This window comes from Triticum urartu, chromosome 7A, assembly GCF_056163025.1.
Source record: "Triticum urartu cultivar PI428250 chromosome 7A, HENAU_Tu73, whole genome shotgun sequence".
NCBI lineage: Eukaryota > Viridiplantae > Streptophyta > Magnoliopsida > Poales > Poaceae > Triticum > Triticum urartu.
This window is the reverse complement of record NC_141879.1, coordinates 665,875,622-665,943,551: the sequence shown is the minus strand read 5'-3', so window position 1 is coordinate 665,943,551 and position 67,930 is coordinate 665,875,622. Positions and strand designations below refer to the sequence as shown.

The following is a 67,930-nucleotide window of genomic DNA, read 5'->3' as shown; positions in this document are numbered from 1 at the left end:
TAGCATGAATAATAAACTTTTTATCATGATATAAGGAAATAAATAATAACTTTATTATTGCCTCTAGGGCATATTTCCTTCAGTCTCCCACTTGCACTAGAGTCAATAATCTAGATTACACAGTAATGATTCTAACACCCATGGAGCTTTGGTGTTGATCATGTTTTGCTCGTGGAAGAGGCTTAGTCAACGGGTCTGCTACATTCAGCTCCGTATGTATCTTGCAAATCTCTATGTCTCCCACCTGGACTAGATCCCGGATGGAATTGAAGCGTCTCTTCATGTGTTTGGTTCTCTTGTGAAATCTAGATTCCTTTGCCAAGGAAATTGCACCAGTATTGTCACAAAAGATTTTCATTGGACCCGATGCACTAGGTATGACACCTAGATCGGATATGAACTCCTTCATCCAGACTCCTTCGTTTTCTGCTTCCGGAGCAGCTATGTACTCCGCTTCACATGTAGATCCCGCCACGACGCTTTATTTAGAACTGCACCAACTGACAGCTCCATCGTTTAATGTAAACACGTATCCGGTTTGCGATTTAGAATCGTCCGGATCAGTGTCAAAGCTTGCATCAACGTAACCGTTTACGATGAGCTCTTTGTCACCTCCATATACGAGAAACATATCCTTAGTCCTTTTCAGGTATTTCAGGATGTTCTTGACCGCTGTCCAGTGATCCACTCCTGGATTACTTTGGTACCTCCCTGCTAGACTTATAGCAAGGCACACATCAGGTCTGGTACACAGCATTGCATACATGATAGAGCCTATGGCTGAATCATAGGGAACATCTTTCATTTTCTCTCTATCTTCTGCAGTGGTCGGGCATTGAGTCTGACTCAACTTCACACCTTGTAACACAGGCAAGAACCCTTTCTTTGCTTGATCCATTTTGAACTTCTTCAAAATCTTGTCAAGGTATGTGCTTTGTGAAAGTCCAATTAAGCGTCTTGATCTATCTCTATAGATCTTTATGCCTAATATATAAGCAGCTTCACCGAGGTCTTTCATTGAAGTATCCCTTTATGCTATCCAGAAATTCTATATCATTTCCAATCAGTAATATGTCATCCACATATAATATCAGAAATGCTACAAAGCTCCCACTCACTTTCTTGTAAATACAGGCTTCTCCGAAAGTCTGTATAAAACCAAATGCTTTGATCACACTATCAAAGCGTTTATTCCAACTCCGAGAGGCTTGCACCAGTCCATACATGGATCGCTGGAGCTTGCACACTTTGTTAGCTCCCTTTGGATCGACAAAACCTTCCGGTTGCATCATATACAACTCTTCTTCCAGAAATCCATTCAGGAATGCAGTTTTGACATCCATCTGCCAAATTTCATAATCATAAAATGCGGCAATTGCTAACATGATTCGGACAGACTTAAGCATCGCTACGGGTGAGAAGGTCTCATCGTAGTCAACCCCTTGAACTTGTCGAAAACCTTTTGCGACAAGTCGAGCTTTGTAGACAGTAATATTACCGTCAGCGTCAGTCTTCTTCTTGAAGATCCATTTATTCTCAATTGCTTGCCCATCATCGGGCAAGTCAACCAAAGTCCATACTTTGTTCTCATACATGGATCCCATCTCAGATTTCATGGCTTCAAGCCATTTTGCGGAATCTAGGCTCACCATCGCTTCTTCATAGTTCGTAGGTTCATCATGATCTAGTAGCATGATTTCCAAAACAGGATTACCGTACCACTCTGGCGCGGATCTTACTCTGGTTGATCTACGAGGTTCAGTAGTATCTTGTCCTGAAGTTTCATGATCATTATCATTAGCTTCCTCACTAATTGGTGTAGTTGTCGCAGAAACAGGTTTCTGTGATGTACTACTTTCCAATAAGGGAGCAGGTACAGTTACCTCGTCAAGTTCTACTTTCCTCCCACTCACTTCTTTCGAGAGAAACTCCTTCTCTAGAAAGGATCCATTCTTAGGAACGAATGTCTTGCCTTCGGATATGTGATAGAAGGTGTACCCAACAGTCTCCTTTGGGTATCCTATGAAGACACATTTCTCTGATTTGGGTTCGAGCTTATCAGGTTGAAGCTTTTTCACATAAGCATCGCAGCCCCAAACTTTAAGAAACGACAACTTTGGTTTCTTGCCAAACCATAGTTCATAAGGCGTCGTCTCAACGGATTTTGATGGTGCCCTATTTAACGTGAATGCGGCCGTCTCTAAAGCATAACCCCAAAACGATAGCGGTAAATCAGTAAGAGACATCATAGATCGCACCATATCTAGTAAAGTACGATTACGACGTTCGGACACACCATTACGCTGTGGTGTTCCGGGTGGCGTGAGTTGCGAAACTATTCCGCATTGCTTCAAATGTACACCAAACTCGTAACTCAAATATTCTCCTCCACGATCAGATCGTAGAAACTTTATTTTCTTGTTACGATGATTTTCAACTTCACTCTGAAATTCTTTGAACTTTTCAAATGTTTCAGACTTATGTTTCATTAAGTAGATATACCCATATCTGCTTAAGTCATCTGTGAAGGTGAGAAAATAACGATATCCACCACGAGCCTCAATATTCATCGGACCACATACATCTGTATGTATGATTTCCAACAAATCTGTTGCTCTCTCCATGGTACCGGAGAACGGTGTTTTAGTCATCTTGCCCATGAGGCACGGTTCACAAGTACCAAGTGATTCATAATCAAGTGGTTCCAAAAGCCCATCAGTATGGAGTTTCTTCATGCGCTTTATACCGATATGACCTAAACGGCAGTGCCACAAATAAGTTGCACTATCATTATCAACTCTGCATCTTTTGGCTTCAACATTATGAATATGTGTGTTACTACTATCGAGATTCATAAAAAATAGACCACTCTTCAAAGGTGCATGACCATAAAAGATATTACTCATATAAATAGAACAACCATTATTCTCTGATTTAAATGAATAACCGTCTCGCATTAAACAAGATCCAGATATAATGTTCATGCTCAACGCTGGCACAAAATAACAATTATTTAGGTCTAATACTAATCCCGAAGGTAGATGTAGAGGTAGCGTGCCGACCGCGATCACATCGACTTTGGAACCATTTCCTACGCGCATCGTCACCTCATCCTTTGCTAGTGTTCGCTTAATCCGTAGTCCCTGTTTTGAGTTGCAAATATTAGCAACAGAACCAATATCAAATACCCAGGTGCTACTGCGAGCTCTAGTAAGGTACACATCAATAACATGTATATCACATATACCTTTGTTCACCTTGCCATCCTTCTTATCCGCCAAATACTTTGGGCAGTTCCGCTTCCAGTGACCAGTCTGCTTGCAGTAAAAGCACTCAGTTTCAGGCTTTGGTCCAGACTTGGGATTCTTCTCTTGAGTAGCAACTTGCTTGCTGTTCTTCTTGAAGTTCCCCTTCTTCTTCTTCCCTTTGCCCTTTTTCTTGAAACTAGTGGTCTTGTTGACCATCAACACTTGATGCTCCTTTTTGATTTCTACCTCCACAGCTTTCAGCATTGCGAAGAGCTCGGGAATAGTCTTATTCATCCCTTGCATATTATAGTTCATCACGAAGCTCTTGTAGCTTGGTGGCAGTGACTGGAGAATTCTGTCAATGACGCAATCATCTGGAAGATTAACTCCCATCTGAATCAAGTGATTATTATACCCAGACATTTTCAGTATATGCTCACTGACAGAACTGTTCTCCTCCATCTTGCAGCTATAGAACTTATTGGAGACTTCATATCTCTCAATCTGGGCATTTGCTTGAAATATTAACTTCAACTCCTGGAACATCTCATATGCTCCATGATGTTCAAAACGTCGTTGAAGTCCTGATTCTAAGCCGTAAAGCATGGCACACTGAACTATCAAGTAGTCATCAGCTTTGCTTTGCCAGACGTTTCATAACATCTGGTGTTGCTCCAGCAGCAGGCCTGGCACCCAGCGGTGCTTCCAGGACGTAATTCTTCTGTGCAGCAATGAGGATAATCCTCAAGTTACGGACCCAGTCCGTGTAATTGCTACCATCATCTTTCAACTTTGCTTTCTCAAGGAACGCATTAAAATTCAACGGAACAACAACACGGGCCATCTATCTACAATCAAACATACATAAGCAAGATACTATCAGGTACTAAGTTCATGATAAATTTAAGTTCAATTAATCAAATTACTTAAAGAACTCCCACTTAGATAGACATCCCTCTAATCCCCTAAGTGATCACGTGATCCAAATCAACTAAACCATAACCGATCATCACGTGAAATGGAGTAGTTTTCAATGGTGAACATCGCTATGTTGATCATATCTACTATATGATTCACGCTCGATCTTTCGATCTCAGTGTTCCGAGGCCATATCTGCATATGCTAGGCTCGTCAAGTTTAACCTGAGTATTCTGCGTGTGCAAAACTGGCTTGCACCCGTTGTAGATGGACGTAGAGCTTATCACACCCGATCATCACGTGGTGTCTGGGCACGACGAACTTTGGCAACGGTGCATACTCAGGGAGAACACTTTTATCTTGATAATTTAGTGAGAGATCATCTTATAATGCTACCGTCAATCCAAGCGAGATAAGATGCATAAAAGATAAACATCACATGCAATCAATATAAGTGATATGATATGGCCATCATCATCTTGTGCCTGTGATCTCCATCTCCGAAGCACCGTCATGATCACCATCGTCACCGGCGCGACACCTTGATCTCCATCATAGCATCGTTGTCGTCTCGCCAATCTTATGCTTCCACGACTATCGCTACCGCTTAGTGATAAAGTAAAGCATTACAGCGCGATTGCATTGCATACAATAAAGCGACAACCATATGGCTCCTGCCAGTTGCCGATAACTCGGTTACAAAACATGATCATCTCATACAATAAAATTTAGCATCATGTCTTGACCATATCACATCACAACATGCCCTGCAAAAACAAGTTAGACATCCTCTACTTTGTTGTTGCAAGTTTTACGTGGCTGCTACGGGCTTAAGCAAGAACCAATCTTACCTACGCATCAAAACCACAACGATAGTTTGTCAAGTTGGTGCTGTTTTAACCTTCGCAAGGACCGGGCGTAGCCACACTCGGTTCAACTAAAGTTGGAGAAACTGTCACCCGCAAGCCACCTATGTGCAAAGCACGTCGGGAGAACCGGTCTCGCGTAAGCGTACGCGTAATGTCGGTCCGGGCCGCTTCATCCAACAATACCGCCGAACCAAAGTATGACATGCTGGTAAGCAGTATGACTTATATCACCCACAACTCACTTGTGTTCTACTCGTGCATATAACATCAACACATAAAACCTAGGCTCTGATGCCACTGTTGGGGAACGTAGTAATTTCAAAAAATTTCCTACGCACACGCAAGATCATGGTGATGCATAGCAACGAGAGGGGAGAGTATGATCTACGTACCCTTGTAGATTGACAACGGAAGCGTTTGGTTGATGTAGTCGTACGTCTCCACGGCCCGACCAATCAAGCACCAAAACTACGACACCTCCGAGTTCTAGCACACGTTCAGCTCGATGACGATCCCCGGACTCCGATCCAGCAAAGTGTCGGGGAAGAATTTCGTCAGCACGACGGCGTGGTGAGGATCTTGATGTACTACTGTCGCAGGGCTTCGCCTAAGCACCGCTACAATATTATCGAGGACTATGGGGGAAGGGGGTGCCGCACACGGCTAAGAATATGATCACGTGGATCAACTTGTGTCTCTAGGGGTGCCCCTGTCTCCGTATATAAAGGTTCAAAAGGGGGGGGAGGGTGCGGCCGGCCTAGATGTGGCGCGCCAGGAGGAGTCCTACTCCCTCCGGGAGTAGGATTCCCCCCCTTTCCTAGTTGGAATAGGATTCGCGGAGGGGGGAAAAGAGGAAGGGGGGCCGGCCCCCTCTCCTTGTCCTATTCGGACCAAGGGAGGGGAGGGGCGCGCGGCCCATCTCTGGTTGCCTCTTCTCTTTTCCACTAAGGCCCACTGAGGCCCATATATCTCCCGGGGGGTTTCCGGTAAAATCCCGATTTCACCCGGAACACTTCCGATATCCAAACATAGGCTTCCAATATATCAATCTTTATGTCTCGACCATTTCGAGACTCCTCCTCATGTCCGTGATCACATCCGGGACTCCGAACAACCTTCGGTACATCAAAACGTATAAACTCATAATATAACTGTCATCGAAACCTTAAGCGTGCGGACCCTACGGGTTCGAGAACAATGTAGACATGATCGAGACACGTCTCCGGTCAATAACCAATAGCGGGACCTAGATGCCCATATTGGCTCCTACATATTTTACGAAGATCTTTATCGGTCAGACCGCATAGCAACATACGTTGTTCCCTTTGTCATCGGCATGTTACTTGCCCGAGATTCGATCGTCGGTATCCAATACCTAGTTCAATCTCGTTACCGGCAAGTCTCTTTACTCGTTCCATAATACATCATCCCGCAACTAACTCATTAGTTGCAATGCTTGCAAGGCTTAAGTGATGTGCATTACCGAGAGGGCCCAGAGATACCTCTCCGACGATCGGAGTGACAAATCCTAATCTCGAAATACGTCAACCCAACATGTACCTTTGGAGACACCTGTAGAGCACCTTTATAATCACCCAGTTACGTTGTGACGTTTGGTAGCACACAAAGTGTTCCTCCGGCACACGGGAGTTACATAGTCTCATAGTCATAGGAACATGTATAAGTCATGAAGAAAGCAATAGCAACATACTAAACGATCGGGTGCTAAGCTAATGGAATGGGTCATGTCAATCAGGTCATTCAACTAATGATGTGATCCCGTTAATCAAATGACAACTCTTTGTCCATGGTTAGGAAACATAACCATCTTTGATTAACGAGCTAGTCAAGTAGAGGCATACTAGTGACACTCTGTTTGTCTATGTATTCACACATGTATTATGTTTCCGGTTAATACAATTCTAGCATGAATAATAAACTTTTTATCATGATATAAGGAAATAAATAATAACTTTATTATTGCCTCTAGGGCATATTTCCTTCAGACGGCTCCGGTGACCCAATGCCGGTGCAAGAAGGAGACCGTGATGACGGCTCCGGTGACCGAACCGAGTCCGGCCAGGTATATATATTAGTTAAGCCTGTGCTGACTAGCTGATTGATGCATTCATTGTTTTGGTATGTACACATATTAATTAAGTCTTTGTTCTTTTTTCTAGCCCTCCGATCGAGCACAACTTCGGTAAAGAGACGAGGCCCGAAGAAAAAGTTGAGCTCGGATGAAAAGTTTGAGATCATAGCAATCGCGCCCGACGGCCAACCAATTGAACCCCTCCGGACAAAGAGCGCATTTGTTGCTCAGTGCGGTGTTCTGGTTAGGGACAAGATCCCGATAAGCATCCAGCAATGGTTTAAGCCGGCTACAGAAGACCCTGAGGTGTCTTATGTCAATGATATGCAGAAAAATGATCTTTGGACTGAGCTGAAGTCAAATTTCACCCTACCGCCAGAGGATAATCCAGAGAACCCAATTAAAGAGAAATTAATCAAGTCTTTTGCTCTTAAGAGGATGGCAGAACTATTCAGGAGGTGGAAGAAAGAGCTGAATAAGTTTGTCGAAAATAATGAGACACCAGAATTCAAGAGCAGATATGAGAAGATCAGAGATCACTGGCCCGCATTTGTGGCCCACAAGACATCGGAAAAGAGTAAGAAGATGTCGGCGACAAACAAGCAAAATGCTGTGAAGAAGATGCTTCACCATCGCACGGGGTCAGGTGGCTACCTCGTAGCCCGGCCTAAGTGGGCCAAGACTGGGAATGATCTGGTTCATAGAGGGATCGAACCAGAGACAATTAGCTGGCCGCCAGACCGTTGCCGGACTTGGTTCTTCGGGGCTGGCGGAACCTTGGACCCTGTAACAGGGAAGTGCATTTGGACGAACGATCAAATGGACATACCAGTCAGAAGCTTAAGCAGTATATCGAAGCAGCGCAGCAAGGGAAGTTCTTTCCAGACAGAGAGAACGACGAGCTCACAATGGCCCTCGGGAATCCTGAGCACCCTGGACGGACACGAGGCACGCCAGGCTCCATTCCGTGGAAGGTTGGGTTTCCGGACGCAGGCGGTTACAAATCCCATGAGAGGAGGAAAAAAGTGCAGCAGACCCAAATGCAGGCGCTGCAAGCAAGGGTAGACGCGATAGAGGAACGAGAAGCAAATCGCAGCAAACGTACTGCCAAAGCCTCCCCCGAAGCTACCCCGCCATCTCAGCGCAGAAGCAGCGTGGCTTCCACCGAGCTGCTTTAGCCGGAGCATGCCTTGATGGCTCCTGCCAGCTATCCCGTGGATGCTATAACGGAGTCTCAAAATTGCCACCTTATGACGCAATGGATGAATTTGAAGGTCAAGGCGGCTGTTGGCTCTGTTTATCCTACTGAACCCGGCGCAACTTTTCATTGCCGGCCGATTCCAGAAGGATATGCTAGGGTGATGGTGGATGAAATAACGGAGGGATTTGAGGACCTCCAGCTTGACCACCCTACCGGTGAAGGGGAGACTCGGCTGGGGTCTGCTCTGAAGACTCCATGCCTATGGCGGAAGGAGCTCATCAACCTTCCGAACTGGACGCCTCCGCCTCCTCCTCCTCCTCCGGCAAGTCAGGGCACTCCGCCTCCTCCACCGCCTCCTCCTCTGGCGAGTGACGATCAGGGCCCTCGGCCGGCTCCTTCTCCAGCGCATGGCGGCACTCCGCCTCCTTCTCCGCCTGCGCTGACGCGCCCGAGCAGCCAGCCTCCTCCTTCTCCGCCTCGTCAGCAAGGGCGGAAGAGACCTGCCGCCGCTCCAGCTGCTCCGACATGTTGTAGTCCTTCTCCTCCGCCTCGTAAGCAAGTAAAGAAGACAACCGCTCCGTCTGCTCGGTCGGCGTCTAGCAGTACAACCAGAGGCGGGAGGACATACAGATTCGGTCCTTCTCTGAAGACTCCAGAGAAGTTACCATATGAGAGGACCCCGGAGGAGAACGCCAAGATTGCGCGAACCGAAGTGGATGACTGGTTTCAAGGGTTGAGAGCAAAGAGACATCCACCTTCGGAGGAGAAGGTAGATCCGGTGAAAGTGAAGCGCACTCTGGCTGCCCTGACAAAACCACCGAAGTCTCCGCCCAAAGGAAACTATGAGCGCATTATTGGAAAGGAATTTGCCGAAGCGGAGCGGTCGGGAAGTACTGTCAGTGATCAAAGGCTGAAAGAACGACGAGCTGGGAAACAAATTGCCCAGCTCGGCGAACAAGCGAAGCAATCGTGCCCCCCGCTCAAGGTGCCTAGCCACAACGTCGCTAATGATCCGAGGATGGTGCCCGGTTATAGCAATCTTGCATATTACCTGCCCGACGATGTACATTATGAACCCATGGACGTGCAGATACAAAGATACGAGTACGGGAAGCCTCTCGTCAAAGATGAAAGATCTCTATCAACGATGATGCGAAGATTGCATGATTGGTACTTGAAAATCTGCAGAGACTCTGGGGGGAGGAGTACTTTGTATGTGAAAGTTAAAAAGGAGCATGACCTCGTTGGAATTGAACTGTTGCCTGTTCCATTTGAGGAGTTCTATCAGTTTTTCAATCAATTGGACCTCGATAAAACAACGGTCGCCTGCTACTGTCTGTAAGTAATACTACTTCTGTCATTAAGTTTCTCTATATAGCTTAGCTCTTTCATTGCAAGTATTTATAATCATCCTCACTATATTATGCAGATTGAAGATCGCCGAATTGAAGAAAAGACAAGTCGGTGATATTGGGTTCATTAACACATATCTCATAGATGCAACTCAGGTTAAATTTCATGCCGCAGTTACCGAGGCCAACTTGCTATGATCGTTCGTAATAAATGAAAACAAAGATATAATACTCTTTCCTTACAACTTCAAGTGAGTGTTACTGTCTTGTGCGTATTCGGTTTCCCTTATATATTAGTCAAGGTTATAGTAATGTAATTGATGAGTTATGCATGCGTGTGCAGTTTCCACTATATTCTCCTAGAGATTAAGCTTGAGCAGGGACTAGTAACTGTCTTAGACTCGAGACGAAAAGATCCCTAGGACTATGCAGACATGACTCAAATACTTGAGAAGTAAGTTAAATCGATCATTATCCACCATATCAGCAACTTTGTTCATTTCCTGATATATCAAGTAATTGTTTTCTTTGTCCGGCAGGGTTTGAAGAAAATTCACTAGAAAAGCTCCGGGACTGCCGAAGGAGCTGCAATTTAGACACCCGAAAGTAAGTACTATAGTAGCATTTTAAGCGCATCTACTAGTCATTCAAGCGCTAGTTTCATCAATACCATTTGGCATTCTTGCTTATCAGTTTGATTAACCTCTATTTCTTGTAAAGTGGTTGTGGCAGGAACAAGGGAATGATTTCTGTGGATACTACGTTTGCAAGTCCATCCGCCACACGACCTGTGAGCGGGGCTACACTGACGAACAATATGAAGTACGTAAATAACAACATTCACAATTTTATTTTATTACCATCATTTGTGTTGAGTTTCATTCATTCATATATATATGTATTGACCCCCTTCTTTAAATTAGATGTTTCGGAAGCGGGATGAACTCCTAGCACCAGCTCACATGCGAGCAATTCAAGAGGAATTGGCGGCATTCTTTCTTGACCACGTGATCCCTGAAGACGGAGAATTCTATGTGGACCCTGAGTCCGTATGATTATATTTGTAAGAGATAATTATTGTATATATGTAGCCGGTAGTGTCAGATAGATATACGAGAACTTGTTGTTCGACCAATCTCTCGGAGAAGGAGAGGTGGTCGATATCACTTCTCTCTGTATGCATATATGTTCATGACGATCTTCTGTTTCCTTCGTTTGCTTACTAGCTAGTTAGCGTGTCTAGTCCTCTCTATACGTATGTATAGTACGTAGCGTCGACCAAGCACGGACATAAGAGAGGACACTTCTCTCTATTAATTATAGCTAGCTAACACAATATATGAAACACCTAAATTAACCCCCCAAAACCCCCAACCCCCCCCCCCCCCCTAAAAAAACAAAAACCCCAGCCACAGAAATGCTGATGCGTGGATGCCTATTGGTCCCGGTTGGTGCCACCAACCGGGACCAAAGGGTCTCCTGCCTGGGCTCTGCGCACTGCCCACGTGGAGGCCCATCAGTCCCGGTTCTGGATTGAACCGGGACTAAAGGCCCTTACGAACCGGGACTAAAGGCCCTTACGAACCGGGACTATAGGCCCTTTTTCTACTAGTGCATGTTCATAGTATAGAGTGGAATGCCTGAAACTACCTTCGCATCAAAAGGCATGAAAGTGGCATCCAGCAGCGGTATATTCCATGTGGCATTTGTTGCGTTCATGAGTTCTAAAACCATAACCGGGGGGTGGGCAGATATGCATCAATATAGCCTCATCCTCCTCACGAGGTAGCCAGTTATCCTCCCAGATTTTTGTGCTATTACCATTACCAATACGCCTAATCATCCCTTGTTTCAAACTATCCCGTCCTTGAATAATGGCCCTCCATATCTGGCTTGGGTGATTCCCTAAAGTCGCCTGCAGGATTGATGTATGTGGGAAGTAAACACTTTTCAATATTCGGGCACTTAGCGAACCGGGATCCTGTAGCAAGCACCATGCTTGTCTAGCCAACATTGCCAAGTTAAAGAGCTCGAAATCTTTGAAACCTAGTCCTCCCATACTTTTTGGTTGTATCATTGCCTTCCACGATACCCTATGGGGCTTGCGTTGCCCATTTGTGCCCCCCCACCAAAATTTCCTTATTAGCATATTTAGGTGCTCACAAAGGCCCTTGGGTAGCTTAAAACATGACATGGAAAACACGGGCACTGCCTGCGCCACCGCTTTGAGAAGAACTTTCTTCCCTGCTGTTGACATGGTCCTCTCTATCCAACCCTGAATTTTGCTCCACAGCCTATCTTTCAGATATCTGAATGCACCATTTTTTGAGCTTCCAACGTCAGATGGCATACCCAAATATTTCTCACTCAAAGTTTCATTTGGGACATTCAAGAGGCCCGTTATATCAGCTCGAACACTGTCAGGAACTCCTTTGCTAAAGAATATGGAAGATTTTGCATAATTTATTCGCTGACCTGTTGCCTGGCTATAAATTTCCAGTAGCTGGTTCACCTCGGTAGCACCCACACCGTTTGCCTTGAAGAACAGCAGGATGTCATCAGCGAATAGGAGATGGTTCACTGGTGGTGCCGTAGGCGCCACCTGTACCCCACTCAAGTTGGATGACTCACTTTTTGATTTTAAGAGGCACAAAAGGCCCTCTGCTACTAACAAGAACAAGTATGGAGATATCGGGCCCCCTTGCTGGATCCCACGCGATGGCTTAAACTATTGGAGCTTTTTCCCATTAAACATGACTGAGAACTGTACCGAAGTAACCAGGCTCATCACAATGTCCACCCATTTACTATTGAATCCCAGTTTAAGCATTATGGCCTGGAGGTACGCCCACTCAACCCTGTCATATGCCTTCATCATGCCCAGCTTCAAGGCACAAGATTGGTGCTTCTTTGCCCTGTTCCTCTTCATAAAATGTAGAAATTCATAAGCAGTAATTAGGCCCGTTGATATTAAATTAAAATAAATTAAATATAAAATGCAGACATTCATAAGCAGTAATTAGGCCCGTCGATGAAGCCTTTGTGGCCAAGTTGTCTTTCACCTCTTGGCCTTATTAGGCCCGTTGATATTAAATTAAATATAAAATTATTCTAAATACTTTCAAACCATTTTATATATAATTTTACATCACCGGAAACATTTTCCACCTATGTATATGTATCGGTAATACCCGGCATTACCCGATATTCACCGAAACCCTTCCCGTGACTCCGAAAGGCTTTCGGATCCTCTCGATACTATTTTGAATATTAGTGAGACAGTTGTTAGCGGGATACATGGAAAAATTTGTGGTCTCTGGCCCGTCCAACTATTTTTATGTAGCTCTGCCACTCCCAATGGTGCAAGTCCTTGTGGACCGCATCAAGCTTCTCACAGATAGTAAGACATCTGACTGGCCCATCTCAAGATTACAAAGTATAACGAGTGGGTGAAGCTGCATCAAAAAGTCACTTTGGAACCCAGGTGCATTGGAGCCCTATTTTGTGAACTGTGCCAAAATGCTATTTTGAAGTTTCAAAAAAATCTGAAAACAAATCAACATGTTTATATGAATGTATATTACACATGTGTAAATTTTGATGCTGAAATAAGTAACCATGTGAGTTACACAAAAATGACAAAATCGTGATTTTGGAAAGATGAACAGTGCATGCATTATTCACTATTTGGAAATCACCATTTTGTCATTTTTGTATAGGTCGCATATTTACTTATTTCATTACCAAACTTTACACATGTGTAATGTACATCCTTATGATCACATAGAATTTTTTTTTAGAATTTTTTGAAACCTTAAATGTGATTTTCAAAGTATTTAAAATAAAGTCCTCCAATACACCCGGGTTCCAAAAATCCACTCTAGAAGCTGCATCCACTTTGAATTAGAGACAACCCGATCCAGCCTCTCACGAAGACCTAATCGGAACCAGGTAAGAGCATCTCTAGCAGACCCTGTATAAGCTTGCCGGCCCGTAAAATTTCGGCAGATTTATAGTATCCGGGGAAAAAAACCGGCTCGAGCAAAATACCGTTAAACCGGCCCGGCCCAGCCTATAAAACGCCAGCGTATCCGCTATATATACCGGAGCGGCCGTGTTTTAGGGTTTGTATCTAGCAAATCCACAATCCTCCTCCACCGCATTCTCTCCCTCTCCGACGACAAATTCTTCTATCTCTGGCCGCACTTTCCTGCGCGCACGGCCAAAAAGGACCGTCCCGATGTCGAGCGCTGGACACGGGCGGGGTGGCCGTGGGGGGCACGTCTGCTCGCCGCCACACAAGCGGCCCTGCCATGACGACGAGGTCAGGGTCTCCGCCATCCGCCCGCCGGTGGAGGCGCGGGAGCGCGATGCCCTCTCCCACAACGGTGGCCGGCGGGCCTGGCGGGAGTTCGACCGCCTCCACAAGATCCTCTGGGCGACGACCAAGCGCCTCTGGGGGGTGGGGCATGAGTTCTTCGAGGCGAAGAAGGCGGTTGCCGCCAAAGAAGAAGTGGTCGCCGCGCGGCTAGAGGTGGCCAAGGAACAGTACGATTTCGCGTTCGCCCTGCCCGGCTCCGCGATGGAGTTTCATCTCCATGTCAAGAAGGATGGCTAGTTAGAATTTATGTTTTAAATCTTGTACTCCCTCCATTTCATAGTGCAGTGCTTCCTCTATCCTCGTGCTCCAACTTTAACCGTAAATTTAACTATCAAGACCGATTGCGGCGGGAGCAAAAATTATATCAGTGAATTCGTATTCGGAAGAAGTTTTTAATTATATAATTTTTTCTCCCGCCGCAGTTGGTCTCGTTGGTTAAATTTATGGTCAAAGTTAGACCTCGAAAAACGTGAGCGCACTATATTTTGGAATGGAGGGAGTATGTTTCAAGTTTGTGATGAACTATATTTAAATTCCTGCGAAGTATAATGGTTGGAACTAGTATGGTACTCCCTCCATTCCTAAATATTTGTTTTTTTGAGATTTCAACAAATGACTACATACAGAGCAAAATGAGTGAATCTACACTTTAAAATATGTCTATATACATCCATATATGATAGTCCATTTAAAATCTCTAAAAAAACAAATATTTAGGAACGAAGGGAGTATAAATTATGCAGTACGTTTTACATTATCTGCTCTGCCGTGCAGTCCAAATTACAGCAAAATGAATTAACAGTATCCCATAAACGAATTTTGCGGTGCCGCGGTTTATCGGATCAGTATACCCAATAGGGGGACGATAGTACAGGGACCCACGTGCCAGTTACTCCCCAGCTGGCGGAGTTCCACAGGGCACTGGCAGCAGGGCGGGTTGGGCGTGGTTCACCCCTCCCATCACCTTTCTCTTCTTCGTCGCCTGCAGTCTCTCTTTCCCAGTCCCGAATCTTCCCTCTCCTCCACGCCCTCTGCGAGGGTCGGCGCCTCGGCGGGCGAACGTCGAGCTCCTCCTCGTCTCATCGGCTCGTCGCTCCTCGTCCCCAACCCCGACCTCGAGCTTCTCCTACTCCTCGTCACGCCGGCCGCCGCGCACCCTTTGACCTCGACAGATCGACCTCGCCGCCGAGCCCCCGACACCAACGGCAGCTCTTCTCATCCTCTCCCCCCTCAGGTGACCCGGTCCCAACCTCCCCTGCTGTAGAGTTGTGCCTCGGTGCTTAATTCCCATGCTCTTTATTCGTGCCGTCTCTGTGGGTTCCGCTCCTCTGCGGCCTGCGCCTCCCGCTGGCTCCATGGAATCTGCACGCGGCTTGATTGCTTGGGATGCTGCTGTCTCTTGGCTGCTGCTGCTGCTGCTATTGGTCTGTTGCTACTCCTTGTGCCTGCTGCTACTCGTGTTGTTAAGCATGTCAAAATTGCTGTTTTTTCTCTTTTTTGAACCGGGCATATGACCCCTTTCCATTACTCAGGCCCGTATGGGAAGCAGGTGCAGCATGTGCGGTGGCACAGGGCCCCTAAAATTTTGGGGCCCCAAAAAATAACTTAAATGGCAGTTAGTAGTATTAATCACGGGAATATCCAAGCAACGTTCATCTGCTGTGCAAGGTTCCAACCTCCAATGCCAACGAGTTTCAGATTCCAAGGCCAGTACACAAGCGCACGCCTTTCTCTTGACCTCTCTCTTCATTTAAATGACATTTAATACTAGTATAAATTACCACTTAGTTGGATTAGTAAATTCCTCAAGCATCATATCCGGAACTAGTACAATCTGTTCTGCTACTATTCTTCTCCAGTTTTTCCGTTATCCTTGAACCAAATGACTTCACAAATTCTTCAAAGAAATTTGAGGGTGGCATGGATTCATATGCTCCACTCTCATCTATAGATTTTCTTCTCAACATCCACCTCTCTTGTATTATTATTATTACAAAGATTATGTTTATAGTATGCTAAATAAGTACTCCCTCCGTCCAGAAATACTTGTCGGAAAAATGAATGTATCTAGACGTATTTTAGGTCTAGTTATATCCATTTTTATCCATTTCTCCGACAAATATTTTCGAACGGAGGAAATACGATTTTCTTCATATAAAGAGCCTAATTGCATCCTATTTTGCACCGGGCCCCCGGATCCTCGGGTACGGCCCTGCCATTACTTTGACATAACGGAATTGCATGAAAAATTCCGGCTTGTATGCTCTGAAAATTGCACCCGGCCGCCTCTGCTGCCGTGTCCACGCAAAGAGCGCTTAGGCGAGCTAGGTGCTAGGCAGAGGCAAAACAGTTGTCTAACGCCTATCGCTTAACGGACCGTTTATACTTTATACACATATAATGCTTCTAGAATTTCCAAGGCATGAAATCCGTATGTGCTCACGTGCAACATTTTTGTACCAAAATATTGTCTCAGATTCCATCACATTTTGCAGAAACCACCCTCAGATGGAACCGGCAAAGAACGGGAAGGGCAAGGAGAACACAGAAGAGCATAAGAATGAAACAGGTAATAAGCTTCCTCTCCCAAGAGTTGACTATGCGTCCTACTGTACTAACACAATACTATTTTCATTCTCTTTTGACATGTACTGTATATTTCGATCATAATTGTTCGTTTTAATTTTTCAGAAGAGAAGCTAGTTGTGGACATTGCGGACAATGATTATATAGATGCAGTTGAAGAAACAAACTCCATTTCCACTGATACCCTTGTGAGTGAGAGTGATTCTGAGAGTGACGATTCCGAGAGTGACGCACCTCAACGAGCGCCAAGCAACAGAACCCGAGGAGGAGGACGAGGAGGCAATAGAACCCGAGGAGGAGGAGGAGGGCGAGGAGGCAACAGAACCCGGGGAGGAGGAGGACGAGGGGCTAACAGAATCCGAGGAGGAAGAAGAGGGGGTACGGGACACACTAGTGGTTAGCATCTTTATCGGCATTGCCAAAATATTAGTGCAATTTGAATGATGTTGCAATTGCCTTAGGTCTGGAACTCCAAACTTCTAACTTTAATCCTTTGTTAGCCGTTCTTACCATAGTTCAGGCTTCAACACCGTAGCGGCTTCTATGTTGTGTGATCTCGATACCATGTTTGGTTTTGAGCTCCAGTAATTCAGAGCTTGCATACATTTAGTTCTTTGCCTTCTGTCTATTTCTTGCTGTTTGAGTATCTAGGACTTCTGGACGGGCTAATCACGTGGTATCATGCTTCTAAATGAGAATGATCAGTGAAATCCATTAAACCATCTAGATCATTGATTGTTTGATTCACGTCAAACATGTGTTAGGTCATTTCTAGCAGGATCTTGAGTGGCTTACTGTGATTTCCCCCTTCTCACATTAGTTTTCTGCTGTTTGGGATGGGATATAACACCACTAGTTCTCTGTTGCTAGCATATTTCCGCTGTGCAAAATATTCTAGTTTGATCTATTCACTGGTTTTTGCAGCTCTGGGTGCACTTAATTCTCTGAATGTTGCTATTGCTTATTGCAGCTTGCCTGAATAAAATAGAGCATCAATTCTGTTTGTCTGTTTGCCTCCTTGCTAGTGTTATTTAGATAATGAGTAAAGATATTTGAGACTGCAAACTTAAATGAAGTGCTGTCAACAGATGACCCTGGACAATTGGACATCTCCCAGTTTTATCTACCAACTTGAAAGGCTCTAGTGGCATAGTCTGACTGTTTCTTGGAATAACTACACGTGCTGAAAATTTCAAGTTGAAAAATGATTTGACATATTTGATGTGCTTTTCACTTTATTTGAGAAATTCATTTGGCCTTCGAAATTTGCATTCCGTCAATGAGCTAGAGGGGATTTCTGATGTGTTGTCATATTCTTACCTGAAGCCACCATTGACAGTTGTCCATTGGATCCTCTGACTAGTAAAATTTGCGCATTGATTCTCGGCTCACTGTTTATGCAGAATTTTTTGTAAGTGAAAATTGAGGCTTTTACATCACCACGGTATATTCCAAATCGAGGGTGGTTTGGGTATTTCTTAGAAATTTGGGCTGACGATGATTGATGGATACATTTTCCCTCGTTGCAATGATAGATTGATAACTGGCAGCCTTTGCTATGGTAGATTGATATATTTTTCCTTCTTTGAACTGGTAATTTTGCTGCTCGCTACCAACCTCTTGCTCTTTGTGGCCAAACAATACTCTCATCAAGTAGCAGGGTGCAACCTCTATGGGGCATGCTCCTTGTCGGCTCACTTTGTGCTTCTGGAGAGTTGGCCTCCTGCGAGTGGCCTTGATTTCTCCTAAGCTCTCCAGGAGGAGTGAGCGAGTGATCTTGAGTCATCATCGGGTTTGGAGGGGAGTACAATGAAGAGGAGTCCCAAAGTTGGATTGAACCATGGGCTTCCAGGCATGGCGATCGGGGGGGGGGGGGGGGGGGGGGGGGGGGGCTTTGGTGCCATGTTCAGGGAGTAAGCAATGTCAAAGGTTTGGGCTCGACGGGTCCAAACTCCCTTTAAGCCATGTGATTCATCCAAAGTTGGTTGAATGGCCGGGTGTCCCCTCGCCGGAGACATTTGAAGCTTGTATTTGTGTGGCGGCACTTCAGTGCCACCCGGTGTGGCTTGGGGAGGCTTCACCAATGCTCATATGTATCCAATGTTACTTGGACGATGATTCGCCTTTTATCTCTAATACTCTGGTGGTGACACTTTTATTTTGTGAGCGGTGATTCGCCTTCAGCCTAAACTTGCTTGTGTGGCGCTATGTAGCTTCGGCAATTGCGCCTTCACACAATGGTTGGCCAAGGCATCATTGTTGTTGTTGTGGAAACACCTGGAGATTAGGGCTCGAGGCAGTATCATTGGTAACATGATCGCAACAAAGACTAATTGGGCGTATGTATAACGGCCTTAGCCAACTAAACAAACAACCTTAGAGCGAAGTTTGTCATGCACTAGCAAATTCGACACTCTTAGAACATAGATTCAGACTTCTCGATAGAGTACTACCTAGTCCAATGTTTAAAAGGCATGGAGGGAGGTTTGGTAGTAGGGTAAGTTGTACCTCGACACCCTCTCCAAACTTCTCCTATTCTGATGGAGGGTTTATATAGGCTATGGATCCTTGACAAATGACAAAAAAAAAAAAGAACTGCCATTAAGGCAGTAGATGCAGGATAAAATCTTTGGTCCATAGGCCCACAGTGAACTAGTAGAGGGAAGAGTTCATAGATCACGGAGACAACTTATGTTCTTGGGCCTTAGTGTATGCTTTGATGGGCTAAATAGGATCGCCAGGTGGGATTACTGTTCTCACAACACAGTGCATAAAAGAACTCTTTGTGTTCCTGCAATCTGCTAACCAGTTATCACTTCTGCTATAGCAAAACAAGATGATGACACATCGTTAAAAAGTCTGAATGTTTCAAGTTCAGCAACAATTATATGACAATAACAAGAACATATCGACATTACTATATATAACATGCATCCACAGCATACATACTTCAAAATACTAAATGTACATTTTGAAGTTTGACAGCACAACCCCCAAAAAAAGTATTATGGTGCGATCAGCCCGTTTGACTGAACAGGTGTTCTCCCTGGCTTAGCAGCATCATTTATATAACGGGCAAATTTTACGTCCCATCGTGGATCAAAATAGATTGAATCCTCTTCAGGCAACCAGCCCATAAACTCACTTCTGCGCATCCCATGGTAGATAAGTTCATCAATGGTGAGTCCATATCCATCAGAAGCAATTTCTTCAAACTCTGCATCACACCCATGGTATGTTCCAGAAGAAGGATGCACAAGTCTGATCCCTCTATACTCACAGTGGTAACAACGGCCTTTTACAGAGCAAAACAAGAAATGATAATTAGCTGCAAGTCAACACAACTTACCAAAACCACCTTCTAAATGACAAAGTGTCTCGCGTTAACAGTCAAGTAAATCTTTTGCTTATAGATAAAACAGTTTCAGCATCTACCACTGCACATAGCACAAAAGGGGTATTTCAGGACAACAACAGCCTAACAATCCATTTCAATCAATCATTTCATTCTTAGGTAGTTTAATCCACAGAGGGTGTAGCAAACATAAAAACCAGTGCCTAGTGTTTGTGTTTTGGTTTATGAATGCGTGCAAAACTAGTAAAGCAGCATCTATAAATGCAGAAAGCTTAAGCAGGCACAAGAAAAGTTTACCATCATCAGTTGATGGATCTACCACACAACAACGCAGCACATTTTCATCTTCATCAACATTGCTACATTCAACGAAAAACAGAGTTGGGGCTGTGCCAGCTTCAGAAGGTGAACCCTTTGGTGCTGCATAGAAGTTGATATGACAGTATGGGTATCCATCTACGAGGTCGTAGAAACTGTACTCCCCATTCTCTGTTACTTGTGCATCCACACCACATATAACATGAAGCTGATACTCAATCTCCTCCTACAACAAGGCAGACAGTGTAATAAATCAGTGAGCACATTAGCAGTAGTGAAGATCGATTGGAAAATGAACCCACCACAGATTGCTTTGAAAATTCTCTCAGTGCAGCTTCAACCGTGTCACGAAAGAAAATTTGATCATCCTCGAACCTTGCCTGGCGGCATGAGACAAAACTAGACGCACGGGGCGTCAATTTGGGAACTTTCTGGACTGACGGCCTTAGAGATACCAACAGGGCAGAGATGTCACCGACTTCTCTGGAGGATAACGTGTGTGCAGTGGTTTTCACAAGTGATCGCACGGAGGACATGATTGATGGCACAGTTGACAGGGCAAACTCTCGTAGCGCTTTTGGGTTGGGATGACATGCTACCTGAGCGGCCATCTTGTACGCTTTCTTATAGGATCCAGACAAATGATGATCTTCTAGCTGCAGTTTTGAAATGGCTTCACGAAGGTTGGCATTAGCCTTAAGTAGATATAACATGGCGACATTCTCGGCGAGTTCAGGGAATAGGGCACGAACAAATGTCACAAGGCCAGCCATTGACCGTTGTTCCCAGCGTGCAAGGCTTTTAGTGCAGAGCATGTCTATCAGAAACTCATCTTGAGCTGGGAATGCAGTGTCATACCAAATGGTGTTGAGTAGGACGTTGGAGACAGGGTCATCAATGGGGCCGAAGCAGTAACCAGCCTTGAGGAGGCCGCGATGGTGGCGCTCGCACAAGGCGTCCCTTGGAAGGTTTGCAATTGCCTCGAGGTAGATACTGTGGATTTTATCCAGAAGCACAGAGCTGATTGATGCTCTTAGTTCAAGGGGAACCTTCATCCCCTTCTTGCATTTCATCCACCTAGTGAGATGCGATCTTAGAGTTCGAATCTGAGACGCATCGAGGTGGCCAAGCCCGAGCCCCGGCTGAGGTAAAGTGGGGAGCAGCTTCTGAAGACGATCGGTGGTGTCTGGTGCTGAAGTCGGAGGGGATGACATGGATGACCAGGTGGCCGTGAATGTGGAAGGGCAGGGGTGCTTCGCAGTGGTGGCGGCGCACTTGAGGGCCACCGTGACGGCGGTGGTCAAGGGGGCTATCTTGGTGGTAAGGGGGGAGGAGCAGATGGCCGATGTAATCCCACGGTCGAGCTGGACAAGGCGGGCGGCCAAATCGAGATCAGCCTTGGCCAGCCGCAGGTAGCGCAGAGCTTCCCGCCTGTGTAGGTAGCGGAAGCGGCAGACGAGGAAGGTGACGAGGCCGCTGAGCGACCGCTGGACGACGCCGTCGCCGGAATCTTCGAACAGGTCGCCGTCTGCCTCGATCAGGTCGCCGTCGCCGTCGCTGGAGTCTTCGAGCAGGTCTGCCTCGATCTGCGACCTTCTCTTCCTCTTCTTGGACATCTTCTTGGTGGTGCCGTCGTCCTTGCTGCTGGACACGGTGTTGAAGATGATGTTGGAGACGGGGTCGAGGAGCCCGAAGCAGAAGCCGGTGCCGAGGAGCGAGGGGATGAGCTCCGGCATCTCCTTCACCGGCAGCCGGCCGAGCGCCTCCTTGTAGTACCCACGGATGTGGCCCAGAACCTCGGACGCGTCGCTGGACTGCTGTTGCGGACTGCTCACCTTGTCGTCCATCGGAGCGACTTCTTTCTTTCGCAGGCGCGGCGGCGGCTGCGACGACGACGGCGGCGCCGGCGGGATCGCCGTGAGAGGGTGTAGGTCTAGGGTTTGTTAGGAGGATATGAACGCTATACCGCTGCGCACTTCGGACGGAACCAAGGATGAAGTGGACTATGCGGGCCTGTCCACTTCCTTGGTGGATCTTCAGTATTGGGCTGGCCTCACTGTTTTACGGCCTATTTGATTTATAGAAAAAGTTTTTTTTTGAACAATTACCCTGGGGGAGGGGAGGGTCCTCGCTTTTTTTTTAACGCAGTCCAAACTCACACACTCATACATATGCACATATAGTCATCCTAATGAATGAACGCGCACCCTACCCTTATGAGCACCTCCGAAAAAGTGAGCTGGCACATCATCTTTAGATTGACAAAGTCGCCTTCGTAGTCGATCGGAACATCTCCTCCCACTGAACGCGCATCGTCACCCTGAAATAAATCCAGGAAATGCGATCGATGGTGCCAAGTTTAGGACTTGAACCCTGGTAGGTTGGGGATACTACTCTCCTTCTAACCATCCAACCACATGTTGGTTCACGGGAAGGTCCTCACCTGAATACATTACTCAAAAGGGCCAAAAGCAGCCAACTTACAGAGATGTGATAGAGCGCGAGGCAAGGTATTGCCACCATGACATGTCAAACCTTCTTCTTCGAATCCCTAAATCTAGATATCCAAAGTGTAAAGTCACTAACAACGTTTCGAATAGTTACATCAGACGAGTGAGATTCATTACGAAAGACATTTGCGTTCCTAAAGTCCCAAATCTTCTGAAGGATGAAGAGGGCAACCGGGGGCAAATGTCGTTGTCGAGGCCAAGCAGGGAGGGCACGTTGTCGATGGAGGTAGGAGTGGAGGCCCAACGCGTCCAAACATGAGAGGCACGGGACAAGCGATAGGCATTCTTGGTTGAGAACGGAAGCCCATGGGTGAGGTGCCTCTCAGCATCAATGTCACTATGCTCGAAATCGTACAACAAAAACAACACAACAACAAGCTCGATGGAGGCAGAAGTGGTAAGACAATTCTATCAAGCCAAAAAAAAGTAGAAAGGTCGTTATTAGTGAACACAAAGGAGATATTTTGTAGAGTATGTAGTTTGGTGTTAACTGTCTTCCAAATGAAAGAAGGGTTTGAGGTTTTGTTGGCAATAGTAGTCGAGTAGCGGTAGTGGTACCAATATATCCAAGATAGGTCAGGGCTCTGAAGAAGTTTGTATGCAAATTTCATTAGAAGATAATTAATAGCGGATAGGGGTACATGAGCTACTAGAGCAGTGATTCGCGCGCGCGCGCGGGGGGGGGGGGGGGGGGTGTTCATAGTTGTAGGTTCTCGTGGTATTGACCATTGTTGGGATGCGCCAACAACGAAAGCTCTTGTACTTCGTGGCGGTCTACTCTTAGCAAGACGGGTGGGATACAACAAAATCATTATTAATAGCTACTGCATGAAGGACGTCGCCACGATGCAGGTAGGAGGGAACTGAGCAAGTCAAGTAGCAACCTATGAAGAATGTACTTTTTTGGCTCGGGTTTTTTTTATCATGTATTCTTTGAGTTTAATCCTAAAAAGGGTAACACTGTGGTACACACTTTAGCTAGTCGTGCCAAGGGAGATCTGTCAATTGTCCCAAAAGTTATATCCCTGATGTTCTTGCAAATGATCTAACCATTCTTGCCAAATAATAAAGTGCGTCATCAAGGCTTTCTCTAAAAAGACACCTAAATGTCATATAAGCGGCTTGAGACTTACCCATATTTTTTATATTGAGAAATCCAATATAATATTCCTAGCAAACATACTGGTTGGATTGTACTTTTGGTACTACTTTTTTTTTGGTACTAGTACTATATATTGTCAACCACCCACCTTTGCACATTAAGCAAAACCAACAGGCTTGCCAAACATTGGTTGACGCATTTGGCTTGTACTCTCTCGGTGACTAAATATTGTCCTTTTTAAAGATTTTAATACAGACTATATACGGATGTATATAGACATACTTTAAAACTTTTAAGATTCACTCATTTTGCTTCATTTGTAATTCACATTGAAATCTTAAAAAGTAGTGTACTTGCACAGAGGGGGCAGCATTGCTAATGTGTCACACGAGTCACTGCATCAGTGTACTTGCACACACGCCAGGGTTTTGAATGATGCGGATGGTCGCATACTTCCTAAACATATTAGGCTTTGACATTTGACCATCATATACGTTTCACTACAACGTGAGATCTCAGGTAAGACATAATGAAATAGATTATACTTGAGCAATGAGAAGTCCAGTCACTTTCTGAAAACAAGAAATCTAGCTACTGCTCCGCGACTTGGCTCGACGCCATATCAAATATTAAGATGCCCAAGGACACATAACAAGCATTCGAGAATTATACAGGCCACGTACTCAGTACTCCGGATAGACTTGATCAAACAATCAAGCAACAAGACTGTACACCACCTTTTTTTTCTTCTGCTTGTTCTGTTTTCAAAACCAGACATGGTTTCCTTCTCCTAGGGCTGCTCTGAGGTAATCGCTCATCTTCATGCTGGCAGTCAAGCTTTTTTCTCCTCGGAATTGAATCCTTCGCAATTTTGCCCCACCATTTCATCAAAACAATATTGCAAATGTTGCAGCATTAGCATGGTCACTGCACAAGTAAATCAGATGACATATGAGGTATTCATAAACATTGAACAGCTGTTGGAGAAGAGTGGGTCTCTGGAACAAGGCAAAATGATTTTAGTACCTCTCCAATAAAATAAAGAGACAATAAAGTATTCCCATGAGGTTACCTTTGTGCGAAGTGCAAGAAATAATGAAGTGCCGCGTTTGGCCTCGGATACAGATATTGCTGATTGTTCATGTGAAGTCAGATAACTCTTGGTAAATCCATTTCAGAAGGCCCAGCATCCGAAATCTGGGAACCACTAACTGAAGCTTTCTGGCTGCCTACTTCAACCTGCTTCATAAAAGCCACATACTATTCAAACATTCAGCCAAAATACACTACCAAAATCATATAAGGCATTTTATCGCTCTCTCTGAAGAACAGAGAAGCCACATACTAACTAGAATATTTCAACTGATATGGGTTTTTTTCCAGCTTATGTTCAAAATTACATTCATGCCAAAAATGAAAGTTGAATGGAAAAACAAAACATATTCATAATATGGGCTTCTTATTCTGGTGTTGTCTTTCTGTTGCCAAGATATATCATTATAGTATTCATGAAAGATGTACGGCCAGTCCACATGCATGTGTAACACTAGTCTACCAACTAGCATGCAAAGCAAAACAGTACATGGGAGCAACTCCAATACTAACTCCAACTTCAATCGTTGGGCATATGCTAATACTTCAGCAGGCTTAAATTATGAAAACAAATATGAAGTATCACACAAGGAAACCAATATGATCAAACAAAAGGAGCAAAGCTCAATCAAAACTTACGGACAGCACAGTAATTAAACGAGACCCAAGGCTGTTTCTGTGTGTTGGAGTCTGGATATCTAACAAATTGCAATGTATCCAGCATGACATCACTGGCGCGAACCTTCCCAAATCCACCCGGAAACTGTTTAGACTTTCCACACTGGACTCCTCCAACCCATGTGGATTTAGGTCTTGGAGATGGATTTATAGGTATCCTCAGGCAAAACTTAACACCTAGTGAGTTCACAAAATGATAAAAATATTTCTTTCTTCTTTTGCCTGCCCCAATACGAACAACAGCATGCCATACCACCTTTTTTTTGTGATTCTCGTCTTCTGGCATCCCTGGGGCCTTGTATATCTGACCATGCTTAAGGTTGTACAACTTCTTTCCCGAAAGAAAGCTGCCAACCTGAGGGATACCATCTGCAAGTTTCTGGGCTATGCTAGCAAAATCGCAGGGCACAAACTGTTTACCAAAGCTTTGACAGTCCTTGGTTTCATCTCATTATCCTGAGATAGAATCATTGAAATCACATCACAATATATATCAAAACATAAACTAAAAAAAGAACCAAGACCAAACATGTAAAACAAGCAACAAGAACGCATCACGTACTTGTTCGACTTTTGTCAATACTACGTTCACGCCTTCAGCTTCAGCAACCTCAAATGCTACGACTAAGGTTTTGCGGTTAAATTTATGATCCCCCTTCCTCTGATTGATGTTACACCTTATCATCATATCTTCGGTCTTTGCTAAAAGATCCTTTGTAGAAAGAATAGGCCCTTCATTGCATACCCCTTCAGGTTCTTTACCAACTAGAATCTTTGACATCCTATCTGTTATCTCAAGACACTGATTGGTTGAATACACTGTGCAATGATCTAAATCAAATAGAAAACATCGTAAGCAAACTAGAAGCAAACAGTCATAAAATAAAGAACATAAATCAGACAAATGCAATCCAGGAAGACACCTGTATTTCCTTGATCCTTGATATTGCCAATTGGTGAAAAGCCGTTTACAGTGACATCAGCCATTGAAAATGAAAATTCATAATTACCCTAAAATACTTTGGAAAATTAGATGACAGTAGGGACTCGCATGAAAAAAAAATGTCCAAGGGCAAAAAGGAAACAGCCATAATAGAACTACATACTTACTTGCAGTAATCACTATTACCAAACTAGAAATTACAGAAAACTGCGTCCACTACATATCCTCAGCACATATGAAGCTCAATACCATAAATTAATTTACAAGGACATATGTGCTTACCATTTTAAGAAGATCATATTGGCAATTTTCGCAAAAGAAAGGAGGAAGATACGCAATTAAATGCTTCTGGGGCTTATTGGTCCAAGTGCAATTTTCACAAATCCACTCCTTGGCATGAAATCTGCTTCGGGTCCCCAATTTAATTTGCCTCCGGAGATCCTGTATCTTTATTCGCCTGCGAATAGGAGTAAATTTCTTCTTCTCACGAGCATCAGGCAACATTGCCTCTTCCACTTTCTCATCACCTCTTATATGAATTTTCTCTGCAGGAGGGTCCAGCGGCTGCTCAATTGACGTTTTCTTCCTCTTCTTCCCACTTGTTATCCCTTCCATCTTCATCAAGGAGGCGGACTTAGTACGATATCCTTCAAGATCTATAAGTTTGGAACTAGACTGAGCATTTGACAGCATTTGCACCCCAAAAGAATAGGCACTAGGAATTCTGAAGAAATTGCCTGCAAAACAAACACATATTATGCTTTTAGTCTTCTTGCAGAAATGGAACTTCCTGTGAACACAGCAAAATGAAGAATTCACTGCCTGTACAAGGCTGGATCAATCACAGTATTGAAATCATCACAAGACAAGATATTGAGAAATAAGCATTACAGCAAGGACTCTGTTATGATGTTGAATTGCTAGATAATCGATAAGATGGATACTCTACTTAGTCAACCAAATACATTTTCAGAACAATGCCTGTAACAATGAATAAAAGTAGTACAAGTATGCTTATTACATTACTTCTTTAGGCAGTTCTATTATAGGCTGGTACCAAGACTACGAGACTTAAGTCTCCTACTGACATAAGTGGTATAAAAGGGGGTCAAATGAAATTCAAAATAGTAATAACTAATAACAAAAACACAATGTCCAGAGTGGCAGCATCTCTCTTAACAGCTGAATAAGAATTTTTCAGCAATAGCTACAAGGATTGGATCCCTGCTGCTTCCAAATGCCAACATAGTTGGGCTTATATAGCTACAAGATTTCGCCATTTGGGGACAAACTAGCCAAATTCCCAACTGCTTCCAAATACCCAACTGCATGGCACATGTGGTTAGCAAACTCCAAATTCATATATAAATCAACAAAAATACCAAAATATACTGCTTCAAACCTCATTTACTATCAAAAGCCAGCACTTCTTGGAGAACAAGACATCCTTGGGCTTTGAGGGCAATTGATAAAACCAGAAGGGGTTTCTTGTGGAGAGGAAGTTAAGAGGCAACATGTGGTCATTGTTTGATTGCATAGCCGAAGGTTTGCCAATCCAAGGAGCTTGGAGGTCTCGGTATTCTTGATTTAAAAACTTATGGTTGGGCCCCACCAATGCGATGGCTATGGCTGCATAACACCCAGAGATTATAGCGGTGGAGAAGAGAACCTTGACACAAGGATGAACTTGTGTAGTGAACCTGGCCCAAAGTTTGTCAAGGCTCTCTTCTCCACCACTAATCTCGGTGATGGGTGATGATCGTAAGTCGTAACACCCTTTTTTGGACGGATAGATGGTTGGAGTTGCAGTCCATTGCTGACCTTGCTCCGCACCTTTTTGCCCTCGAACCTAAGTGCCAGGCAAATAGGCGTACGGTTCATGGTGTGCTGGTTGGACGTTGCTGGGTACATAATGGGACCTTATGTCCGAAGTGGAGCTCCATAATGACATACTCCATCCGTCCGGAATTACTTGACGCTCAAATGGATGTATCTAGCACTAAAATAGTGTTAGATAGATCTATTTGGGCGACAAGTAATTCCGGACGGAGGGAGTACAAGATAAGCATTCTTGGATATTTGCTGGAGATGGTCAGTATTCGACAAAAACGGCTTATGAGGCGTTCTTTATTGGTTCAGTTGGTCTGGAACATTGGAAGTTGATTTGGAAACCATGGCCCCCTAAGAAATGTTATTTCTTCCTATGTTGACCATAAGGCTATAATAGATGTTGGATGGCTGACCGCCTTTCTCGGAGGGGTTTGCCACATCCAGAATGTTGCCCGTTTGCGATAAGGAAGAGCAAATGATTCATGACATTCTTGCCTCTTGTGTGTTTGCAAAAGAGACCTGGTCCCTCCTGTTTAGACATCTTGCCAATCAGCTTCTGCTCGTTTCTTTGATTGGTAGTCAGAACTATCTCTATGATGGCAGGTTCTATGCAGGCTGGTTGAAACTCCTTAATCACTCTTTGTGCTTGGATGATTTGGAAGCATCAAAATGACCTGTCTTCAACAGGAGTTCGCCTAATATCCAAAGGGTGTTGCTGGTCATAAAAGACAAAGCACAACTTTGGTCCTTGGCTGGGGCTGAAGGCTTGGACAGACTGATCATGGGGAAGTCTTAGTTTGATCATGGTTTGAGTGTGGGTTGTCTTTTTTTCTTGCTTGTGTCACGTCAATTTATAGCTTTTTAGTGGGGTGTATGGGTGTGTGTTTGTACTCTGTACATTTCTTCTTAATGCAATCATATGCAGCAATCCAAAAAGCATCCACACCAGGAACGGCCAAGATGAGCTAATTGAGCAACTGTAGCTAGAATAAGAACCCTTCAGAGCATACGGGCATACATGTTTTTAGACTTGTATATGTAGGCCTTTACTAGGGGGGGGGGGGGGGGGGTGCTCGCCTAGGCGCTAGGTGGCAACATAATGCCTAGCACTTAATCACACTAGCCGTGCCTTAGGTAAGATAGGCACTAGGCTGGGGCAAAACGCAGTTAATGCTTGTTAGTAAACGATCTACCACATGTAGGTGCTTCGGAACAAATTGTTGACTCACCCTGGATATCCCGGATATGAGGTATAATTGCATATACATAGCTGCATTTTATCCAAGAAGGACTTGCTCACTACCAATCTAACTAACACTCAAATAAGAGTAGGCCAAGGAGACATAGATTACCAGTCACATTTGGAAGGTAACTGGTAGAAACTGGTTCCCACAAGCTAGACTTTTTTATCTCGCAATCAAACTTGCTGAAAAACTCCATGAATATGTGCAACACCTGAAAATGCAAAAGCAACAAATAAGAACTGTTTTTCATGTCAGGGTAGTAAAATGCAAGATAGAAAAGTCACCTCTGGCCTAGTAAAACAACTGTTGACCACATCAAAAATATACAGAACCAGGGTTGCCAATGCATAAGTAGAAATGAGACCATGGTGAGCTCCTAGGATATTCTTGTGGTAGAAACACCAGGTCATTATCAATATGATACCCTCCTTCAATGAATGATTTTGATTGATCCAACTGTAGACCTAATAATATGTAGATACATCAGAATTTCAGAAGCAAGACAAAAATCAAGCAGCTTTGATCCTGGTACCTACATGCAATAAATATAACCATATAGTCAACATTGAACTCTTGATAGTATTAACAGCTAAGATCTAAATTTTCCAGCAGATAGTTAAAACTATTCGAACTCTTGATAATATTAACTACCGAGATAGTCAACATTGAACTCTTGATAGTATTAATGGAGAAATTTACTGGGGGCAATTCAAATGACTGGGGCACTTCTAGTATAAATTCACAGAATTTATTTATTTTTCCTTAAACTGAAACTGAAAAATCCGAGAGGCAACTAGATGATATCTCCGCAGCAACGCGTGGGGTATCATCTAGTTAAGACAACACTAGAGACCTAATTACCAATGCAATATAGGAAACAATGCATCATTGAACCACATCACTTGTCACCAAAATTGGAATTCTTAGGATTGTTGCAGATATGTTTTTAAAATAAATAATCACATCACAGCAACAGATTTGACCGAGTGTAAACATCTATAAACCGGTTCCGCAATTTTGTCACCCGGATAATTGAGCAAATCACATAGTAATGAAATTAAATGTGATATATTGAGCAGTTGTCAAGCAGTTATTAGTAAAAATACATGAATAAGGAAATTCAACAATCAGCCAATGCTGAAACAAATAACATTTAAGATGCACATACTGGAAACCAAAGAGGTGACAAGATATTTGAAACGCAATGTAAATGATGACTAAATAAATATAGAGCAGTCTGCTCTGACTGACCTTGGGGGGCTGCAGTATCCTACCAGCCACTTGCGTAAAGCCTTGGAATATTGGAATTCTACATGCGCTCAGCATAGATTCTGTACCGTAGCTGCTGCATCTCATTACCTGGCAAATTGACATTGACGACGGTACAGTTAAAAACAGACGTGTACAGCTACTGAGCTAGAATAAAGAAGCCACTCACATCAGACAAAACTGACATCCTTTTTAGAAGTATCTGCCTGGACTTCTCGACAAATGGTGATCTTTCTAAGGTAGTCAAAGATTGCAAAGGCGCAAGCGAGCAGAGCTGGCAGAGAAACACTTATCAGGAATTGCACAAATAAGGCACAACCAAGAAACTACATTTGAATTAGAAGAATAGTCAAACCTCAATAGGAAGATATGCTGGCCGCTTTGGTTTCCTCACATTAATACAAGGGAAATCACCAGAGTATCTCAGCTCCATGCCACGGTTCTTCACAAAGTAAGCATAAACTGGTATTTCTAATTGCTTCAGGGAAAACCTAGATAGGCATAAAAACACCTGGTTAACAATAGCTCATTTATTGAAGTACTTTCAAACAATAACTAAAACTGCTCAGAACACTAAAAAGATCTAAATAGCTCTCTCACGGAAATCTAAAGATGCCATGCATCCAGTCCAAACAATTTTAATTAAGCATCATTAAACAACAAATATCAGTAAGCCCACTTACATTTGTTCAGAACAGTTCCTTTCACTCAAACAGACCATCTTGTATTCTGCATTTGCTGGGCTTGTTTTTATCCTTGAATTATTCACTTCATTCTCGGCCTACAAAAGCGACCAGGGTTCAGTTGTACGTAATTAGAAGCATGATCAAAGGTTTTCAAAAGCAAGCTGAAGAGAAATCTTACCTTAGCCCAATGAGTTTTGTTCAGGTTACCAACCATCTGGTTGGCAAGTGGAAAATCAGGCTTCACAGTATTTGTTATGAAAATATCTGCACAAGCAAGCAGTAGTATGAATATGAATCGTCACCTACTTTTAAATGCGATCCCAGCTCACAAGATTATGGCAAATTGGGCTATCCACAACATAGCATATCTACCAGTATTTAGAGAAAGTCCACTCTGTGCGGCTTGAAAGCTCGAGTGAAACCCTCTACAGCCCATCACACCCACACCCAAGTCCACGATGTTCAAAGGGTTGCTGTGAAAAATTGATTGATGGAATAACGGGCAGCCCCTGAAAGCATAAAAAGAAATATACAGAACGAATTAGATAGAGGGGCCATGGCACCAACGCAGAAAATGAAAAGCTGAATTCATATGCAAAAACCTTAATGTGCTAACGCTTATGAAAGCTACGACAACCAGCCCAATGCAGCTTATAAGATCTCATCAACAGTTCCTGTTTTCCTACATTGTACATACTTTCTACTCATCTGCTTCGGTTCCTTATATGCACCTCCTGCCATTGCGATGTAAACATGCCAGCATCATCAACAACCAAATTCATGTGGACTGAAACAGTACACGTGGATCAGCAATCGGCGCCGGCATTTGCAAATCAACATGCCAACGACGCATACGAATCCAACGCCGAATTTAAGCGATTCACCATTCGGACAAGCATGCCAAGTGCCCACGACCCGGAACAGAAATGCTATTCACCTTGGGAGGGAAAAAGATCGAGAGCCTCACCTCCGTCTGCGCCCGGCGCGGGAAGCATGCAGCCGCCGCCGCCACGTGGCCGTCGGCGACGAGCTCCTCGAATGCCTCGCGGCGGATGCCGGGGGCGCCCCTGCGGCCGGTCCCGCTCCCAGCGCGGGCCAGCGCGAGCGTGGCGAGGCGAGGCGGAGGGGAGCCCCCGCCGGCGGCCTCCTCGACGCCGAGCGCACCTTCCGCCGCCCCCATCGCGCCGCGTCGGGCTAGGGTTTCTCCGACGCAGCAGGTTCTGGAAGGATCGATCCTTGGGGAGAAGAGGAGGAGGTACGGCGATGCTGCGGCGGTGGGAGTGGATTATGGAGGGGTTTGCTTTGATGACTACCAGTCTATGAGGGGTTTGGATCCTTGGTAACCGTGCGGGCGCGAGGAGATGCAAGTGGTGGCAAACAGTGTATCGGTGTCACGCCACTGTGCCTTCCCCCACGGGGAGCTTTTAATCCGCGCCCTACGCGATGGAATGTGAGCAAACTCGTCCGCAGTTGGGCTGGCCCTGTTTCTCTTTTCGTGAAAACAAAAAATGCTCCGTATTTTATAGATTCGGGAAAAAAACATGAATTCAAAACGTGCACATGGATTTTTAAAAATGTTTTCTACTATTTTCCAAAATATTATGAAGTAATAAAATGCTTGTGGATTCAACAAATGTGCACTACTTCCACAAATGTTCTGACTTTGAAAATTGTTCCTGAATTCAGAAAATACCTCCGAATCAGAAAAATGTCTACGAATTCGAAAAATATAAGCAAATTGGGAAAATGGTGATTATTGAAAAATGTTTATGATTTCAAAATTGGTCGCCAATTCAATAATTGTTCATGATTTAGGAAAAATTGTGCATGAATTAAAAAAAGTGTTCATGAATTTATGAAACGATCGTACATTGGGAAATAGGGCAAAATTAAAAAATGTTTATGATTCAGAAAATATTCGCAAGTTCAAAAAGTGTCCATGAATTGAAAAACTAATCGCGAATATGAAAAGTGTTCGCAAGTTGGAAAAATCTTTGTGAATTCAGAAAAAATCTATGCATTCGGAAAATGTACTATCACAACTGGAGAGTCAAACCATCTGTGTTACTGGAAGATCTAATTGTTTTAGCCTGTCAATCTTCTATTTTCACATTTTCTTATGATAGCTTATTTGTAAAGAAACAATTGCACTTCACTGGATTTTCCTTTTTCATTAGCAAATTTGTCTCACCTGACCAATACAATGTATTCCCATAATTGTACTTTTTTCCTTTTTCATTAGCAAATTTGTCTCATCGACGCCCTCGGCCTGGGCGAGAGGGGATAGTGGTCGTACTTTTTTCCTTTTTCATTAGCAAATTTGTCTCATCGACGCCCTCGGCCTGGGCGAGAGGGGATAGTGGTCCCCTCTACGGCGATCTGGTCGCGTTGTTGGAGGAGTGTCGCTGGTCTTGGTGTGGCTCGGCACTTGCACGGGCACGGCGTGCCGCCGCACCTTCGCCCGCTAGTTAGGAGGAAATACTACCAGGCTACTCAACTATCCACCGATATTTTGTGTTTGTGTCAAACATATGAACTTGTGTCTGAATCAGTAAAAGAACGAGCCAGTTGAGCCTTGCATGTGTTTGATGATACGTGTAGAAGAAAGAAGTGCTGCCTATTGTAGGGTAGCTATTCGAGTAGTCGTGTCCTATTTTATGACATTTGTTGGAGCCATCACTTTTTCATGCCCAAAAAAATATGTTTTTCATGCCCTGAGATTTATTCCGGGTGCTTTTTCGTGCCTTAAAACAGGGGAAACCATTTAAAACAACCGACTGATTTTCTCTCTCTCTTAAACCGCCACCTCCGCACGGCACATGCCCCATGGATCCACCCATCGCTGGCTCTCCTAATAGCATCTGCAGCCGTTGCCCCCCCCCCCCCCCCCCCCCGAGGCACAAAAAGCGCCACCTGGGGCGAGCCGGCGGTATAATCAGCTCTGGGGCGGTTGGGCACCCAGCCATCGCCCCCAGGTCACACCCATACGCTGATATCGGCCCCTTTTTTGGCGCAAATGTGCCCGCTTTTCGACCCACTTTCGGCGAAAAATGGCTCGGTATCGACGCGAAGCGGCCCATATTTGTCGTGGTTCTGCTTGAATTCAACAGAAGTATTTTTTATCACATAGTTCATCACAGAAAATCAATAGAAATCAAATAGTTCAATACAAATTATATAGTTCAACAAATAAAAACTCATATTTCATCACACGTCGAGCTAGGCGTTGCCCTTGAGCCTCCATAGGTGCTCCACCAGATCCTGCTGTAGTTGTTGATGCACCTTTAGGTCTCGGATCTCCTGAAGCATATTGAGGTAGGCAGTCCAGGTTGCCGGTAGCTGGTGATCAACTTGGGCAAGAGGACCCTGCCTGTAGTATGGTGATACGTCTCCAATGTATCTATATTTTTTTATTGTTCCATGCTGTTATATTATCAATCTTGGATGTTTTATAGTCATCTTATATCATTTTTTGGTACTAACCTATTGACATAGTGCCAAGTGCCAGTTGCTGTTTTTTGTATTTTTTTACATCGCAGAAAATCAATACCAAACGGATTCCAAATGCAGCGAAATTTTACGGAGATTTTTTATGGACCAGAAGACACCTGATGGGCAAAGGTAGCGCCCGGGGGTGCTTCGAGGAGAGCACAACCCACTGCTACCTCTTGAGCACTGCGTTGGTTTTTCCTTGAAGAGAAAAGGGTGATGCAGCAAAGTAGCGTAAGTATTTCCCTCAGTTTTTGAGAACCAAGATATCAATTTAGTAGGAGACTACACGCAAGTCACATTGTACCTGCATAAACAAATAAGAACCTTGCAACTAACACAATAAAGGGGTTGTCAATCCCTTCACGGCCACTTGCAAAAGTGAGATCTGATAGAGATAATAATATAAATATTTTTGGTATTTTTATGTTATAGATTGAAAAGTAAAGATTGCAAAGTAAAATAGATTAGAAACTTATATGATGGAAAATAGACCCGGGGGCCATAGGTTTTGTTGGGGAACGTAGTAATTTAAAAAAATCCTATGCACAGGCAAGATCATGGTGATGCATAGCAACGAGAGAGGAGAGTGTCATCCACGTACCCTCGTAGACCGTAAGCGGAAGCGTTATGAGAACGCGGTTGATGTAGTCGTACGTCTTCACGATCCGACCGATCCAAGTACCGAATGCACGGCACCTCCGAGTTCAGCACACGTTCAGCTCGGTGACGTCCCACGAAATCCGATCCAGTAGAGCTTTGAGGGAGAGTTCCGTCAGCACGACGGCGTGATGACGGTGATGGTGATGCTATCGACGCAGGGCTTCGCCTAAGCACCGCTACGATATGACCGAGGTGGATTATGGTGGAGGGGGCACCGCACACGGCTAAAAGATCAACTGATCAACTTGTGTTTTCATGGGGTGCCCCCCTCCTCCGTATATAAAGGAGTGGAGGAGGGGAGAGGCCGGCCCTCTCTATGGCGCGCCCTGGGGAGTCCTACTCCCACCGGGAGTAGGATTCCCCCCCCCCCTTCCAAGTAGTAGGAGTAGGAGAGAAGGAAGGGGAAGAGAGAAGAGAAGGAAGGAGGGGGCGCCGCCCTCCCCCTAGTCCAATTCGGATTAGGCCTTGGGGGGCGCGCGGCCTGCCTCTCTCTCTCCCCTAAAGCCCAATAAGGCCCATATACTCCCCGGCGAATTCCCGTAACTCTCCGATAAATACCCGAACCACTCAAAACCTTTCCAATGTCCGAATATAGCCTTCCAATATATCGATATTTACGTCTCGACCATTTCAAGACTCCTCGTCATGTCCCGATCTCATCCGGGACTCCGAACAAACTTAGGTCATTAAATCACATAACTCATAATACAAATCGTCACAGAACGTTAAGCGTGCGGACCCTACGGGTTCAAGAACTATGTAGACATGACCGAGACACATCTCCGGTCAATAACCAATAGCGGAACCCGGATGCTCATATTGGCTCCTACATATTCTACGAAGATCTTTATCGGTCAAACCGCATAACAACATACGTTGTTCCCTTTGTCATCGGTATGTTACTTGCCCGAGATCCGATCGTCGGTATCCCAATACCTAGTTCAATCTCGTTACCGGCAAGTCTCTTTACTCGTTCCGTAATGCATCATCCCGCAACTAACTCATTAGTTACATTGCTTGCAAGGCTTATAGTGATGTGCATTACCGAGAGGGCCCAGAGATACCTCTCCGACAATCGGAGTGACAAATCCTAATCTTGATCTATGCCAACTCAACAAATACCTGTAGAGCACCTTTATGATCACCCAGTTACGTTGTGACGTTTGGTAGCACACAAAGTGTTCCTCCGGTATTCGGGAGTTGCATAATCTCACAGTCATAGGAACATGTATAAGTCATGAAGAAAGCATAGCAACATACTAAACGATCAAGTGCTAAGCTAACGGAATGGGTTAAGTCAATCACATCATTCTCTAATGATGTGATCCCGTTAATCAAATGACAACTCATGTCTATGGCTAGGAAACTTAACCATCTTTGATTCAACAAGCTAGTCAAGTAGAGGCATACTAGTGACACTATGTTTGTCTATGTATTCACACATGTACTAAGTTTCCGGTTAATACAATTCTAGCATGAATAATAAACATTTATCATGATAGAAGGAAATATAAATAAAAACTTTATTATTGCATCTAGGGCATATTTCCTTTCAGTCTCCCACTTGCACTAGAGTCAATAATCTAGTTCACATCGCCATGTGATTTAACACCAATAGTTCACATCACCATGTGATTAATATCCATAGTTCACATCGGCATGTGACCAATACTCAAAGGGTTTACTAGAGTCAGTAATCTAGTTCACATCACCATGTGATTAACACCCAAACAGTACTAAGGTGTGATCATGTTTTGCTTGTGAGAGAAGTTTAGTCAACGGGTCTGCCAAATTCAGATCAGTATGTATTTTGCAAATTTCTATGTCTACAATGCTCTGCACGGAGCTACTTTAGCTAATTGCTCCCACTTTCAATATGTATCCAGATTGAGACTTTAGCTAATTGCTCCTACTTTCAATATGTCGATGCAAGTCATCTGGATCAGTGTCAAAACTTGCATTGACATAACCCTTTACGATGAACCTTTTGTCACCTCCATAAATCGAGAAACATATCCTTATTCCACTATGGATAATTTTGACCGCCGTCCAGTGATCTACTCCTAGATCACTATTGTACTCCCTTGCCAAACTCAGTGTAGGGTACACAATAGATCTGGTACACATCATGGCATACTTTATAGAACCTATGGCTGAGGCATAGGGAATGACTTTCATTCTCTTTCTATCTTCTGCCGTGGTCGGGCTTTGAGTCTTACTCAATTTCACACCTTGTAACACAGGCAAGAACTCTTTCTTTGACTGTTCCATTTTGAACTACTTCAAAATCTTGTCAAGGTATGTACTCATTGAAAAAACTTATCAAGCGTCTTGATCTATCTCTATAGATCTTGATGCTCAATATGTAAGCAGCTTCACCGAGGTCTTTCTTTGAAAAAACTCCTTTCAAATACTCCTTTATGCTTTACAGAAAATTCTAAATTATTTCCGATCAACAATATGCCATTCACATATATTTATCAGAAATGTTGTAGTTCTCCCACTCACTTTCTTGTAAATACAGGCTTCACCGCAAGTCTATATAAAACTATATGCTTTGATCAACTCATCGATCAAAGTGTATATTCCAACTCCGAGATGCTTGCACCAGTCCATAGATGGATCGCTGGAGCTTGCACATTTTGATAGCACATTTAGGATCGACAAAATCTTCTGGTTTGCATCATATACGACTCTTCTTTAAGAAATCTGAAAGTGCTAGTTATCGACTAGAGGGGGGGTGAATAGGCGATTTTTATGGAAGTCTTCAAAACATGGAAGTTTCGAAGACAAACAGTAGAAATGAACCAATTGATATGCAGCGAAAGATAAACTACACTAAGCAAGCCATGGTCAAGTAAGCAATAGCGTGAACGTACGAAGACTAATAGCAGCTAGGTAGTAAGGATCAGGATGGAAGATGGTATGAAGCCAAACAACAATAGTAGTCAAGCAATGAAGTCAAACAGGTATGACAAACAGGCAATGACTTCACGAAGACAAACTCTAAGTAAAGAGAGGAAGAGGATAGAACCAGTACCTTGTTGAAGACACATGATTTGTTGGACCAGTTCCAGTTGCTGTGACAACTGTACGTCTAGTTAGGGAGGCTGAGATTCAACTCAGAAGACCGCGTCTTCACCTTATTCCCCTTGAGCTAAGGACACACAGTCCTCGCCCAATCACTCTGGTAAGTCTTCAAGGTAGACTTCCAAACCTTCACAGACTTCGTTCACCGGCGATCCACAATGACTCTTGGATGCTCAGAACGCGACGCCTAACCGGCTGGAGGATTCACAGTCCTCAAGTGTCATAAGTCTTCAGGTCACACAGACAGAAAGACTTCAGTGATGCCTAACACTCTTTGGCTCTAGGTGTTTGGGCTTTGTCCTCGCAAGGATTTCTCTCTCTCAAAGGCTTCGAGGTGGGTTGCTCTCAAACGACAAAAGCCGTGCACTAACTCTGAGCAGCCACCAATTTATGGTGTAGGGGGTGGGCTATTTATAGCCACTAGGCAACCCGACCTGATATGTCCGTAATGACCCTGGGTCACTAAGGAACTGACACGTGTTCCAATGGTCAGATTTCAAACACACACGACAACTTTACTTGGGCTACAAGCAAAGCTGACTTATCCAGCTCTAGATAAGATTTTCTCTCATTGTCTTCGCTCGAAGACATAGGATTTGGGTTGAGCATCACTCCAGTCATTCTGACTTTGTTCACTTGGACCCCACTTAACAGTGCGGTGGTTCCTATGACTCAACAAAGAAGAAAAGGAAACAACGAAACAACTAAGTCTTCGCGCTCCATAGTCTTCACTGAATGTCTTCTCATGTCATAGTCTTCAATATGAGTATCTTCACATACCACCATTGTCGTCAATGTCTTCATACATTTTTGGTGGTCATCTCCGGTAGGTAAACCGAATCAATGAGGGACACTACCTGTGTTATCCTGCAATTCTCATAAACACATTAGTCCCTCAACCAAATTTGTCGTCAATACTCCAAAACCAACTAGGGGTGGCACTAGATGCACTTACAATCTCCCCCTTTTTGGTGATTGATGACAAACTGGTTGAAGTTTTCAACGGGGATAAAGTGTGTGAAATTGTAAAGGATAGAGCATTGTCTTCATAAGTTACAAAGGCTTCCCCTGAAGATGTGCATATAAGTAATTTGCTTTTGGAATGCAAATGCACATGGCAGGTTGTACTTGTGGAGATCCTCTTCAACTTATGACGACACTTCATCATGCATGATAAGATATAACGAAGATAATGACATGCATAATGAAAAATGGACGTCTGCAGAATGACCTAAGTGCGGAAGTTATCATCACACATGCGGAATTTATCATCGCATCACAGAATAGCAAATAAGTAGCAGACGACCATCGAGTTTAAGTGTTACAACTCAAAGAACCAAATGTATCAAAAATGAGAGTTGTAAACACTAGGCAAAATATAAAGCAACCGCCCATATGAACCCGCTTGAAGACTATCAAACTCGTATGCTTCTCCCCCTTTTGTCAGTAATGACCAAAAAGGTTTGAAGACACAGAGCGTCTACTCGTCCCCATGAGGAGTAGGTGAAGCAGCAGGGTTGTCGTTGTTGTTTGGCGGTGCAGACGAGCTTGGTGCAGTGTCGATTCTTGCAGAAGTAGGGGGCGGTGAAGTAGCATCGTCTTCCTCATCGATCACTTTGGCATTCACAGTTGCAGCAGAGGAAGAATAGTCAGAGTCTTCAAGAGATGGAGTTCGACGTAGGACAGCATTCCATGGAGGAGTGGAGTAAAACTTGAATCTTTCAGTGAAGCCATCATCTTGAAGATCTGCTTCAGCACTGAGCAGTGTCAAACTCTTCCATGATCGCCGACAGGTCTCGTGAGTGACAAAAGCATTCTTGGTGACAAGATTGCGAATGCGATTGACGTCCACCAAGAGGCTTTGCATTTGGCGCTTCAGCCAGTCATGATGCTTATCTTGTTTCTGATGAAGGGCAACCAGAAGCTCTCGGTTATTGAAAACGCGGGAGCGCTTCTTAGGCCTTTGGGCAATTGTGCTCTCAGTAGCTTCAGTTTGCGCTCGGTGAGGCAAGCGAGTAATCCCAGCCAATGGATAGACTCGAGCAACAGCTTGAATTCCTTCAATGTTTTGGGTGAAGCTTTGATGGTCAGCATTCTCAAGACTAAGGGGCTCCTTTGCAGGCTCTGGGTATATGGCTTCAACAGACAAATCAACTTCTGGCAAAAAGATGATATGATTGCGTGCAGAGGGTTGATAGTTGAAGGCAGAGTGGAGCTTGATCAGACGCATGATCCAGGGAGCATAGAACTTCAGACCAAATATGTCAGACCCTGATGCAGCAAGTTGGCGGATAAATAAATCTTGTGCATTGAAGCTTTTGCCATGAAGAATATGAAAGACCAAAGTCTTCATTGCGCCTTCCAGCTTTGCATTAGGAGAATGTCCTTTGATGGACCAGAGAGTTTGCCTTATGATGTGATAGATAGTACGTGGCAGATACTCAAGGTCTTCAACAAAGAACTCCTTAGGATATTCAGCATCTGGAGGCAAAGGCTTCATCATGCTGAGCATCTGACTCATATTGGGCTCAGGCTGGTGGAAGATGCTCTCGATAGCATCATTGTGAAGCTGACAACCAGGTTCATAAAGTTCACCTGGAGTGGGCAGGCCAGTAAGCTCAATGACATCAAAGGCTTTGGCTTCATGATGAACATTGCCTGTCATCCACTCGAGAACCCATGTCTTTGTATCCCTGTAGTAGCCACGAATATGCAGAGTGGCATAGAATTGGAGCAGTAATTCTTCATTCCAGTTCTCCTTATCTGTGACGAACTGCAGCAAGCCAGACTCTCTGAAGTAGTCCAGAGCTTCTTCCAAACAGGGCAGACCAGTTATGGCTTCAGTATCAAGACACATATGTGGGAAAATGTGACCTTGATTGTACAGAATGCATGAGTAATAACTTCACTGCTGATAACTCCAGAACCAATCAGAAGAAATTCTTGCCCTTGAGTAGGGGTTCTTGGCTCTGTCAAAGAAAGTGTTGTGTGCCTTGAATCCATTGATATTAAAAGATCCGGGTGCTGATGCCGTACCTGGAAACCTGGGCAACCTTGGCTTTGGCTTCTGAACTCGAGGCCTTTGCTCAACGTGGTAATCAAACTGAGGACCAGCAGCAGGCGGAGGAGTCAGAACAGGCCATTTGACAGTGATAAGCTGGCCATAGTTGAATGCTTGCTCGATAGTGTGTGGCCTTGGCGGCGGAACAGGAGCAGTGGCATCAACAGTGGCTTCAGGCTGCACAACAGAGGCTTCAGGTGAGACGCATCATTGGCTTCATTCACTTCTGGCACACTGGTTGGTGCAGGCTCCACATTTATTTCAGCCATGACTACGTCATTGGCTTCATCAGTGTTGGTGGTGGCAGCCTCAATATTTTCAACCTCCACTTGATGAGCTGGAGGGTCTGGCATGTGACTCCCTCGATTCAATCGTACACTAATCATATACGCAAATGTGTACGATCAAGATCAATGACTCACGGGAAGATATCACAACACAACTCTAGACACAAATTAAAAAAAATACCAGCCTTATATTACAAGCCAGGGGCCTCGGGGGCTCGAATACATAAGCTCGAAAACACAAGAGTCAGCGGAAGCAACAATATCTGAGTACAGACATAAGTTAGACAAGTTTGCCTTAAGAAGGCTAGCACAAAAGCATCTATGATCGAAAAGGCAAGGCCTCCTGCCTGGGAGCCTCCTAACTACTCCTGGTCATCGTCGGTCTCCACGTAGTAGTAGGCATCGGCGGTGGCATCTGGCTCCTGGGCTCCGACATCTGGTTGCATCAACCGAAAAGAAGAAGAAAGAGGGAAAAGGGGAGCAAAGCAACTGTGAGTACTCATCCAAAGTACTCGCAAGCAAGGATCTACACTACATATGCAACATTATCAAAGGAAGGCTGTATATGTGGACTGGGCTGCAGAAATGCCAGAATAGATAGAAGGCCTAGTCCTATCGAAGACTAGCATCTTCTGGAAACCACCATCTTGCAGCAACAGGAGGGAGTAGAGTAGCATAAAGTAAAGTAGTAGTAGTGTTATCAACCTCGGCCAGAGATCCTTTCTCAACCCCCTGTGAGAAAGGCATCCCAGAGCCATACTATCCAGTTATCATCACAATCCAATGCTCATCACCATCCAGTTCTCATCACAAGTATCCAGTTCTAGTTGTATCGATCGGGATACAACTCCAAGTGTCCGTTACCGTAGGACAGGCTATCGATAGATGTTTTCTTCCCTACAGGGGTGCACCAACTTACCCACCACGCTCGCTTTACTCCGGCCGGACACACTTTCCTGGGTCATGCCCGGCCTCGGCCAAACAATACGCCGCAACCCGACCTAGGTTTAATAGAGAGGCCAGCACGCCGGACTAAACCTATGCCCCCAGGGGTCATGGGCCATCTCCCCAGGAACTCATGCACGTTGCGTACGCGGCCGGTGAGCAGACCTAGCTACCTCCTTCAACAAGGCAGGCGCTTACGCAGTCCAACCCGGCGCGCGCCTCTCAGTCGTTGACGTCTATTAAGCTTTGGCTGATGTATACGACGCAGAACGCCCATACTATGCCCACATGATGGTTAGTGCTATCAGGCCAGAGGCCCCTCGGATCAAATATCCAAATCGTAGTGGATTAGGAACGCGCAGTAACAAGCAGAGACTCATGAAAGATGTGACCCCGTTGCCCCGTCTCGAGGACTTGCGGCAAGGGCTAGGAATGCCCGGCCACGCCTCGTAATTATCTCGTGGGCACCTTCCAGGTCCGCCTGACTCCACATCACTCGCAATTAAGCTCGCCCGGGTACCCCTCACGGTCGACCCGTCTTTCCAAGTAACAGTGGTAAAGTCCAAGTATCCGTGTGTCCAAACATCAAGGGGAAAACCCGAGGAATCACCCCCGATGAATTCCACTAGATGTAATCATCAAGGTGAACGTAAGAGGAATCACCCCCGAGGTTCACACTTGAGGGGTTGCACGACAGAGTTGTATCGAAAGTGGTTAAGGAGGAAATCACCCTCGATGACCACGACCGAATGACTACACTACAGGGTTAACATCAGAAGTGCTGAAGAGGTTCACCTTCGGTACTCGATAGTAACCCAGTAGTGTCGAGCAACTAAGGGGAAGTGATGTGCGGTGTCGGCGCCTGGTCTTCGATCATGTAGATCGAGTCATCGATGATGAAGCAGGGGCAACAAGGACAAGTGGGGGTCACTGATGGATCTCTAACCAACCTATACTAAGAAGTTTAGGATAAGCAGGCAAGGTACAACGGTAGATACAAAAGCAGGCTATGCATTAGAATAGGAGCAAACAATAACAGTAGCAAAATCTAATGCAAGCATGAGAGAATGGAATGAGCGATATCGGGATGGTCAAAGGGGAGGGGCTTGCCTGGTTGCTCAGACGAGAAGGAGGGGTCATCGGTGATGTAGTCGATCACAGGGGCATCAACATCGTCACGGGGTCTATCGAAGAGAAGAGGGGGGGGAAACAGTAAATACATAGCAAGCAAGTGCATAACAGGACAACAGACAGAGCTAGACGTGTTCTAACGCGGTGCTACACGATATCGGCGAAGGGGGAAGTCAACCGGGAATGTTTTCCCGGTTCCGGACCTGTGTCAGACAGATGACCGGAGGAGGAAAGTTCCATGTTCAGCATGCTAGGGGCATGTGACAGATGAACGGACCACATATTCGGATTCGTTGGATTTTTCTGAGCAACTTTCATGTAGAAAATATTTTCATCCGAGTTACGGTTTATTTACTACGAATTTCTAGAGATTTTAGCATTTTTATGAAGATCCTAGATTTATTATTAAATAGAATTAGAAACAGAATATACATTTTATACACAGCACGGGCTAGCCACAGCCAATGACATGTGGGGCCGGGGGCTTGGTTGACCCAATCAATTAGTCCAGTCACAGTTGACTAGTCAACTGTTGACTGGTCAAACCTGGGTAGTGGGGCCCAGGTGTCATTCTCACAGATTTAGTATATCTTTTTAAGTGGAGATTTAGAAGAGGGGGGGTTAGCACTAATCAACATTAGTACTAATAAGCAAAGGGGGGGTGGGTCGGCCCCAAACACACACGCACACAGCGCGTGGGCACCGGCGGCCATGGGCGCGGCCGGCCGGCCGGGGCTGCGACCTGTGGGGGGGGGGGGGGGGGGGGGGGGGTTCGCGGGGCCTGGCCGGCGCTAGGCAGCGGCGGCGGCCGGAGTCGGGCCCGACCACGAGCGACGAGGCATGGCGGCAAGCAGCTAGGTGCAGGCGCGCGACGAGCAAGGCGACGACGACAGCGGAGCAGCAGAGGCGAGCGGGTAAGACGGTAGCGGGCGGCTGCGGAGCAAGCACGCAGAGCAGGGGGGCGTGCCCCGGGCAGACGCACATGCGCGAGGGGGCGGACTGGGTCGGCCAGCGACGCGGAGGAAAGCACTGGGGGGTCGCGGCGCGGGGCAGCGGAGCGGAGCAGAAGCAGCAAGTGGCAGTCGGGGCAGTGGTGAGCGCAGGCGGGCGCGGTGGTGGCCGGAGATGACCATAACGACGAGGACCGGTGGCAACAGAAGGCATGGCTGGTCGGGCTCGAGGGCAACGGCGACGAGGTAGCTACGGCGCGCGAAGAGGCTAACGGAGGGGAGCAGGAGACGGAGAGGCTCACCGCGCGGCTCACACGTAGGCCCGTGACGGTTTAGGAGCTGCAGAACGTCATCGGGGAAGAAAGGGATCACCGGCGACCCGAGGAAGACGACGACGTGGTCGGAGATGCAGAGCTCCTCGGCTCCTTCCAGCGGCTCCAGAAGACGCGGCAGCTCACGGTGATGCCGACGAGCACGGCCAGGACGCGTCGAAGGCACGGTGGCCGTGGAGATGACGAAGGACGGCGGCGACGGCTATGTTGGGTGGGCATCCGAGCGAGAGGGAGAGGCCAGGAAGGGGATCTGAGAGGGGGGGCTGCGAGGAGAGGGGGCGAATGGATCTGGGTGGAGGGCAGGTGAGTGGGGAGGGAGTGCGAGTCGTTAGGGCTGCCCTTATCCCTTCGCCGGCGACGTGGCAGTACGGGGCGGCGCGCTCGGTCCGGCGGGGACGCGCCCCGATCGGAGGAGCAGTGATGGAGGGGATCAACCGCGCGGGGAAAGTGGGCCGGCTTGTTGGGTTGGGCTAAAGCCCGGTGTGGCAAAGGGGGTGGGGTGGCTTCTCTCTTTTCCCTTTTCCTTTCTTTTGCTCTTTTCTTTTTTACAGGAATAAATGTTATGCAATATTTGAGCTGCCAAAAGGAGTTCTGTAAAATGTGGGACTTGGCCAAATAAATACATTACAATATTTGGCACCTGCCATAAAAGGTTTGGGAGGAGTTTGAATTGATTTGGATTTTTCACAAACAGAAAAGCATTAAAAAATGCTTATTTGTAACTGCTTTAATTCCCAGGGGAAATTAGCTACCTCAAATGATGTTGAATCACTCATGACATTTAGTTAGTGAATATTTGCGACCCAACAAACATTTTTGTTTTACTGTTTGGAGAAATAATTTATCTGACTTTAATTTAAAATTGAATTTGAATTGGTTTTGAATCAACGTGAGATTAGCAACAGTAACAGTGATGACTTGGCATCATTAGTAGGGGATTACTGTAGCTTGATTATCCGGGCGTTACAAATCTCCTCCACTACAAGAAATCTCGTCCCGAGATTTTAGCGGTGGAGTAAGGGGTAACTGCGGGAGAACGGACCCTTATAGGGTTAATTATCCGGTGAACAATTCAGGGAATGAGGCAGAAGTATCTCTCGAGTTGAAACTTAATAAACACCGAGAGCAAAGTATGAAGGTGCAATAGGAAGTTTCAAGCGAATGGACAAACGATCGATACCTGAACAGAGTGTGAGAAGGGGGTTCAGAGCATCGGGAATAGATCATCTCTCGGACGGTGGCTCGTGACAACACACAAGGCCAAGAGCAAATGATACTTCGGAATAAAGGATATACATGAGAGTTAGGTTCCGATCCTGCGGAACTGTGGGTTATGAGCCCACCATGTGGGTTAAAAGTAGAAAGGGGGCCGATAGAAAGGCATGTCAGATGATAGACTATTAGTCATGTTGTCAACAATGTTGGTACCAAGGGCGAGGGACGAAGAGAACTATTTTCCTGCTCGTTGAACGTGGCGGACCAATAGGCAAAGTTCTCGTCCATCGGTGGTTACCGGAATGTCAACAACAATGATAACAAGGTCTTACTGACAAATTGGAACTGTTACTGCTTAGATCATATAGATCACAAGAAAGGTTAAACAAAACAATGGAAAGGAAAATGTGGTTATTATTTTAACCAGACCAATGGAAATGAAAAGGGGGCTTATACAAAAGTATTAGAGTATATGCTTCCCAAGAACAAACAGAGCATGATATACATGACAGGACATCAAGTACTTATCCATTTAGTTAATGGGGCAAGGAGAATCATGATGTTTACCCATACAACGGTGTTTGGATAATTGACTAAGAAACATTTATCATTGCGCCTTCAATGTTCTTAATGATGTTCGGAGTAACACAGTCATACTTTTGGATAGCATTGGCATGGTCATCAGGTAAAGGGCAGACCTTGGGAACACAAAGGATCCATCGGAAACAACTTAGAAAAATAAGTCATACAATTTCAGCAAGGAAAAGATGAGGGTGTGGCCGACGGGCTCAGCAACAACCCATCGACATGCCAAAAAGGATGTATTTCCAAAATTATATGAACAAGTTTGTGTTGGGGAAGGCAAGAATGTTGTCGATGATAACACAAATCATTGAGGGGCAAGGATTGTATTTCTCATCATGAATTCGACTGATATCCTGGAAGAGCTCAGAATGCTGATGATGATCACGACACATTTGTCGAGAGATTTCATGAAGATGTAATCGATCGGTGATGACATCAAGTCAAAGGAATGATGAAGCGAAAGGTTATTGGAACCACGGGTACAACACAAACTCGAAATCAAGTTTTCTGTTCAAGGCTAAATGATATGACGAGGAAGATCGACGTAGGCTTAGCTCATCATCGAAAATTGTGCTCCGGGAAGATGGACCAGGTAGCACAGTTAAAATTTAGCACGGTAATGATACAGCCGATCAGGCTAGGAATGACTTGAAGGATTATTAAACTCGTAAGCAACAAAAATTACTTAAGAGTTATAGAATCTGAGTGTGGAATCAATTCACTTATCGGCGTTCTCGAGTGACTAACAACTCAAAACCCGGGGAAATCTGAAATTGATGAGAAGCAATACCAAATGAAGACTCGTAGGAAGCAACACGGTTCTTTGTTATTCTCGAGGTACCGAAGGGTAATACTCGAAGGAAGATCAAAATAAAGGTTGCGGAGATGCATTGATCTGCAGAAGACAAGTGCTTTAACTTGTCCGAGAAATGGAATCAAAGGGGAACAATCATGGTGAGAACCACAGTTGAAGAGGACCAAACATAGATACCATATGAACTTATAATAAGGGGATTATTATATCACAAGAAGCTTCCATGATAAGATCCACATTAGGTCCATGGGCATGAACACAAAGGTTCAAGGTCGACTCCCACTTCTTCAATGCATAACCTTTCATTCACTCCTCGTTTTTGAAGAATTTGTAGTGCGAAAGATTTATCTGGTGAAGCACTAGAAGAGTATGACTCACATCTCTTTCGAGTTCACACGTATTAGGAAAGGCAAAGGTTCAACCCGTAGGGGTATCTTTGGAACATATACCACTAACTTCAGGATTAAAATATACCAGCTCGAAAGCAGAGCATGGTTGACAAAGGCAGATGATAGAAATTACCAAAGGCATTATGTGTCAGGGCAAAACTCACTAGTTTAATGAATATGAAGGACATTGTTGGATAATAATCCAACCAAGGATATGGCGGTCCATAAAAGATCTGATGTGAGAATTGATACTCACCCAGAAGAAGAAAGAATGCAAAGGCATCGGGTTATAGATATAACTGGATAACTTCCAAGCTTGAATACAAAGGAATTACGATTTTCAAATCAGAAGATCTGAAGCAGAGGCTCTGATCAAAACATAATTGAGTTGAATCGATACAGATCGACAATCAATCAAGGTTTGATTTGACAAGAACAAGCTCATGTTTGGAGTGACGTCTGAGCCGGAAGGATGAATGCTAGGATCTGATTAAGGATTACGAGCATTCGCGACATACTGGATCAAGGGACTCAGAACGATAGTGACAGAGGATGTCAATGAAGATTACTAGAAATATGGAATTAACCATAATGCAAGCAAACAAGAATTTCAACAACAATAGGCTGCTGAGGATTTTTGGAAGATCGAATGGTATTTCGAAGACTTTTGTGAAATACCTAAACAATTGGGGATGAACGAATCCTCGATAATTGTGAGGAATTATTCGTACATGTATTCAGGCGGAAAAGGAGCTGCAACGTAGCAGGCACAGTGGATTTTCGAAATACCTGAAAGTATTACTAGGCATCTTGTAATAACAAGATCAACTTGGGATGACAATATGAACGACGGGTGTATGTAGTTATCCAGAGGGGGTTTATCGGTGATATGGAATTGCAATGGCGAAGGGCACAAGGGTTTCGGGGAAACATCGGAGAGTATCTTCGAAATCTTCGGAAGCAGCAAGCGACCATCTGGACTGAAGGGGCTCTCCGGGAGAAAGTGGGTACGAGATCCTAGAGTCAGAGTTAGTAAAATCTTTAACCCGAATAGAAGAGAGATCAGAATCCCAGAGCATAGACGAGGAGTAAAAGATCCTAATACCACCCAATGGCGACGTGGGCCCGTAAGACACACAGCCAATGTTAGTAAAAGTTTTTCAGTGACTAGACTCAATTTCGGCCAAGGAGTTGGAAAGGGGGCTACCTATAGGCAGTTGGCTCTGATACCAACTTGTGACGCCCTCGATTCAATCGTACACTAATCATACACGCAAATGTGTACGATCAAGATCAAGGACTCACGGGAAGATATCACAACACAACTCTAGACACAAATTAAAAAAATACCAGCCTTATATTACAAGCCAGGGGCCTCGAGGGCTCGAATACATAAGCTCAAAAACACAAGAGTCAGCAGAAGCAACAATATCTGAGTACAGACATAAGTTAGACAAGTTTGCCTTAAGAAGGCTAGCACAAAAGCATCTACGATCGAAAAGGCAAGGCCTCCTGCCTGGGAGCCTCCTAACTACTCCTGGTCATCGTCGGTCTCCACATAGTAGTAGGCATCGGCGGTGGCATCTAGCTCCTGGGCTCCGACATCTGGTTGCATCAACCGGAAAGAAGAAGAAAGAGGGAAAAGGGGAGCAAAGCAACAGCGAGTACTCATCCAAAGTACTCGCAAGCAAGGATCTACACTACATATGCAACATTATCAAAGGAAGGCTGTATATGTGGACTGGGCTGCAGAAATGCCAGAATAGAGATAAGGCCTAGTCCTATCAAAGACTAGCATCTTCTGGAAACCACCATCTTGCAGCAACAGGAGGGAGTAGAGTAGCATAAAGTAAAGTAGTAGCAGTGTTATCAACCTCGGCCAGAGATCCTTTCTCAACCCCCTGCGAGAAAGGCATCCCAGAGCCATACTATCCAGTTATCATCACAATCCAATGCTCATCACCATCTAGTTCTCATCACAAGTATCCAGTTCTAGTTGTATCGATCGGGATACAACTCCAAGTGTCCGTTACCGTAGGACAGGCTATCGATAGATGTTTTCTTCCCTGCAGGGGTGCACCAACTTACCCACCACGCTCGCTTAACTTCGGCCGGACACACTTTCCTGGGTCATGCCCGGCCTCGACCAAACAATACGCCGCAACCCGACCTAGGCTTAACAGAGAGGCCAGCACGCCGGACTAAACCTATGCCCCCAGGGGTCATGGGCCATCTCCCCGGGAACTCATGCACGTTGCGTACGCGGCCGGTGAGCAGACCAAGCTACCTCCTTCAACAAGGCAGGCACTTACGCAGTCCAACCCGGCGCGCGCCGCTCAGTCCCTGACGTCTATTAAGCTTCGGCTGATGTATATGACGCAGAACGCCCATACTATGCCCACGTGATGGTTAGTGCTATCAGGCCAGAGGCCCCTCGGATCAAATATCCAAATCGTAGTGGACTAGGAACGCGCGGTAACAAGCAGCGACTCACGGAAGATGTGACCCCATTGCCCCGTCTCGAGGACTTGCGGAAAGGGCTAGGAATGCCTGGCCACGCCTCGTAATTATCTCGCGGGCACCTTCCAGGTCCGCCCGACTCCACATCACTCGCAATTAAGCTCGCGCGGGTACCCCTCAGGGTCGACCCATCTTTCCAAGTAACAGTGGTAAAGTCCAAGTATCCGTGTGTCCAAACATCAAGGGGAAAACCCGAGGAATCACCCCCGATGAATTCCACTAGATGTAATCATCAAGGTGAACGTAAGAGGAATCACCCCCGAGGTTCACACTTGAGGGGTTGCACGACAGAGTCATATCGAAAGTGGTTAAGGAGGAAATCACCCTCGATGGTCACGACTGAATGACTACACTACAGGGTTAACATCAGAAGTGCTGAAGAGGTTCACCCTCGGTACTCGATAGTAACCCAGTAGTGTCGAGCAACTAAGGGGAAGTGATGTGCGGTGTCGGGGCCTGGTCTTCGATCACATAGATCGAGTCATCGATGATGAAGCAGGGGCAACAAGGACAAGTGGGGGTCACTGATGGATCTCTAACCAACCTATACTAAGCAGTTTAGGATAAGCAGGCAAGGTACAACAGTAGATACAAAAGCAGGCTATGCATCAGAATAGGAGCAAACAATAACAGTAGCAAAATCTAATGCAAGCATGAGAGAATGGAATGGGCGATATCGGGATGGTCAAAGGGGGGGGGGCTTGCCTGGTTGCTCAGACGAGAAGGAGGGGTCATCGGTGACGTAGTCGATCACAGGGGCATCAACATCGTCACGGAGTCGGGCCCGGCCATGAGCGACGAGGCATGACGGCAAGAAGCTAGGTGCAGGCGTGCGATGAGCAAGGCGACGACGACAGTGGAGCAGCAGAGGCGAGCGGGTAAGACGGTAGCGGGCGGCTGCGGAGCAAGCACGCAGAGCAGGGGGGCGTGCCCCGGGCAGATGCACACGTGCGAGGGGGCGAACTGGGGCGGCCAGCGACGCGGAGGAAAGCACAGGGGGTCGCGGCGCGGGGCAGCGGAGCGGAGCAGAAGCAGCAGGTGGCAGTCGGGGCAGTGGTGAGCGCAGGCGGGCGCGGTGGTGGCCGGAGATGACCATAACGACGAGGACCGGTGGCAACAGAAGGCGTGGCTGGTCGGGCTCGAGGGCAACGGCGACGAGGTAGCTACGGCGCGCGAAGAGGCTAACGGAGGGGAGCAGGAGACGGAGAGGCTCACCGCGCGGCTCACACGTAGGCCCGTGACGGTTTAGGAGCTGCAGAACGTCGTCGGGGAAGAAAGGGATCGCCGACGACCCGAGGAAGACGACGACGTGGTCAGAGATGCAGAGCTCCTCGACTCCTTCCAACGGCTCCAGAAGATGCGGCAGCTCACGGTGATGCCGACGAGCACGGCCAGGCCGCTTCGAAGGCACGGTGGCCGCGGAGACGACGAAGGACGGCGGCGACGGCTATGTTGGGCGGGCATCCGAGCAAGAGGGAGAGGCCAGGAAGGGGATCTGAGAGGGGGGGCTGCGAGGAGAGGGGGTGAATGGATTTGGGCGGAGGGCAGGTGAGTGGGGAGGGAGTGCGAGTCGTCGGGGCTGCCCTTATCCCTTTGCCGGCGACGTGGCAGTACGGGGCGGCCCGCTCGGTCCGGCGGGGACGCGCCCCGGTCGGAGGAGCAGTGAGGGAGGGTATCGACCACGCGGGGAAAGTGGGCCGGCTTGTTGGGTTGGGCTAAAGCCTGGTGTGGCAAAGGGGGTGGGGTGGCTTCTCTCTTTTCCCTTTTCCTTTCTTTTGCTCTTTTCTTTTTTACAGGATTAAATGTTATGCTATATTTGAGCTGCCAAAAGGAGTTCTGTAAAATGTGGGACTTGGCCAAATAAATACATTACAATATTTGCACCTGCCATAAAAGGTTTGGGAGGAGTTTGAATTGATTTGGATTTTTTCACAAACAGAAAAGCATTAAAAATGCTTATTTGGAACTGCTTTAATTCCCAGGGGAAATTAGCTACCTCAAATGATGTTGAATCACTCATGACATTTAGTTAGTGAATATTTGCAACCCAACGAACATTTTTGTTTTACTGTTTGGAGAAATAATTTATCTGACTTTAATTTAAAATTGAATTTGAATTGGGTTTGAATCTACGTGAGATTAGCAACAGTAACAGTGACGACTTGGCATCATTAGTAGGGGATTACTGTAGCTTGATTATCCGGGCGTTACATGGCACTGGCACGTTCGTTTCAGGAACAGCTTCTTGAGTAATGGGGGGAGTAGGAACACGTTCTTCTTCTTGTTGGTCATCGGCTGATGCAGCTGGATCGTCTTCAGCTGCTTTAGCTTCAGACTCGAAGACATTCACAGTGGGAGTGGCATCTGGAAACACTTGACGTGCAATAGATTGGTGGTGCTCTTCTCCTTCTAGAATGCTCGAGAGAGGGACTTGAGGCCTTGGTCCTTTGCGAAGCCTGCGCAACGCTGGCGACGCCTTTGGAGATGGAGTTGGCTGGGCCTCGAAGTCATCATCTTCTTCTTGCACAGATGGGGTAGCTTGTTGTTGGGGAGTACTTGGAGTGTTTTGTTGTTGTGGGTGATCAGCCCACGAAGCATCCTGAGCAATTGGCGTCAGAGGACGACCAATGCTGATGAGTTCGCTATTCGTGAGAACAGGCGATGATACCAAGTTGTGTTCGATCTGAGGAAGAACTTCATCATCTTTAACATTGTCATGATGACCAATGTCTTCAGCAGCGGTGGGGTCAACTGCTGGAATGTCTTTAGCTTCATGAGCCTCTGTGGAAGCAGGCTCATGAACAATCAATCATCGTTCTTGGTGTTCAGATGTAGGGCGAACCATGGAGATTGGTTCAACAACTAAGGGCTCTGTGGGAGCAGCCCTATCCTTCTTGGTTCTGCGCTTCTTCTTGGAGGGAGCTGCATCAGAAGCATCAGGATTTTTCCTTTTTCTGGCTTCAGCCTCGGCAGCCCTTGTCTTCTTTAGATCTGAAGCGGTTGACTTGACCTTTGGCTTCGAGCCAGTCATGCTGCTTGGGAAGACTATGCGTGGTTCCTCCCGCCTTAAAGGTGCAGATTTGTTAGTTGATGGCTTCTTCTTCTTTGCAGCCATTCTGGGGTCAATGCCAGGACGACCAAGAGCCTTGCGCTTCTCAGCCTCATTGTAGCCTTGCACACACTTGTCAGCCAGGCTCTTCATGCGCTCGCGAGAACCTTTAGCTTCTTCGCGCTTCTTGTGAAAGGCTTCCTTGAGCTCGTGCAGCATGATCTTGAAGTTTTTGACATCTTGCACGCTGAGCTTTGCCACATGCTTCTTGAACTAAGCTTTCTCATAGCCGATCTTGTGCTTCAGCTCAATGATGCGCTGAGAGAGAGCTAGCTCAGAAGCAATGGCGCCATTGAAGGAGACGCTGAGGCCAATGGGAAGTTGCAGATCTTCAAAGCTGAGATTTGGGGTGTCAAACCACTCATCAATGAAGTTATGGATGATTGCCACATCAAAGAGGGGAAAATCATTGAAGATCTCTGCTTCTTCCTTGCTCTTGATCAGTTGCTCAAGGGCATCATCTGTAAGATCTTCATCACTGGACAAATCAATGTGCTCTTCATGCAGAATGGTAGCAGGAGTCAGTGTCTGATCAGTATTCTTGACAATTTTGTTCTTCTTCTCCGTCTTCTTGGAGATGCGTGATAGATGTTCAGACTGCACACTGTCTTCAGGAGGTGCAGTGGCCAGTGGCTTCGCACGTGAAGCTTTTGGAGGAGCAGCTGACCTTGAAGCCTTAGCCTTCTTTGGCTTCTGCGGCTTTGGAGTAGGAGCTGGGGCTTCATCAGTGTCAGCATCATCATCAGAGTGATCCAGTTTGGCACCTTGGACTGTGATGTGAGCGATGAGACCATCAAGGTTGTAGAAGGGACTGATGACATTGGGTTCTGCATCACGTGAGCCGTCAGCACGGGGAGCAGAGGGACCAGGGTTGAAGTCTAATCCCAATGACTTCTTGTTTCCCTTGGCCGATGCCTTTGCGTGCTGGAAGTTGCGCTTGAAGAGATTGCCGTCACGACGCCAAAGCAATGATGATGGGTCGGCATTATTAGGCTGAGGTCCACGGACCATACAGGGATAGAAACCCTGTGCAATAGCTTCAGCTCTGTTCTTGGGTGGAAGGCCTCGAAAGAGAATATCACCCCAAGGACTTTTGATAGCATTCTTCTCAGCGTATTCTTGGGTGACGAAGTTGTACTTGAACCATTGTTCAGCCCAATATCTTCGAATCCATTGGATTCGTGTCTTGCGCTGATTGTAATCCTCTTCATGATCTGTCTTGTAAAGCTCTGAGAGGTCATCAGACAAATCTCTTGATGTTCCTCCATGACGATGTCTGCCACCCTTCCTTACTGATTTCTCTGCAGCCATGAACTTCAAACTGAATGGCTTCAACACGTTCAAAGGCTTCAAAGGCTTTCGCTTGCTGGACAAACAGGAACTGGCTTCGGGAGAGTTAATGTGATGCTGTAAGAATTCTGCAAACGAATGCAGACTATGAGAACCAAGGGATTCTCCCACGGACATGTACCTGTGACAGCATTAGAGATGCGAGGGAAGGGGAAGAGGTCATATGCATTCTCAAAAGATTTTGAAGATAAATCAGTTTGAAGACATTGACCTCATGACGCGAAGACATTCACTTATATGTTGAGAGTTGGTTCCAGATTTGTACGAATCCGTGAATAAGTACAAGTGAGGAATCTAACTAGATATGAAGCTTAAGTGAATATACTAGGCAGTATGAGATGCAGGCAGGATAGATCTAACATTGTATAGGCAGAAACCTATTTTGGTACACAGGATGAATCTTTGAGGATCAAAAAGACGGTAAAAATAGAGTTGTATTTACCACACGAAGAACTGCTAGATGGGAAGAGTAGGAGACCGAGCAGTTCAATCCACCGTGCCCTAACTTGGCGATGGAGGACACCTACGGCGGCGGCGGAGAGGACGATGTCCGCGGCCAGCGTGAGGACGGCGTCGGAGACGTCGTGGCAGCTAAGCGCTTCGTCGCCGGCGTCTCGAGAGCTAGCGGTGGCGCTAGGGTTTTGACGAGGTGAAGAGGTGGAAGAAGGTTTTGTTTACCGCAGGGAACATGTATTTATAAGGAGGAGTGCGGCACAGCGCAATTACGCAGGTGCCCCTGGCGGTTCACATCTGAGGAACACATGGCAAGCATGCAACGTACTTGGAGTTTTCCCACGTTCCCACGCCCGCCAGGTTTGTCGGATGGTCATTCCGGCTTTTCCGGATTTCAGGCAATAAGGATGAATCATTTAAAACAGACTTAATGTTTGTCTCTGTATCTTCTGCTGACAAGGACGCATAGAAGACATTCGATAGTTTCAATAGAATGCATATGATTTGGACAGATAGAGTTAGAGATAGAAAGCATAGAGAGATTAGGGTCCGATCACATCCACTTAGTTCAAAAGATTCAACTAGAAGACATAGCTATGAGTGAATGTTGTAGAGGACAAAAATACTAGTATATATATATCAGAAAGCAATCAAATCAACATAGTGAAGATAATCATGAAGACAAGTTGAAATTGAAGAAAACCAAATGCGAACATTGCAAAGACATAGCAAAAGTAACGCCATGAGTGAAACACTTCAAACAGAGAAATGTGGTGGTGGCGTTACCCACAATATAGGAAGTATTAGACCCAGACACGGCGCACAATTATCGTGGCGCTCCGAAGTCAAATTCCACATTAATGTATTCACACTCAGAATGTAAGTCTTCATTGATTGAAGATATACTTTACTTCGTGTGTTGCACATCTAAGTCATCAACATGCATAAGTGTTAGGATGTGTGCCTGATCACAGGACATTTGAGGATTCCAAGATATTTAGCTCACATCGTAACTTGCAAAACCTTTTCTCGTCCAAGGGCTTTGTGAAGATACCTGCCAATTGCTCTTCAGTGTTGACGTGAATGATATCGATATCTTTCTTCATAACATGATCTCTGAGGAAGTGATGACGAATTTCAATGTGCTTTGTCTTCGAGTGCTGGACTGGGTTGTTGGCAATCTTGATGGCGCTTTCGTTGTCGCAGAAGAGAGGTACTTGTTTCAGATTGATGCCATAGTCCTTGAGAGTTTGCTTCATCCATAGAAGCTGAGCGCATCAAGATCCAGCAGCAATGTATTTAGATTCAGCAGTTGAGAGTGATACACAGTTCTGCTTCTTTGAAGACCAACAGACAAGTGATCGTCCCAGAAAGTGACATGTGCCTGATGTGGACTAGCGATCCACCTTGTCACCAGCATAATCAGCATCCGAAAATCCAACCAGATCAAATTCTGAGCCCTTTGGATACCATAATCCTAGTGTTGGGGTGTGAGCCAAATATCGAAGAATTCGCTTCACAGCTAAGTGATGCGATTCCTTTGGTGCCGCTTGGAATCGAGCACACATGCAAACACTAAGCATAATATCTGGCCTAGATGCACATAGGTAAAGTAAAGAACCAATCGGAGTGGTATAACTTTTGATCGAACTCTTTACCATTGTCGTCGGGACCCAGATGGTGTTTGGCTGACATTGGCGTCGTGTAACCTTTGCAATCTTGCATTCCAAACTTCTTCAGACAATCTTTGAGGTATTTCTCTTGAGATATGAAGATGCCATTCCTTTGCTGACGAATTTGAAGACCAAGGAAGAACTTCAGCTCACCCATCATGGACATCTGATATTGCTCTTGCATCATATATCCAAACTCATCACTATACTTCTGGTTGGTGCAGCCGAAGATAATGTCATCCACATATATTTGGCACACAAACAGTTCACCATCATATGTATTCGTGAAGAGTGTGGGATCGAGGGATCCAGGTTTGAAGCCCTTGCTCTTCAGGAAGTCTTTGATCGTATCATACCAAGCGCGAGGAGCTTGTTTGAGGCCATACAGTGCTTTATTTAGCTTGTACACCATATCAGGATGTTTTGGATCTTCAAAGCCAGGTGGTTGAGCGACGTATACTTCTTCTTCAATCTTGCCGTTGAGAAATGCACTCTTCACATCCATTTGAAATAGCAAGATGTTGTGGTGGTTAGCATAAGCTAGCAGTATGCGAATTGCTTCAAGCCTAGCCACAGGAGCAAATGTTTCATCGAAGTCAATTCCTTCAACTTGAGTATATCCTTGAGCAACGAGACGTGCTTTGTTTCTGACGACTTGACCATGCTCATCTTGCTTGTTTCGATATATCCATTTTGTGCCTACAATGTTATGCTTGCGAGGGTCAGGACGCTTGACAAGTTCCCAAACATTGTTCAGCTTGAACTATTGAAGCTCTTCTTGCATAGCTTGAATCCATTCAGGTTCCATGAAGGCTTCAGCAACTTTCTTGGGTTCTGATATTGACACAAAAGAAAAATGCCCATAGAAATTTGCTAACTACGTTGCTCTTGAGCGAGTAAGTGGACCAGGTGCATTGATACTATTAATTATCTTCTCAATCTGTACTTCACTTGCAACACGAGGATGAACTGGACGAAGACTTTGCTCTTGCTGATCATTGTCATCATTGGGAGGATTGTCTTCAGGCTGAGCATTGTCTTCAGGTTGGTTAGGAGCAGAAATGATAAGTTCCTCTTCAGGTTGTGCTTCCGAAGGCATGATTTCACCAGTTCCCATTAGCTTGATAGATTCGCTGGGTGGAGCTTCTTCTAGTGTACTTGGCAGGAGCTCTCTTTGTGAACCATTGGTTTCATTAAACCGCACGTCCACAGTTTCAACGATTTTGTAGAGATAGAGGTTGAAGACTCTGTAAGAGTGTGAATCCTTTCCGTAACCGAGCATGAAGCCTTCGTGAGCTTTAGGTGCAAATTTTGACTTGTGATGGGGATCCTTGATCCAGCACCTAGCTCCGAATACTCTGAAGTACCTGACATTTGGCTTCTTGCCAGTGAGGAGCTCATAGGATGTTTTGTTCAGAAGCTTATGGATGTAAACACGGTTGATGACGTGACATGCTATATCAATAGCTTCAGGCCAGAACTTTCTTGGTGTCTTGTATTCGTCGAGCATCGTCCGAGCCATCTCAATGAGGGTTCTGTTCTTGCGCTCTACGATGCCATTTTGCTAAGGTGTGTATGGAGCAGAGAACTCATGAGCGATTCCCATTGTATCCAGATAAAGATCAAGTCTGGTGTTCTTGAATTCAGTGCCGTTGTCACTTCTGATATGCTTGATCTTGACGCCATAGTTGTTCATGGCTCGATTTGCGAAGCGTCTGAAGACATCTTGCACTTTGGTTTTGTAGAGAATTATGTGCACCCATGTATATCTTGAGCAATCATCAACAATGATGAAGCCATAGAGACAGGCAATTGTTGTGAGGGTGGAGTAGTGAGTAGGACCAAATAAGTCCATGTGTAGCAGCTCGAAGGGTTGAGAAGTAGTCATGATTGTCTTCGAGGGATGCTTGGCCCTTGTCATCTTTCCAGCTTCGCAGGCACCACACAAATGATCCTTCTTAAACTTGACGTCCTCAATGCCTATGACATGCTTCTTCTTGGCGAGAGTGTGTAAGTTCCTCATGCCAGCATGTCCCAGCCTCCGATGCCATAGCCAGCATTCTGAAGCTTTTGTAAGAAGACATACTGCAAGCTGTGGTCCTGCTGAGAAATCTACCATGTATAGATCATCTTTCCTGTACCCTTCAAAGACTAGAGATTTGTCAGATTCCATAAGTACAAGGCAACGATACTTTCCAAATATCACAATCATGTTCAGGTCGCAAAGCATCGAGACAGACATTAAGTTGAAACCAAGGGATTCAACAAGCATCACTTTATCCATGTGCTGATCCCTTGAGATTGCAACTCTACCTAGACCCAATACCTTGCTTTTACCAGTGTCAGCAAACGTGATGTGACTCTTATCAGATGGACGTAAAGTTGAGTCCATGAGAAGACTTCGATCACCAGTCATATGATTAGTGCATCCGCTGTCCATAATCCATTCTGAAGCATGAGGTGTCATACCCTACAGTACAGTTAGGGGGACAGGCTTCACCAAGAGTATTGTGAAGCATAAACATTTGACGGGCAAGAGGATTATTGAAGCTCAGATCAAGATTAGGACTGATAGGATGAATGGCAAACGATTCAGGAACAAAATACATAGTGAGACCATTTGGGCATTTGATCTTGCGCCCTACAAGATGTTTTAGGTCCCCAGCAATAGCATCAGACGCCTTTGATTTTCGGCTGGAGACCTTTCCCTGCAAGAGAAAGATAATTCTTCTTAACCACCCACATCTTCAGGGGTGGCTTAGAAGCAATGAGTCTAAGTGCAGCATCTGAGAACTTTGGCTTTGGAGCCCTAGCAAATAGCCTTGCAGGAGATGAATGATACTCGTATGAATAGGTAGACAAGTTCTTAGTTCTATGAACATAGCGGTTTGAAGACACACGCTCATATTCATAAGTCTGAGTATGGCTTCCCTGCAAAACATTGGCGTTAGGGTGACTCAGGTGAGTCCTCTGTCTGTATGAAGCCTTTGGACCATATGAAGCCTTAGGTCTGGGGTTTGTCTTCTTCCCAGGTGGTGTCATGATGACATTCACTGGAAGATTCTCGATACAGCTTTTGGGAACCCAGATCTTCTTCATAGGTGGCACATTCCTGCAGTTAGTACCAATATATCTGGTAAACACTTCACCATTCTGATTCTTGAACAGTTTATAGTTTGCATCAAAGGATTCATCAATGACAACAGGGTTAGCACAGGTAAAGCCAGATAAGGTGGATGGATCCACTGAAGGTCCCTTTACAGCAACCCATGTGGTTTTGGGATACTGCTCAGGCTTCCAGTAGGAGCCATTAACATTCATTTTCCTTTCGAACCCAACACCCTCTTTCCTAGGGTTTCGGTTCAGAATCTGCTTTTTGAGGACATCGCAAAGTGTCTGATGCCCTTTCAGACTTTTATACATCCCTGTTTCAAGCAATGTCTTCAACCTAGCATTTTCATCAGCAATAGTAGTGGTATCCTCCGCAGAGGGGTTAGTTACCACATCAGTAGTTGAAGACAATGCAACAACAGCAGCAGTAGAACATTCAGCAACAGAGGTAGCGTTGTCACGCTCAAGGCATTTTAAACATGGTGGTTCAAACCCATCCTGAGCGGGACTGATCTGTTGAGCGCGAAGTGACTCATTCTCTTTTTGAAGATCTTCCATGAGCCGCTTTCAATTTCTCAAGCTCTTGCTTCCTTGGAAGATAATCATAGGAGAGCTTTTCATGAGTGGTTGAGAGCGTTTCATGACGACTTTCAAGTTCTTGGTACTTAGCATGAAGATTTTTTATGTCTTCAACTAAGGACTGTGAACGAGTCATTTCCGCGTCCAAGAGGTCATCGCTTTTGTCTAACAATTTTTGAGTATGTTCCATAGCCTTTTGTTGTTCAGTTGCAATTTTAGCAAGTGTTTTGTAGCTGGGCTTGGATTCACAATCAGAGTCATCTTCACTAGATATTTGAAAGTAAGCATCGCGTGATTTTACCTTGGCACCACGTGCCATGAAGCAGTAGGTGGGAGTAGGGTCATCCTTGTCATCAGCTTCAACGTTGGTGTGGAAGTCATTGTCTTCAGTGTTGAAGATGGACTTGGCAACATAGGTAGTGGCTAGAGCCAGACTTGCAACACCAGGGTCGGACTCCTCCTCAAACTCCACCTCCGCCTCCTCAGAAGCAGACTCCTCCTCTGAATCCATTTCCTTGCCAACAAAAGCACGAGCCTTGCCAGATGAGCTCTTCTTATGAGATGAAGACTTTGATGAGGACTTGGAAGAAGACTTTGAAGATTTCTTCTTTTTCTTGTCATCAGAATCATATTCCTTGCTCTTCTTCTTCTTCTTCTTCTCATTGTCCCATAGTGGACACTCAGAGATATAGTGTCCAGGTTTCTTGCACTTGTGACAGGTTCTCTTCTTGTAGTCATGAGTGGAAGCTTCATCATTTCTTGAGCTGGATCGTGAAGACTTTCTGAAGCCCTTCTTCTTAGTGAACTTCTGGAACTTCTTCACAAGCATAGCAAGTTCCTTTCCAATATCTTCAGGATCATCAGAACTGCAGTCAGATTCTTCTTCAGATGAGGAAACAACTTTTGACTTCAAAGCGCGAGTTCGGCCATAGTTGGGACCATAGATATCTCTTTTCTCAGAAAGCTGGAACTCATGTGTGTTGAGCCTCTCAAGTATATCAGACAGATCGAGTGTCTTGAAATCAGGACGTTCTTGTATCATGAGGGCAAGGGTGTCAAAGGAGCTGTCAAGTGATCTCAGTAGTGTCTTGACGATTTCATGCTTGGTAATCTCAGTGGCGCCGAGAGCACGAAGCTCATTTGTGATGTCGGTGAGGTGATCAAATGTGAGCTGGACATTCTCATTGTCGTTTCTCTTGAAGCGGTTGAAGAGGTTGCGAAGAACACTGATCCTTTGATCTCTCTGAGTTGAGACGCCTTCGTTGACCTTGGATAGCCAGTCCCAGACTAGCTTTGACGTTTCCAGAGCACTCACACAGCCATACTGTCCTTTGGTCAGATGACCACAGATGATGTTCTTGGCAGTAGAGTCCAGTTGAATGAAATTCTTGACATTAGCAGGGGTGACACCTTCACCAGTCTTGGGAACGCCGTTCTTGACGACATACCAGAGCTCGACATCAATGGCTTCAAGATGCATGCGCATCTTATTCTTCCAGTAGGGATATTCAGTTTCATCGAAGATGGGGCAAGCAGCGGAGACTTTGATTATCCCCGCAGTCGACATAGCTAAAACTCCAGGTGGTTAAACCGAATCACACAGAACAAGGGAGTACCTTGCTCTGATACCAATTGAAAGTGCTAGTTATCGACTAGAGGGGGGGTGAATAGGCGATTTTTATGAAAGTCTTCAAAACATGGAAGTTTCAAAGACAAACAGTAGAAATGAACCAATTGATATGCAGCGGAAGATAAACTACACTAAGCAAGCCATGGTCAAGTAAGCAATAGTGTGAACGTATGAAGACTAATAGCAGCTAGATAGTAAGGATCAGGATGGAAGATGGTATGAAGCCAAACAACAATAGTAGTCAAGCAATGAAGTCAAACAGGTATGACAAACAGGCAATGACTTCACGAAGACAAACTCTAAGTAAAGAGAGGAAGAGGATAGAACCAGTCACTTGTTGAAGACACATGATTTGTTGGACCAGTTCCAGTTGCTGTGACAACTGTACGTCTGGTTAGGGAGGCTGAGATTCAACTCAGAAGACCGCGTCTTCACCTTATTCCCCTTGAGCTAAGGACACACAGTCCTCGCCCAATCACTCTGGTAAGTCTTCAAGGTAGACTTCCAAACCTTCACAGACTTCGTTCACCGGCGATCCACAATGACTCTTGGATGCTCAGAACGCGACGCCTAACCGACTGGAGGATTCACAGTCCTCAAGTGTAATAAGTCTTCAGGTCACACAGATAGAAAGACTTCAGTGATGCCTAACACTCTTTGGCTCTAGGTGTTTGGGCTTTGTCCTCGCAAGGATTTCTCTCTCTCAAAGGCTTCGAGGTGGGTTGCTCTCAAACGACAAAAGCCGTGCACTAACTCTGAGCAGCCACCAATTTATGGTGTAGGGGGTGGGCTATTTATAGCCACTAGGCAACCCGACCTGATATGTCTGAAATGACCCTGGGTCACTAAGGAACTGACACGTGTTCCAACGGTCAGATTTCAAACACACACGGCAACTTTACTTGGGCTACAAGAAAAGCTGACTTATCCAGCTCTGGATAAGATTTTCTCTCATTGTCTTCGCTCGAAGACATAGGATTTGGGTTGAGCATCACTTCAGTCATTCTTACTTTGTTCACTTGGACCCCACTTAACAGTGCGGTGGTTCCTATGACTCAACAAAGAAGAAAAGGAAACAACGAAACAACTAAGTCTTCGCGCTCCATAGTCTTCACCGAATGTCTTCTCATGTCATAGTCTTCAATATGAGTATCTTCACATACCACCATTGTCGTCAATGTCTTCATACATTTTTGGGGGTCATCTCCGGTAGGTAAACCGAATCAATGAGGGACACTACCTGTGTTATCCTGCAATTCTCATAAACACATTAGTCCCTCAACCAAATTTGTCGTCAATACTCCAAAACCAACTAGGGGTGGCACTAGATGCACTTACAAAATCCATTAAGGAATATAGTTTTGACATCCATTTGACAGGTTTCATAAAATGTGGCATTTTGCTAACATGATTCGGACAAACTTAAGCATCGCTATGAGTGAGAAATTCTCATCGTAGTCAACACCTTGAACTTTGTCAAAACCTTTTTTTCGACAAGTCTAGCTTTGTAGATAGTAACACTACAATCAGCGTCTGTCTTCCTCTTGAAGATCCATTTATTTTCTATGGCTTGCCTATCATCGGGCAAGTCAACCAAAGTCCACACTTTGTTCTCATACATGGATCCTATCTCAGATTTCATGGCCTCAAGCCATTTTGCAGAATCTAGGCTCATCATCGCTTCCTCATAGTTCATAGGTTCATCATGGTCAAGTAACATGAACTCCAGAATAGGATTACCGTACCACTCTGGTGCGGATCGTACTCTGGTTGACCTACGAGGTTCGGTAGTAACTTGATCCGAAGCTTCATGATCATCATCATTAACTTCCTCACTAATTGGTGTCAGCATCACTGGAACTGATTTCAGTGATGAACTACTTTCCAATTCCGGAGAAGGTACAATTACCTTATCAAGTTCTACTTTCCTCCCACTCACTTCTTTCGAGAGAAACTCCTCTAGAAATGATCCATTCTTAGCAACGAATATCTTGCCTTCGAATCTGTGATAGAAGGTGTACCCAATAGTAACTTTTGGGTATCCTATGAAGACATACTTCTCTGATTTGGGTTTGAGCTTATCAAGATGAAACTTTTTCACATAAGCATCGCAACCCCAAACTTTAAGAAATGATAGCTTAGGTTTCTTGCCAAACCATAGTTCATACAGTGTCGTCTCAACGGATTTAGACGGTGCCCTATTAACGTGAATGTAGCTGTCTCTAATGCATAACCCCAAAACGATAGTGGTAAGTCCGTAAGAGACATCATAGATTGCACTATATCCAATAAAGTATGGTTATGATGTTCGGACACACCATTATGCTGTGGTGTTCCAGGTGGCATGAGTTTGTGAAACTATTCCACATTGTTTTAATTGAAGACCAAACTTGTAACTCCAATATTCGCCTCTGCGATCAGATGGTAGAAACTTTATTTTCTTGTTACGATGATTTTCCACTTCACTCTGAAATTCTTTGAACTTTTCGAGGATGCCATGATAACCCACAAGTATAGGGGATCGCAACAGTTTTCGAGGGTAAAGTATTCAACCCAAATTTGTTGATTCGACACAAGGGGAGCCAAAGAATATTCTCAAGTATTAGCAGTTGAGTTGTCAATTCAACCACACCTGGATAACTTAGTATCTGCAGCAAAGTATTTAGTAGCAAAGTAATAGGAAGTAACGGTAACAGAAGCAAAAGTAATATTTTTGGGTTTTGTAGTGATTGTAACAGTAGCAACGGAAAAGTAAATAAGCGAAGAACAGTATGTGAAAAGCTCGTAGGCATTGGATCGGTGATGGAGAATTATGCCAGATGCAGTTCATCATGTAACAGTCATAACATAGGGTGACACAGAACTAGCTCCAATTCATCAATGTAATGTAGGCATGTATTCTGAATATAGTCATACGTGCTTATGGAAAAGAACTTGCATGACATCTTTTGTCCTACCCTCCCGTGGTAGCGGGGTCCTAATGGAAATTAAGGGATATTAAGGCCTCCTTTTAATAGAGTATCGGAACAAAGCATTAACACATAGTGAATACATGAACCCCTCAAACTACGCTCATCACCGCGAGTGGTCCCGATTATTGTCACTTCGGGGTTGCCGGATCATAACACATAGTAGGTGACTATAGACTTGCAAGATAGGATCAAGAACTCACATATATTCATGAAAACATAATAGGTTCAGATCTGAAATCATGGCACTCGGGCCCTAGTGACAAGCATTAAGCATAGCAAAGTCATAGCAACATCAATCTCAGAACATAGTGGATACTAGGGATCAAACCCTAACAAAACTAACTTGATTACATGATAGATCTCATCCAACCCATCACCGTCCAGCAAGCCTATGATGGAATTACTCACGCACGGCGGTGAGCATCATGAAATTGGTGATGGAGGATGGTTGATGATGACAACGGCGACGAATCCCCCTCTCCGGAGCCCCGAATGGACTCTAGATCAGCCCTCCCGAGAGGTTTTAGGGCTTGGCGGCGGCTCCGTATCGTAAAATGCGATGAATCCTTCTCTCTGATTTTTTTCTCCCTGAAAGTGAATATATGGAGTTGGAGTTGAGGTCGGTGGAGCGTCAGGGGGCCCACGAGGTAGGGGGCGCGCCCAGGGGGCAGGCGCGCCTTCACCCTCGTGGACAGGGTGTGGGCCCCCTAACGTGGATTTTTCTTCTAGTATTTTTTATATTTTCCAAAAAGATGTTCCGTGGAGTTTCAGGTCATTCCGAGAACTTTTGTTTCTGCACATAAATAACACCATGGAAAGTCTGCTGAAAATTGCGTCAGTCCGGGTTAGTTCCATTCAAATCATGCAAGTTAGAGTCCAAAACAAGGGCAAAAGTGTTTGGAAAAAGTAGATACGACGGAGACGTATCAACTCCCCCAAGCTTAAACCTTTGCTTTTCCTCAACCAATTCAGTTGATAAACTGAAAGTGATAAAGAAAAACTTTTACAAACTCTGTTTGCTCTTGTTGTTGTAAATATGTAAAGCCAACATTCAAGATTTCAGCAAAGATTATGACTAACCATATTCGCAATAACATTTAGGTCTCATGTTTACTCATATCAATGGCATAATCAGCTAGCGAGCAATAATAATAAATCTCGGATGACAACACTTTTTCAAAATAATCATGATATGATATAACAAGATGGTATCTCGCTAGCCCTTTCTGAGACCGCAAAACATAAATGCAGAGCATCTTTAAAGATCAAGGACTGACTAGACATTGTAATTCATGGTAAAAGAGATCCAATCATAGTCATACCCAATATAAATTAATAGTAATGGATGCAAATGACAGCTGTGCTCTCCAGCTAGTGCTTTTCAATAAGAGGGTGATGACTCAACATAAAAGTAAATAGATAGGCCCTTCGCAGAGGGAAGCAGGGATTTGTAGAGGTGCTAGAGCTCGATTTTAAAGCAGAGATAAATAATATTTTGAGCGGCATACTTTCATTGTCAACATAACAACCAAGAGATGGCGATATCTTCCATGCTACACACATTATAGGCGGTTCCCAAACAGAATGGTAAAGTTTATACTCCCCCTCCACCAACAAGCATCAATCCATGGCTTGCTCGAAACAACGAGTGCCTCGACCTAGAAACAACCCCGGGGGAGTTTTGTTTGCGATTAATTTGATTTAGTTTGCATAAAGCATGGGACTGGGCATCCCGGTGACCAGCCATTTTCTCGTGAGTGAGGAGCGGAGTCCACTCCTCTTGAGAATAACCCGCCTAGCATGGAAGATATGGACTGCCCTAGTTGATACATGAGCTATTCAAGCATAGAAAACAGATTTCATTTGAAGGTTTAGAGTTTGGCACATACAAATTTACTTGGAACGACA

The 67,930-nt window shown here is 45.2% G+C and overlaps 3 protein-coding genes and 1 long non-coding RNA gene across 7 annotated transcripts; 1 reads left to right on the top strand and 3 right to left on the bottom strand.

The window, feature by feature from the left end:
• Positions 1 to 14,982: 14,982 nt before the first annotated feature.
• LOC125522798 (uncharacterized) lies at positions 14,983 to 18,126 on the top strand. 2 transcript variants are annotated; one of them, XR_015610944.1, is made up of 4 exons: positions 14,983 to 15,485; positions 15,594 to 15,767; positions 16,557 to 16,630; positions 16,753 to 18,121. It is a non-coding gene; the product is annotated as an uncharacterized LOC125522798 (long non-coding RNA). The 2 variants fall into 2 exon arrangements; XR_015610943.1 differs by having other exon boundaries at positions 14,983 to 15,767; positions 16,753 to 18,126.
• A 1,347-nt stretch (positions 18,127 to 19,473) lies between these two features.
• On the bottom strand, positions 19,474 to 22,305 carry LOC125523008 (uncharacterized). Its single transcript, XM_048688040.2, has 3 exons — positions 20,623 to 22,305; positions 20,300 to 20,546; positions 19,474 to 19,942 (listed from the first exon to the last, which is right to left on the bottom strand). The coding sequence occupies exons 1-3, from the start codon at positions 22,165 to 22,167 to the stop codon at positions 19,653 to 19,655; spliced, it is 2,082 nt and encodes a 693-aa protein (XP_048543997.2). The 5' UTR covers positions 22,168 to 22,305; the 3' UTR covers positions 19,474 to 19,652.
• A 2,067-nt stretch (positions 22,306 to 24,372) lies between these two features.
• On the bottom strand, positions 24,373 to 34,505 carry LOC125524858 (uncharacterized). Of its 3 annotated transcripts, none has more exons than XR_015611645.1 (15): positions 32,642 to 34,505; positions 32,047 to 32,183; positions 31,853 to 31,938; positions 31,672 to 31,769; positions 31,344 to 31,479; positions 31,158 to 31,262; positions 30,971 to 31,078; positions 30,004 to 30,183; positions 29,828 to 29,930; positions 26,928 to 27,382; positions 26,626 to 26,713; positions 26,265 to 26,533; positions 25,664 to 26,158; positions 25,005 to 25,171; positions 24,373 to 24,859 (listed from the first exon to the last, which is right to left on the bottom strand). XR_015611645.1 is itself a non-coding variant. In XM_087536919.1 (13 exons), exons 2-13 carry the CDS (start codon positions 32,108 to 32,110, stop codon positions 26,087 to 26,089), a joined length of 1,764 nt encoding a protein of 587 aa, XP_087393045.1. In that variant the 5' UTR covers positions 32,111 to 32,183; positions 32,642 to 34,505; the 3' UTR covers positions 25,181 to 26,086. The 3 variants fall into 3 exon arrangements, 1 of the variants encoding a protein (XP_087393045.1); XR_015611646.1 differs by lacking the exon at positions 32,642 to 34,505 and adding an exon at positions 32,277 to 32,622; XM_087536919.1 differs by lacking the exons at positions 24,373 to 24,859; positions 25,005 to 25,171 and having other exon boundaries at positions 25,181 to 26,158.
• Positions 34,506 to 35,652: 1,147 nt separating this feature from the next.
• On the bottom strand, positions 35,653 to 45,915 carry LOC147961217 (uncharacterized). Its single transcript, XM_087537183.1, has 2 exons — positions 45,593 to 45,915; positions 35,653 to 44,393 (listed from the first exon to the last, which is right to left on the bottom strand). Exon 2 carries the CDS (start codon positions 41,771 to 41,773, stop codon positions 40,397 to 40,399), a length of 1,377 nt encoding a protein of 458 aa, XP_087393309.1. The 5' UTR covers positions 41,774 to 44,393; positions 45,593 to 45,915; the 3' UTR covers positions 35,653 to 40,396.
• Between the last annotated feature and the right edge of the window lie 22,015 nt (positions 45,916 to 67,930).

What these genes read in the sequence shown, in the direction of transcription:
- LOC125524858 (XM_087536919.1), bottom strand. Translation starts at nt 32,110, where the DNA reads ATGGGCTGTAGAGGGTTTCACTCGAGCTTTCAAGCCGCACAGAGTGGA. An exon ending in AATATGATCTTCTTAAAATG is followed by an intron (nt 26,714 to 26,927) that starts GTAAGCACATAT and finishes AAAGTATTTTAG; the next exon opens with GGTAATTATGAATTTTCATT. An exon ending in TATTGACAAAAGTCGAACAA is followed by an intron (nt 26,159 to 26,264) that starts GTACGTGATGCG and finishes ATTCTATCTCAG; the next exon opens with GATAATGAGATGAAACCAAG.
- LOC125523008 (XM_048688040.2), bottom strand. Translation starts at nt 22,167, where the DNA reads ATGGACGACAAGGTGAGCAGTCCGCAACAGCAGTCCAGCGACGCGTCC. An exon ending in AATTTTCAAAGCAATCTGTG is followed by an intron (nt 20,547 to 20,622) that starts GTGGGTTCATTT and finishes GCCTTGTTGTAG; the next exon opens with GAGGAGATTGAGTATCAGCT. An exon ending in AGATCCATCAACTGATGATG is followed by an intron (nt 19,943 to 20,299) that starts GTAAACTTTTCT and finishes GCTCTGTAAAAG; the next exon opens with GCCGTTGTTACCACTGTGAG.
- LOC147961217 (XM_087537183.1), bottom strand. Translation starts at nt 41,773, where the DNA reads ATGTGTCTTGATACTGAAGCCATAACTGGTCTGCCCTGTTTGGAAGAA.